This window comes from Vitis vinifera, chromosome 9, assembly GCF_030704535.1.
Source record: "Vitis vinifera cultivar Pinot Noir 40024 chromosome 9, ASM3070453v1".
Lineage (NCBI taxonomy): Eukaryota > Viridiplantae > Streptophyta > Magnoliopsida > Vitales > Vitaceae > Vitis > Vitis vinifera.
This window is the reverse complement of record NC_081813.1, coordinates 13322511-13394599: the sequence shown is the minus strand read 5'-3', so window position 1 is coordinate 13394599 and position 72089 is coordinate 13322511. Positions and strand designations below refer to the sequence as shown.

Sequence of the window (72089 nt, the reverse complement as noted above, 5' to 3'; positions counted from 1 at the left end):
CTCGTTGTGTCCCATGGGATTACGGGGCCAAACAGACAAAGCCAAACAAACCCCCACACCGGGGTCGGGGATCGGCTCTGATACCATTTGTAACGACCCGCACCCAACCATGTAGATATTGTCCGCTTTGGGCCCAAAAGTTTCCTTTCTCCAACATCATTCCAACAAATAGGAGATCGACATTTCCTACCATACAATGCCTCAAAAGGTGCCATCCCAAAGCTAGCTTGAAAACTATTGTTATAGGCAAACTCTACTAAAGGTAAATGATCATCCCAATTACCTTGCAGGTCCAAAATACAAGCTCTCAACAAGTCTTCCAAAACCTGAATTACCCTTTCTGATTGGCCATCAGTTTGAGGATGGAAAGCAGTACTAAAACTCAACTTAGTGCCCAAAGCTTTTTGTAGACTATGCCAGAATCTAGAAGTGAAACAAGGATCTCTGTCAGACACTATAGAAACTGGTACTCCATGCATTCTCACAATCTCCTTCACATAAAGAGAAGCTAAACGATCTAAAGAAAAGTTGACTTTCATAGGCAAAAAGTGAGCAGACTTTGTCAACTGATCAACAATCACCCAAATAGCATTATTACCCCCTAAGGTTCTTGGCAATCCTATCACAAAATCCATGGTAATATGCTCCCACTTCCACTCAGGAATAGCAAGTGGCTGCAAAGACCCTGCTGGTCGCTGATGTTCAGCCTTCACCTGTTGACACACTAAACACTGAGCCACAAATTGTGCAATATCACGCTTCATACCTGACCACCAATAGTTTTGCCTCAAATCCTTGTACATCTTTGTCCCTCCTGGGTGGATAGCAAACTTGGAACAATGAGCTTCCTCTAAAAGCTCCCTCCTTAAGTCTTCATCATTTGGGACACAAAGTCTAGTCCCAAATCTCAAGATCTCATCATCTGACAAAACAAAATCAGGCTTACTGCCCCTCTTAACTTCCTCCATAACCTGCATTAATCGAGAATCATTCTTTTGTAGGGTCTTAATTCTCCCAACTAAGTCTGGTTGTACTCTGAAATTTGCTACAAGTGCTCCTAAGCCCATAACTCGAAAGTGGACTTGTAAACTCCTCAACTCTTCAAGTAACTGCCTTTGACAAACTCTAATAGCTGCTAGAGACCCAACTGACTTCCTACTCAAGGCATCAGCTACAACATTCGCCTTCCCAGGATGATACTGAATAATACAATCATAGTCCTTAAGTAGTTCAATCCACCTTCTCTGTCTCATGTTCAATTCCTTTTGGGAAAATAAATACTTCAAACTCTTATGATCTGTGAATATCTCACAAGTTTCACCAAAAAGAAAATGTCTCCAGATCTTAAGTGCAAAAACCATAGCAGCTAACTCCAAATCATGAGTAGGGTAGTTCCTTTCATAAGGCTTCAACTGTCTAGAAGCATAAGCTACAACTCTCCCATGCTGCATAAGAACACAACCCAAACCCTGATGAGAGGCATCACTATACACCACAAATCCTCCTGAACCTGAAGGGATAGTCAAAATAGGAGCTGACACTAATCTATTCTTCAACTCTTGGAAGCTACATTCACAATCATCAGACCACTCAAACTTAACTCCCTTCTGTGTCAACTTAGTTAAAGGTAGGGCAATCTTAGAGAACCCTTCTATAAACCGCCTATAGTAACCAGCAAGTCCTAAGAAACTTCGAATCTCAGTCACAGTACTAGGTCTTCTCCAATTAGCTACAGCATCTACCTTGCCAGGGTCAACTGAGATGCCATCATTGCTTACCACATGCCCAAGGAAAGAAATTCGGTCCAACCAAAACTCACACTTCTTCAGTTTAGCATACAACTGCTTATCTCTGAGGGTCTGTAATACAATACTCAAATGGCCCTCATGCTCCTCTCTACTTCTTGAGTAAACCAAGATGTCATCTATAAAAACCACCACAAACTGATCTAAATAGGGTTTGAATACCCTATTCATCAAGTCCATAAAAGCAGCAGGTGCATTAGTCAAACCAAAAGGCATAACAAGAAACTCATAGTGCCCATACCTAGTTCGAAAAGCAGTCTTGGGTACATCTTCCCCTCTAACCCTCAACTGGTGATAACCCGATCGAAGATCTATCTTAGAGAACACACAAGCACCTTGTAGCTGATCAAACAAATCATCAATCCGAGGAAGGGGATACTTATTCCTCACTGTCACCTTATTCAACTCCCTATAGTCAATGCAAAGTCTCATTGAGCCATCCTTCTTTTTCACAAATAGAACAGGAGCTCCCCAAGGTGAAACACTAGGCCTGACAAAACCCTTGTCTAATAACTCCTGAAGCTGAACTTTCAACTCCTTAAGCTCCACAGGTGCCATCCTGTATGGGGCCTTAGACATAGGACCTGTTCCTGGTACCAGATCGATGGTGAACTCCACCTCTCTCTCTGGTGGCAAGCCAGGCAAATCCTCTGGAAAGACATCAGGATACTCCCTTACTATGGGTATGTCTTCCAACTTCAAATCACTTTCATTACTCATCACACTCGCCAAAAATCCTTGGCAACCCTTCTTGAGCAAGCTACTAGCTCGCAAGGCTGAGATCATACGCAGTGGTCTGTCCACATGCTTCCCTTCAAAGCTAAACTTAGGCTGACCAGGAATACTAAACGTCACCCTTTTCTCAAAACAGTCAACAGAGGCATGGTAGGAAGCTAACCAATCCATCCCCAAAATCACATCAAAATCCTGAAGGTCAAGGAGTACTAAATCAACTGGCATTTCCCTATAACCAATCATCACAATACAATTTCTAAGCATTCTACTAGCCACAACAGAATCTCCCATAGGAGTAGCAACAATCAAATCAAAGTCCATGCTAGCAACAGGCAAACCCAACAAACCAGCAAAAGATATTGAAACAAAAGAGTGTGTTGATCCAGGATCAATCAAGACTCTAGCAAATAAGGTGTGGATTCGGAGAGTACCTGTCACCACATCAGAAGTGGCCTGAGCATCTCGATGAGTCATAGCAAACACCCGTCCTTGGGCTTTGGGTTTCTGTTTATCCTCCTTATTTTCCTCTTTAGGCTTCCCAGTGATGAACTTCCTATTCTCTGGACAATCTCTGATCAAATGTCCTTGCTTCCCACAACCAAAGCAAGCTCCAGTCTCTCTATAGCATGGCCTACCCCCATGCTTCTTACCACAAGTAGGACAAGCCCCATCTAAATTCTGCGTTGTCTTCCCTTTATTCTGATTTCTTCCTGATGTAGACCTTCGCTGTGCTTGATTACCATGAGCACCATCACTCCTATTTCGCTTCCTTTGCTGTTCTCTATACTGATGAAGCTCCTCATTATCTTTCTCTGCTATAAGGGCTCTGTCAACAACCTCTGAATAGACACCAAGCTTCAAAATAGATATCTTGTTCTTCAAATAAGGCTTCAATCCATCCTGAAACTTTAATGCCTTTTCCTCCTCTGTAGCAATCAACTGTGGGGAAAAACGTGATAACTCTGTAAATTTGGCCTCATACTGAGCCACAGTCATATCCCCCTGTTCCAAACGAATAAACTCTCCCACCTTCTGCCGCCTAACACTGTCAGGGAAATACTTCTTATAGAAAGCCTCCCTAAATTGTCTCCATGTTATGGGTCCCTGATCCTCCAAAAGTCTCCTAGTCATACGCCACCAATGATCTGCCTCTTTATCTAACATAAAAGCTGCATAAGAGGCTTTTTGCTCCTCAGAGCAATCTATGACACCAAAGAATTTCTCCATCTTAAGGATCCAAGCCTCTGCCTCTGTGGGATCTGTAGCACCAGAAAAGTAAGGAGGACCCAATTTCTTGAAGTCATCAAAAGAGCTACCCCTAGAAGATGAAGACTGTCCCTGAACATTAGTCCCAACAGCTCGAGCTTGGCGTTCAACTAAACCAGCTAGTGTCCCAAGATACCTATAGATCCCTTCTGCACTCACGGGAGGCAAACCCTCAACTGGAGGTACATCGTCATTAGCCTGACTGTTTTGTGAAGAAGCTGCTCTTCTTGGTGGCATGATGTCCTAAAATAATAAGGCATAACTAAATTAGTCACTAAAGAACCAATTAGAAATTTCCAAATAAAGAAAGAATTGGAATTTATACTAAATGAAACTAAAACTTAAACAAATGCGTCACTCATCTATCCCCAATCTAAACCAATTCAAATTCCCATCAAGATCAAAACCTAGTGCTCTGATACCATTTGTAACGACCCGCACCCAACCATGTAGATATTGTCCGCTTTGGGCCCAAGGGGGCCCTCACGGCTTTAAAACGCGTCTACTTGGTTAAGAGGAGTCTCTACATATATAGCGCCAGGAACTTTCTCCCCTATCCGATGTGGGACATCACATTCAGTGGGACAAAATGGTTATTGATATGTTCCAACATTTCATAAGTATCATTAGCGTGAGGGCTTTAAATATGGATTTCTTCTTTCCTTATGTATGTAATGAGCATGCTATGGGAGATAATAATGAGCCTATAAAATTGAACTTATATGTTCCATTTTGCAAATGTTGGTTCGTTTTGATTGAGGGCTTTTGTTCATTTGGTATAATTTCAGCTAAAGCCAAAAATTCAGTTGATTACATTGTTACTAGGTAATGGCAAATACATACTAAAAGCAATCACATGAATGCAAATAGTAGATTTGTCTTGTGATGAATCAACATGATAATTTTTGACAACAAATAGATGAATTCTGTTAATTAGAACATAACATGATGCTGATGGAAGTTATACCCCCACTCTCAATTTTAGCAAATACAAAAAACATATCTATTTGACAAACATTGAAATTTTTGCACATTTATGCATATATATGTGCTAGTTTTTATAAGTGTTGGAAAGTATACTTTAAGTTTAAGAACTTAAAAATAAAAAATAAAAAAGATTTGGTTGCTATAAGTCAATTAGAATATCTATTAATTTGGGATGAAGATTTTAGTTTCTAAATTTGAAAAATTAATTAACTTCTAAAGGTTTCCATAGGTTTGTTATTAGTAGTTTCAATTTATGTAAATATGATTATCTATAAATAAGGGATATGTAATAATTAAATTATTAGTTACATTATATTTGAAATATTACATAATCAAATTTTTGAATGAGTACCCAAACAACAATCATACTTCATTTGATAGACTTAGATTCAAAATTTGGCAAACCAACTAATGCAAATTGATAATAGTTTTATGGTATTTTATTAACCTTGCTTAGCCTAAAGTCACGTTCTTTCATTGGACATGGTAATAAAATAATAAAAGTAATAATTTTTTTCTTCTTCCTCTAAATATAGTAATACATAATCAACATTAGAATATTTTATCTTTGAAATATTTGAATATGAATTTTTTCAAATCTAATAAAATATTTTTAATATTAATAAAATTAAATTTGGTTTTTGAAAATATATCTTATTTTTTTTCTTTTTCTTTCACATTTTTCCAAAAGACTTAAAATTAATCAACATGTTTAAAATATGTAAATTTTTTTAACACTAATTGTTCAATAACATCTATTATCAAGAAAATAGAGACACTAATTCCATTTATAGTAGAAATATTTTAAGAAACACTTGACAAAAATTTCTATATTGACAAAAGTAAATGTGATGAGATAAAATGAAAGAAATACAATTAAGTAATTTTTTCAATTTTTTTTTAGAAAAACACAAAAAGATTTCTTAACAATCAAATATAATTATATACTTTTTATGTTTTGCTTTATAAAGAATGAATCTTTATAATGTGTCTACAAATAATGAAACTTTTGGCTATTGTTTCAACCAACTTAGCCTCAAAATCTTTGAGAATCAAAAACCCTAATTCTCTATTTGGGTCTTAAGAAAATCAAAGAAATGGTTTTTTTTTTCACAATCTCAATCAATCCAATTATTCACCGTCTTTCTTAATTGTTTAGTGATTAAACCCTCTCGATTCATCTATCACTACGCATTCTCCTCAATCTCTCAATTTCTCTATCTCTAAACTGATGTATCTGAATCCCTCATCTTTTTAATTCTTTCTCTTCGTCCTCTACAAGCAATGTGTAGACTCTCTGGCAAAGTTGCGCATGTCCTCTCCAACAAGCTCTGCTTTGATGTGTCTCTTACTAAGGTATTCCTCATTTTTGTTTGAATTTTCAATTTTTTTTAGATTAAGTTTTGTTTTGTTTTGGTTTTTTGTTTTGTTTTTTTCTTAGTATTTGATAAATTACTCATGATCATATAATATAACATTTATGAGCTTTGAAAATTGTAAGATTTTAAGTCTTTATTGGTGAATCAATTGCCTTTGCGTTTTGAGTAGTGGATGTAAATTCTTCAATTTTTCAATATATGATATTTGGATGAATAATAAGCCAATAATTATTAAAAGAAAGGAAAGATAATTTTCAAAACTTTTGAAACCCATTCTCATAAAACTAGATAATAACTACTCTATTGAGCTTACTTCCTAATCTTGTAGATACATTTGGAAAAATCGATACCACATTTGCTCAAAGGGTGAGAATTAAGTTTCCATTTTGTTTTTTTATATAAAAATTCTATTTACTTAGGAACTCAATACATATGTAATTTCAATTTTTTTTAGTGCCTATCATATATATATATATATATATATTGAAGTGTTTTTCTCCTTGTGGTCAAAACCCTTCTATATGTAGGCTAACACCACCAAATGATTATGGATTATAGCATTGATTAGAAGTTAGTGACAAAGTTTCTCTAATCTTATGCCCACTTTAATAATCTATGCTTATGTAGAGAGTACAAAATATTATTTGATTCATCATTTCGATCTTATGATTTAATGTACTACTATCACAAGAATGTGATCATTGTATCCTAGGACATGATTGTCACTAAACCATAAGCACTTGAATGAGGTAAATTCACCTTAAGGATACAGTCAAACTCTAGCCTCATAATCTCATTTTTTTTATTTTTCATTTCTATTTGCTTTATTTATTTAGTTTCCACAATTGTTAGTGCATATATTTTTCAATAATTCGCACAAAAAATCTTATTTAAGCTAGAGAATTTCCTTATAATACAATTCAAGATGTGACAACAAAAAATGTTATTCTACTTCACAACTTTAAAGCTTGCTTGGGTCTTACAAAAGGATGTCCCTGTTTCAAGGGAGGAGAAAGTAATATGCAAGTACATGCACTATGGAAGCTTGGAATCATTCTCCTTCTCTGTGCTAGCTTGAAGAATTTCATAGTCAACAAAGTTTATGATTACAAAATTATAGGCACCAAGATAGTCATGAGTGAAGTCCAAGATTTACAATACATTATGTAAGGAATACATGTAGAAAAGATAGTGTTGAGTGATTTTTTTTTCTTTTCAAAATTATAGCTTGGATAGCGATATATATAATATAAGTTATGGAAAGGATAAAGATATTTCTTTGAGTTCTTGAAAGTGTTAGGACATTTAGTTAAAATAGTTGTCTCTAACCCTAAAGGGGTTTAATTATGAAAATGAGATATCTAGTAGAAAGGACTTTGAATCTATTAGTGGTTATGTATTCATAATGAAAAGAAAATGGATATAATGGAAGTTCTTATAACAAAGGTATATTACTAGATCCACCATGGGATCCGAATTTTTAACATTAGACAAACTAGGTTTACAAGAAGCATAATGACTTTGTAATTTCCAAGAGGGCATACAATGCAAGCTAAAAACCTATACTCAACATAAGCATATGTTGTGATAATCAATTGAAAGGGCACAAAATGACATGTATAATGGTAAATCTCGTCATATATGTCGAAAACACAATACTAAGGGATAACTATTTTCAAATGGAAATCTTGTGGATCCACTTAAGTTTATCAAGGGAATAAGTTAATTGCTCATCAAGAGAAATGAAATTAAAGCCTATGACTAAAATTTATTCATAATAGTAAACCAAACTAACTCACTAAATGTACTAGGATTTAAGCTCAAAGGGACAACTTAGTTATGAATAAATCAAAGCATTAGAGAGATTATCTCTCATACCTATTCCTATGATGAAATAGTTTTGCTTGTGTTGTAAATTAGACTAAGCTTTGATTATAAGGAATCCTATTTAAAAAATCATGTGGAGTATGGTGGTCTTGCTATTAATTGATATTATTTTGAGGTTGAAATGATCTAGAACACTCATAAGAAATAGGAGTTGTTCGAGGCTAAAATACATATAATTGTTAGAATCAATGATGTTTGAGAAGAAGTTGTGGTGAATACTATTATCTTGGTTTATATAAAAGTTAAAATGCTCAAGACATCATGTTATTCGATGATTAGCTAGTAAATCCAATAGTATTTTACTAAAGAAATTCCAAAGACACAAACTACTTATATCCGAATGCAACTTATGTCTAAAAAATACTTTCTCAAGTGTCAACATGTCATTTGCATATAACAAGTAAATTTCCTTTCATGTGAGGGATTGTTGGAAAAATGCTTTTTAAATACTGATAAAAGGATAACTTTGAACTAAAATTTGAGCGAGCCCCATGAAAAGTTTAAGGTGGGACCAAATTGGAATGCATTAATTCATCTCCATAAGTAGATGAACGTGATATATTGACATCTAAAACTAGTTATGGGTGCATAAGAAATGAGCTCAAAGTGACATATATTCATGGAAAATGTAGTGGAAGAAAGTAGTCACACCTATGAAGGTCAATAGCTAGAAGAGGACTTTATAAGCATTTGTTTAAAAGACACATGGGCTTCAATGAGCTCATATACAAGTGGGCATAACTATATGGGTGTGGATTTGGGCTTGACTTAAACCAACATGCTTATAGGCTAAATTGAAATGCTCATCAACATGAAGTGTTATCTTTTCCTTAAGGCACACCTTTAGGGGGTACATCCACATCTATAAAAAGGGTGCCCCTCCATGATATTTCGTCATTACATCAATCATCTATCTCTCATTTTTTTCTAAGTCATTTTCAAGTGTGGTTTTCCATTCCAACCAAGTGTGATGTTCCATTTTAAGTTATCCCAAGTGTGGCATTCCATTCCAATTCAAATGTGAGTTGCAAATGTGTTGTTCCAAAGCATCTAAACTTTCGTATAGAGCACAAAACATTGTTTGATTGACCATCTTTTGTGATTTGAAGTGCTACTATCACAAGAAAGTGATTATTGGATCTTGCAGATGACTGGACACACTAAACTACAAGCACTTAAGCATGACACATTCATATTTTTTTTTTCCTCAATCACATTTAATAATAATTATTTTTTTATCCTTTTATCTTTTGAAAAATTAAAATTTTAATGGACAATGTCTTTTTTTCTTATTATGATTATTTTTCAAATTCCTTATTTATTTATTTTTTTCGTCACTATATGTATTTATGAATAGATTGCATGATAAGATGGATATAAAAAAGAATCATATCTAGACTCTTAGTATTTGTGAGACAAAACTAAGGTCTTAGTTAGAAGAAGTTGAGTTATTTCAATTATTGAAATGTTTGAAGAGGGAACCATATGTTAGATTAATATATGTATAAATTCATAAAAAGATATTTTAGTGTCATTGGTTAAGCTTGAATGTTTTCCTTTCAATAATTTTAGTGACCATCATCTATATTAATATATGTTAATTATATATCAAGTAGGAAATCTTTATGATTCTAGTTAAGCTAATATTTTCATGTTTTTGTTTATAATTTAGGTTTGGTTTTTTATGAGATGCAAATGCAATGGAATGAGCGGAGTTGGAAAAAGGTATATTTCTTACTTATTTATTTAATATTTTATTAGTATTTGCTTGTTGATTTATAGTATGAAGTTGGATTTTCATGATTTTATGTTTTCTAATATAGGTTTGCTTTTAATCAATGACAAATGCAACGACATGAAGCTAGTGTGAAAAAGGTACAAATATTAGATATTTATTTATTTATTTATAGTTTAAAGTTGGGTATTGGCAATATATTTGGTAATACTAAAACAACAATGCCAAACCTTAGTCTTCCTACTTTAGAAAATATTTTGTAATTATATTTTAAAATTTTATTATAATTATAAATGAAATAACTATTTTCTTAGTATTTAATTGGTTACATAATTCAAAATTGTAAACATGTATACCTTATTTTATTAAAAATATACTAGTTTGAATTGTATTATTGAAATTTTTTATCCAAAATTTAATATGATTTTCATAATTTTTTATAATTTATTTTATTTTTACAAATAATCAATATTTTTTTAGTTACCAACTTCATAATATTATATTAAGTAGGTTTTTACGTCTTCCATTTTTCTCAATTCAATCATTCATTAGAACCATCACATGTTTGAAACCTCTTTATCTTTAAAAATATTAAGTTTTGACACATTTTTTTCTTTTAAGAACCTTTTTGTCTTCTACAATTAATAATTATATCTTTTTTTTTCTTGAGTTTATGAGGCTTGTTTTATCCATTGATTTATAAGGAATACATGTATAAGCAGCAAATAGTTGATTAAACATAATATTCTATATAAATTAATAAATATTTATTTAGTAATAAATTAATAAACTATTCACTTGTTGATAAATCAATATCCTCGTTAACATAATGATTTCTCTTGGTTTCACGAGTATTATTTTATAGGGATTTTATTATTTAAGTGATCAATGAGAACTTGATTAGTTTTATTATCTATTATTAAAAGTATCCTATTTAGACATACTATTTCCCATGGTTAAAATCAAACACAAACTCTTAATATGAAAAATTAAATATAGCAAAATTTTATTAAAAATTTAAAAAGTAAATAACAAATAATTGAAATGTAGGGCACATATCACTTCCAGTAGAAAAATCTTCCCATGCTGAAATGGTTAACAATAATTTGACACCTGCATATCATTACACCAAATCTTAGTTGTTTTTCAAAGCATTCATCTTCTTATCTATTTCCATGGAAAATGAATAAAAACTTCGTTTTAATAATAAAAAATATTAAAAATATAATTAATTAAAACTAAACATGTAAGAATAAAATATTAATTGTTGCTACAAATTAATTTCTTTCTCTTTTGTTTAATCATATACATTTTGTACATTGCAGAGCCAATGGGAGCCGGGAACATGCTCCCCTTAATTGGTTGTTTTTTTTTTTTTTTTGCCAAAAAAGCCTCATATATATAATTAAAGATTTTCAAATAGTAAAAAAAATGAAATAGAAACTTTTTACTCCAAAAAGATAAATTTTATTTTGAGATTTTAAAATTTAATTTAATTTTTGTCATGCATACAACATCTTATTTATTTGTCATTCTTTCATAAATTTTAAACTTTATTATAAATTTTCTAATAATATTAAATTTTTGATAATTTTGTATTTGGTATTTATTAAATAATTATTTTAAATTGTATCTGATTTTCAATTTTGAGTTTGACTTTTTATTTATTTTGAGAATTAATTAAATAATATCTAATTTAGAAATAAATCAAATAATTATACTAGATTGTGTGTTATTTAATTATTCACATTATGAGAATTTATATTTAGCTTTAAAATTTTACTTTACTAATAGTGTTATATTCTCACATCAAAGAAAATTTTAAGGAAAAAAATCTCATTACTTTTAGTTGATTTTACACTTAGATCTTGTTTAGTTACAATTTTTTAAAATAGTTTTTTATTCTTAAAAATAAACAAAGATATAGGAAAATATATTTAACAATAAAAAACCATGTATTTCAAAAACCAATTTTAGTGGTTTTGGGTTATTTTCATTTGTTTTTTTAGGTTTGTTTTAAAAAATAATCATACAAATTAATACATAAAATGATTAAAAATAAAACACTATATGTAAAAATTATTTTTAAAACATATTTACAAATAATTAAAAATATTTTAGAATCCTAAATAAATTTTTATTTTATAAAATTTCAAAGAATAATTTTTAAAAACTGTTTGTGACGAAACTTTCCAAACCGAATCATACTCATTGTCCATATTTGAACCTTGCTCCCCTCTGACCAAAATGCATGGCTCTGCCTCTGATTTTGTATCGAACTCTCTACCTCTTTTATATTTAACTCTATTGTTAAAATCTTTAAAAGGTTTAAAAAATAAAATAAAAAATATTAAATTGCATTAAGAAAAAGAAGTTTCTACGGACGTCGGATGTAAAAGAAAGAGGAATGTGAAAACAGGAAGGGTATGCATGTAAATTCAGGAAACCATAAAAGGCCAGCCCACAATCTATTCATAACAGCACTGGCAGGGCAAAGCCACGTAGAGGCACACTGGCAAGTGGGAACAGCAATTCCGAACTTCAAATTTCTGAACTAAAGAAAAATTTATAAATTGGGCAGAATCCGAAAGCTAGGGTTCTCTCTATAAGAGACTTTGTTTGCATTATCTTCGATATCTTCTAGGCTTTAGATTTGTATAGAGATGGCTTCTGCAAGTAATGGGTTTGAAGCAAAGCTAAGAGATGTTGGAAATAGGCTTCTGCACCCTCCATCTTCTGCTGATGAACTCTTACCTCTTCTTGAAGTAACTCTCATGCTTTATATATCCATATATGTGGGTGGTACAATCATATGTATGCATTTTCATTTTCCATCAAATGCCTACTAGGTGGATCCTGTTTTAACCCTATTGAATTAATTGATATTTTTTTCTTTTCTTCTGTTGAATTAATTGCCTACTAGATCGTTTCGTACAGGTATGTTATCTGTGGGATTATGATTATAGCTTTATGGGTTATCCTTTTCCAATGACTTGAATGTTTTCTGCTTATCACTTGTGTTGAGTGTAACAATAAGTTTTTGTGAATTGATTCATCCTCTTCTTTCATTCTGTCTTTCAGAAGGCCGAGTCTTATTTGGCAAAGGTGGAACAACAACCATGTATGTCAACAAAGATTGCACTTTCAAGTCTCATGGAAGCATTGGTCGCAGATCAAATCTTGAAGCATGGAAATGGTGATGTCAAAGTGTCAGCTGTTGCCTGCATAAGTGACATCACAAGGATAACGGCACCAGATGCTCCTTATGATGATAATCAAATGACGGTAATTAATATGCCAAATCAAGAAGTTTTCTTTTGTTTCAGAAACACTCAACTACGTGCTCATAACTCCTTGTCTTCATTTCGTTGGCACACAGGAGATTTTCCGGCTGACTGTAGCATCATTTGAGAACTTGTCTGATATGAGGAGTCCTTGTTATTCCAAGGCCGTTTCAATTCTTAAGAGTGTTGCAACCTACAGATGGTGCCTGGTCATGCTGGACCTTGAATGTGACCGAATAATTATTGATATGTTCCAACTTTTTCTAAATGTCATTAGGTGAGAGCTTTCATTATATATATATGTTGTTCTTCCCAGTTTCAGCTTTAAATTGATTTATGCATAAAATGGATTTAATGAATGAAAAAACTATACTGATCATGATCATTCAATTGATGCTCTCTCTTGATTTTAAGGTCTGACCACCCAGAAGAAGTATTTTCAGCCATGGAGACTATTATGACTCTGGTCATGGATGAAAGTGAATATGTTTTGGTTGAGCTTCTTAGTCCCATTCTAGCTACTGTGAGAAAGGATAATAAGGCAATAATCATCTTTTGCTTGATTTTATTTAATTCCTTGGTTTTCATTTTAATTTTATAATATTTATTGACATGGTTTACTGTTTGTTCCAGAATGTTTCACCTATTTGTTGGAGGTTGGGAGAGAAAGTTATAACCAACTGTGCAGCCAAGCTTAGGCCATATCTCATGGAAGTGGTAAAATGCCTGGGAACTCGTTTGAGTGATTATGCTCCAGCTGTTGCTACCATTTGCCAAAATGAATCTAACACCCGACAATATAATCTCAATGTCAGTGGTTCAAGGGCACATTTGGTGAGTTTCTCATAGTTTTTTGTTTCACTTCCAGTGCACGAATTTGGACTAGGTTTATGCTTCCCATAAACTTGTACATCTATATTAATTCTATCTTCTGTGAAGAAGCCATGTTCAACGAGATGGCTTTTGACTACTTTTAGTTTATTGACTGCTATATAAAAGGTTTAGTGGGTGTAAAGTACTACCGCAGAAGACAACAGATTTTAACATTGTGTATTTACTCATTCTCAATTACATTTTCTGAAATAACTTAAATTTAACATCTTTGATAGGAAATAAATTTTTTTTTGAACAGGTGGCTAAAGTGTTCTCAGAAGACGTTGTCTGTCCTAGAGAAGTTGGTCCATCTGGGGAAGAATCTTTGAAGTCAATGATCTGCAATGATGCTTCTCAGACGAAGAAGGACACTTTTATAGACTACAATTCTTTTGATAGATTAAATCAACGTTCTACTAGGAAGAAACTTCTTGTAGAAACTGCTGACAAACCTGACAAAATAACCCAGAAACGGAGTTGGAAACCTTATTTTTTGGTGAATCCAGAGGAAGGCTATGATTATTGTTGGATTGGGAGGAGGAAAAGGGCTAATCCAAGGAAAATAATTACAGAAGCATCATCAATTTGAACATATCCCCAAAACAGTTGTATCACTTAAAGTAATTTTGAGGACAAAGATACTGAAAAATCTAGTACTATGGTATAGTTTGAGAATGATTGTGTAAAATAATTACATCATTTTAGAATGTAAAAGATTTTTGTGAGACATTGGTTGATTGGAAGAAGAAAGTTTGGTAGCCAATAGACAAGGTGTGAGCACTTTAGGACTCCTGCTATTATAACGTTATTGCTTTCTATTTTCTTACCACTTTCCTTCTATTATTGTTCTGTTTTTTTCCCTTCACTCTATTATTTGTGTCAAAGGGGTCACATTTAGCACCAGTTTCAAGAAAATTATGGTAAACATTGTTCTTGTTTATAGCATTTTTAGTTTATAACGCTTATGCCAATAGTACTTAGATTAGTTTTTCATTTTTTCTTTTGCGAAAAATCAATTATGTTTGGATATTGGCCAAATAACTACAATGACCTAGATTTTATTGTAGAACATTATAGAATTTAGTCTTAATAAAAACTATAAAAAATATATTATAGATTTTATTGTAATGACCCTGATTTTGTTAAAGGATAATTTAAGAGTACTTAATTCCATAATGAGGTTTAGTGTCTTGGTTAACTAAAGCATTTGGTTGGTTAATTAAAGAAGTTGGTTAGTTTGTTAAGTTAAGAGAAAGACGGTTAAAGAGTAAGTGTTGTTTCTATGCTTTTGTTGGTCAAAAGTAGGTTGGTTGCTTAGTAACTAGCTAGTTGAGCTAAGTGATCGAGATTTTAACAGGAGGTAATATTTTACCTAGTCGTGAGGGGATCTAGCTATTGTTTTGTGGTACAAGTGAAAAGGGGTTGGTCTAAGTGTGAGAAACCAGAGATGGGAAGGACACTAAGAGAGATTTCAAGGGGAAAATCTGAAAACACCTTGAAGTTCAGCCTCTATTTTGTGTATAAAAGTTGAAATGTGAAGGTGGTGAGGGAAGTTTTTGGGATAGAATTTGAAAGGCAATATAAAAGGAAAGTGAAGAGAAAAGTTGAAGGTTGAGGTTACTCAAGTTGTTGGATAGGTAGGGAATTTTTTTATTTTTTTGAAAACGTACTGTATTTTGTGATTATTTATAAAAAAGCTTGGATCAAAAGTTTGGTTAAATCTAGTTTTAAAAATGATTTAATGGGTGGTATGGTGCGTATGTAGAAATTCTAATGGTGCAAATACTAGAATTATTCTATGAAATTTATTGCTTTTATTTGAAGTATAATTTATTTTATTGAGATACGCTCTATTCTTACTAGAAGTAACTTGTTGATGTAGCTAAGCTACATAGACACATGCTGAATGCACTAACACAACTTCTGAAAAAAAAAAAAGGGCATTAGTAAGGGTGGTTTGAAATGAAAGGTAAAAAGTAATAGAGGGAATGGTTTGTGAGTGAGAGTCCTTAAAGGAAGAAGGGTAGAGTATCCTACGGTGAAAAACCTAAAAACATCCCCTAGGAATATCTATGCATGGATTAATGGGGGAGTATGGATGCATGTACCTTGCTGAGAGCCCCAAATGCTTTTAAGTTAATAATTTTTATAGGTCATAGAAATGAACTTATCAAGGGAAGTATATGATTTGAAAATTGTTGGTTTGTATGATTATACCTGCTATTGTTGAGTTAAAGTTGATGTTACATTGAATTGTTGCCTTATGGTGTACAAGATGTTTTATAAATTTTATTGTTAAAGTTGATTCCTTTTCTACTAAGCTATATCTCATTCTTCTCTTTAAAATTACTTTCAAACTAAGTTGCAGAGATTTAAGAAGGAAATGAACATGTATGTTATGTGGAGAAAATAGATGTTTGCTTGTTTCAAAGTTGTTTAATATTAATAGAAAACCAAACTTATATAACTATATGGCATATATATGACATGTTAGCGCACACACAGGTTGCACGACATATGTGGCATGGAACCCGTAGTCACAATGGCATGAGGCATGGTGCAACCTATACTTTACCAATGTTGGCACGAGGCTGGTCAACCTTGTGCATAGAGGTGAGTCAATGGGCCATGGGTGCAAAGTTATAGCATGCTATTGTAACAAGGAAGGCCTTGCATGCCCGTGGTCGCAATGGCATGAGGCATGGTGCAACCTATCCTTTACCAATGTTGGCACGAGGCTGGTCAACCTTGTGCATAGAGGTGAGTCAATGGGCCATGGGTGCAAAGTTATAGCATGCTATCGTAACTAAGGAAGGCCTCAACATGGCATGGTGCTACTGTAGTAATATGGATGCCTTAGATGGGTTCCTAATGTGTTACACAGGTGCGTAATGCCCTGTGCATGGGATAGACAAGCCATGGGCATGCAATGCCATGGCATGTTGTTACACCAAGAAGGGTCTTGCACTTGAGCATGGTGCTGTTACAACAATGAGGAAGGTATCAAATGCATTATAAAAGTAAGGCATAAGGGTGCAGTGCCCTGTGCACATGGATGATTACCCATGGTTGCAATGCTATAACACATAGTTGAAACCAAGAGAGACTTAGGTGGTGTTTGTTTTTTTGGCTTTTTACTAAAAACAATTTAGTTTTAGAATTTAGATTGTTTGTTTTTCTACTTTTTCATGACTTATTATAAACTTTTTACTAAATAGAAAAAGCCAAAATATGTAGCTTTTTCTAAATAGAAAAAATAACATATTGGTTTTTTTTATTTTTTAATACTTAATAGAAATAAAATACTACAAAAACAAATAACCTAATATTTAACACTATTAAGTATTAAAGTTTTATTTAGAATTAAGTAAAAAAACAAACACCACCTTAGGCATGGCACACGAGAAGCCGGAAAAACAATCAGACCAATGTAGACATGTTGATGCATGGCTGACACAGCTAAGGCATGGAAGGGCCATGCAAAAAGCTAGTTCATTAAGCAAGAACACCACCACCTTGGTATCATGGGCACTTAGACATGGTATAAGGGTGCTCTGTGGATATCAGTGTGTCGATGTGCACTGATGCATTAGAGAGATGGCTGAACACATGGGCATGGTCAAGGCAAGATGATTGATGTAGGTTGGTGGCATGCACACAAGGTATTTAATGTGGGCTAACTCACATGAAAAAGGGTTGAAGACTAGATTGGCAAGAGCTTGGCTCAGAAGAAGAGAACCAGACATGACCTTAGGCTAATTGGATCAAAGACAGATATGTGTGGCTGAGTGACATGAGATGGTTACAAAGGCACTTGTTGGCAAAAGGTACTTTGTAAGGATAAGACAAGGCTTAGCATGAAAGGGAACATTATTGGATGCATGAAAAGACACTTTTATTAGGAAGGAGTATCCTTAGTTGGGTGGTTGTGACAAGTTGCATAACCATTACTCAAGCTCCTATTTTGAATTCAAAGGTTTGAATTCAAAATTCAATTGAGAAGGCTCCTCTATAAAAGCCTTTGCATTGTAGAGAGAGACTAAGGGTGAGTAATCTAGAAAGAAAGCAAACTATGTCATTCTCTTTGGTTTCTCTAATTAGACAAAATTGTACAAGTGTTGGTATACTTAAAAAGTTTTGTAATCTTGTAGTTTTAAAGTCAAATAGAAGTTGGGAAGGTTCATGTATCTGCTATGTTGCCTTGGTTACATTTGCATTGCTTTTGTTTTGGGCCTTCAGAAAGGTTGGCTAAGATCGTGTCTTAGCATTGCACACTCAGGAAAAAAATTGGTGGCTATTTTCAATGGCGTGACAACTAAAACCAAGTACTTCGACCTACTCAAAGCCTATGAATGGGGAACAAACCATTAGTCCTCAAAGCCCATATTGAAGAACAAGTATGGTCTTTGCTTGGAGCTATAAACCACGGACAACAAAAAGAAGAGAGGTCAGAACCTAGCTAATAATAATGTGTGAATGCCTTGAACTTTTATAAACCTCCAATCGACATCACGTCACTTGTCATCAATCATTTTCACTAGTATAATTCATGAGTGAGATCACAAGGATAACAACATTAGATGCTTGTTACAATGATAATCAAATGGAAGGTACCTACAACCTCTTAAACACATTCTTATAATTAAAAAAAAATCCAAATCAAGCGATTATGTTTTTTAGTTTAAAAAATTCTCTTATGTTGTTATGAGAAAATTACATATTCATATGCTCATAACTTGTCTTCATCATTCATTAGTATACTAGAATTTTTCTAGCTGAGTGTTACATCATTTAAGATCCCAGTTGATATAAGAGTCACTATCATTCTAAGCTAGGTGATGCTAGACTTTTAGTGAGACCAAATGATCTTTTATATACTCCAACATTTCGTATATATCATTAGGGTGAGGGCTTTAATTATGATTTTCTTATTTCCTTGTGTATGTCACGAGCATGATATGGGAGATAATATTGGGCCTATAAAATTGAACTTATATGTTCCGTTTTGCAAATGTTGGTTCATTTTGATTGAGAGCTTTTTTTTGTATGATTTCAATTAAAACCAAAAATTAAGTTGATTGTACTACAACTAGGTGATGACAAATAGATATTAAAAACAATGACATGAAAGCACATAGTAGATTTGTCTGGTGATGAATCAAAATAATATTTTTTGACAACAAATAGATAGATTATGTTCATTAGAAAATAACATGATGCTAATGGAAATTATAGTATTGAGGTCCCCCTTAGTTTTGACTTAATTGAATTATGAATGAATTTATGGTGGATGCTGGTCAAAGATGCTCCAGTTTAACAAATACAAAAAACATATCTATATAACAAACTTGAACTTTTTGCACATTTATGCATATATATATATATATATATATATATACATATGCTAGTTTTATAAGTGTTGGAAAGTATACTTTAAGTTTGGGATTTAAATGGAGCCAAACATGAATGATGATAATAATAATAAAAAACATTTGAAGATTAGACAACTAAGTCAGCTTGCTACCATAATAATAAGCATTTAAAGATTATACAACTAAGCAAGTTTACAAACATACGTCATTTGACATATTTCATTTGCAAACCAACTAATGCAAAATGGTAATAGTTTTATGGTATGTTAATACCTTTCTTAGCTTAATGCCCTGTTCTTTTAATGGACATGGTAGCAAAATAATAGAAATAATAAATTTTTTTCTACCTCTAATTATTGTAATAAATAATCAACATTATAATATTTTATCTTTAAAATATTTGAATATGAATTTTTTTAAATCTAATGATTTTTTTTAATATTTATAAAATTCAATTTGGTTTTTCAAAATATATTTTAATTTATTTTTTTTCATATTGTGCCAAAAAACTTAAAATTAATCAAAATGTTTAAAATATGTAAAATTATCTCAACTTTAATTGTTCAATAACATCAATTATCAAGAAAATGGAGACACTAATTTCGTTTATGGTAGAAATATTTTAAGAAACACTTGAAAAAAATTTCTATATTGACAAAGGTAAATGTGATGGGACAAAATGAAAGAAATACAATCAAGTTATTATTATTTTTTAAAATTTCTTAGGAAAACACAAAATATCTCTTAAGAATCAAATATAATTAGAGCTTTAATTTTATTTTACCTTTTATGTTTTGCTTTATAAGGAATGAATCTTTATAATGTGCCCCCAAATAATGAAACTTTTTATTGTTTCAACCAACCTAGTCTCAAAATCCTTAAAATCAAAAACCCTAATTTTCTATTTGGTTCCTATGAAAATCAAATAAACGAAAGATAAATTTTCACAATCTCAATCAATATGAGTATCACCTTCTTTCTTAATTGTTTGGCCATTAAACCATCTCAATCGCCCTATCGCTATATATTCTTCTCAATCTCTCAATTTCGCTATCTCTAAATTATTCCTCATGCTTGTGAATCCCTCTTCTTCTTTTTCTTTTTCTTCAACCTTTATGAGCAATGTGTAGGCTCTTTGGTGAAGTTGCACATATCCTCTACTTGGATGCGTCTCTTACTAAGGTACTATCCAATTTTTCTTGAGTTTTCATTTTTTTTTTTTAGCTTAAGTTGTGATTTTTTTTTTTTTTAGTATTTGATAAATTACTCTTGAGCATACAATATAATATTTATGAGCTTTGAAAAATTGTAAGAGTTTAAGTCTTTATTGGTGAATTCATTGCTTTTACATTTTGACTAGTGGATGTAAATTCTTCAGTTTCATTATGGTTTTCGATATATGATATTTTGGATGAATAAGAAGCCAAAAATTAATAAAAGAAAGAAAAGATAATTTTCATAACATTTGAAACCCATTGGAACTCATAAAACATAGCTAACAAATGTTCGATTGAGTCTACTTCCTAATCTTGTAGGTACATTTGGAGAAATTGACACCACATTAGCTCAAATGGTGAAAATTAAGTTCCATTTTGTTTTTTTATATAAAAAATCTGTTCACTTAGGAACTCCATGCGTATTTAATTTCAATATTTTAATGGCTATCATATTTTTTAAAGTGTTTTTTTTTTCTTTGTGGTCAAAACCCTTCAATATGTAGACTACCAACATGAGATAATTATGGATTATAGTAGTGATTAGAGGTTCATAACAAAATTTCTCTAATCTTATGCCCATTTTAATAATTTATGCTCATGTAGAGAGTACAAAATATTATTTGATTCACAATTTCTTATAATTTGAAGTACCACTATCACAAGAATGTGATAATTGTATTCTAGGACATTATTGTAACTAAACTAGAAGAACTTAAATGATAGAAATTCAGTTTAAGAACACAGTCAAACTCTAGCCTCATTTAATCTTATTTTTTATTTTTAATTTCTTTTTGCTTTATTTATTTTGTTTACATGGTTATTAGTGCATATATATTTTTCAATAATTCGCACAACAATTCTTATTGAAGCTAGAGAATTTCCTTAGAATATAATTCAAGAGGTGACGATAAAAAAAGGTTGTTCTACTTAACAACTCTAAAGCTTGATAGAGTGTTACAAAAGGATGCCCTCGTTTCAAGGGAGGTGAAAGAAATGTGCAAGCACATTCAATTATGGAAGCTTGGAATCATTCTCATTTCCTATGCAAGAGCAACATCCTCAATGGTTTGGACAACATAGTACATAATGTGTATGGTCATGTAAATACTACAAAGGAACTATGAGAGTTTCTTGAGGAAAAAGCATAAGACAAAGGATGTTGGTTTAAGAATTTCATAGTAAAAAAAGTTTAGGATTACAAAATGATTGGCTCTAAGATAGTCATGAGTGAAGTCCAAGAGTAACAAAGCAATATTATGCAAGGAATACATGTAGAAAAGAAGTATTGAGTGACTTTTTTTTTTTTTTTCAAAATTATAGCTTGAACAGAGATACAACTCCATATATATGAGTTATGGAAAGGATAAAGACCTTTTTATAATTTAGTGGGGTATTTAGTTAGAATAGTTGTCTCTAACCCTATGGGGGTTCAATGATGAAAATTAGATATCCAATAGAAAGGACTTTGAATCTATTAGTGATTATGCATTGATATGAAAAGAGAGGTGATATCCTAGAAGTTCTTAAAACAAAGGTAAATTACTAGATCCTCCATGAGATCTAAATTTTTAACATTAGACAAACTAGGTCTAGAAGATGCACAATGACTTTGTAATTTCCAAGAGGGCATATAATGCTAGCTAAAACCTATGCTCAACATCAACATATATTGTGATAATCAATCTGTTCTTGAAAGAGCACAATATCACATGAACAATGGTAAATCTCAACATTTGTTAAAGACACAATACTATGAGATAGTTACTTTCAAATGAAAAGCTTGTGGATCCACTTAGGTTTATTAAGAGATCAAGTTAACTACTCATCAAGGGGATGAGATAAAGCCTATGACTGAAAATTTTTCATAATACTAAACCAACTAGCTTACTAGAGATAGCAAGATTTAGGCATAAAGGGACAGCTTAGGTATGAATAAATTAAAGCACTAGAGATATTATCTCTCATACATATTCTTATGATGAAATAGCTTTATCTACACTATGAGTTAGGCTAAGCTTTGATGATAAAGAGTTCTATTGGAAAAACCATGTGGAGTATGATATGCTTGCTTTTAAATGATACTGTTTTGGGGTTGAGATTCTCTAAAACGCTCATTAAAACTTGGAGTTGTTCAAGGCTAAAATATACATAATTATCAGAATAAATGATGTCCGAGAAGTAGCTATGTGAATACTATTATCATGGTTTAAATATAAAAGTTTAAAAGTTCAAGACATCACGCTATTTGATGATTTTCTAGTAAATCCAATAATATTTCACTAAAGAAATTCCAAAGCCACAAGCTACCTATATCCTAATGCAACTTCTATCTAAATAATACTTTCTCAAGTGTTTACATGTCATTTGCATATGATAAGTAAATTTCCTTTTATGTGAGGGATTGTTGGAAAAAATGGTTTTTTAAATAATGATAAAAGGATAACTTTGAACTAAAATTTCCTTGAAAATTTTAAGATGGGACCAAATTGGAATGCATTCATCTCCATAAGTAGCTGAATGTAATATATTGATATGCTAAAACCATTTATGGGTGCATGAGAAATGAGCTCAAAATGACTTATATATTCATGGAAAATGTTGTGGAAGAAAGTATCCCACATATGAAGGTCACTAGCTAGAAGAGGATTATAAGCATTCTGTAAGCTTAAAAGAAACATGGACTTGAACTTGGGCTCAAGTACATGTGGGCCTAACTATATGGTTATGGATTTATGCTTGACTTAGACCCACATGCCTATAGGTTTAATTGAAATGCCCATCAACACGAAGTGTTATCTTTTCTGTAAGGCACACCTCTAGGGCTAGACACATCTACATCTATAAAAAGGGAACCCCTCCATGATATTTCGCCATTCTAACAATCATCTATCTCTCCTTCTTTTCCAAGTCATTCCCATGTGTGGTATTCCATTCCAACCAAGTGTAGTGTTGTTCCATTTCAAGTTATTCCTAAGTGTGATATTCCATTTTATTTGAAATGTGAGTTGCAAGTGTGTAGTTTCAAAGCATCTAAACTTTTGTATAGAGTACAAAACATTGTTTGATTCACTATTTTTTTTTTTTTTTTTTGTGATTTGAAGTGCTACTATCATAAGAAAGTGACCATTAGATCTTAGAGATGATTAGACACACTAAACTGCAAGCCGCACCTTAGCATGGCTTATTTATCTTAAGATTTAACATTTTTTTTCCCAATCTCATTTAATAATAATTAATTTTTATCTTTTATCTTTTGAAAAATTAAAATTTTAATGGGAAAAGTCTATTTTTCTTATTATAATTATTTTTAAAACTCCTTAATTATTTAAAGTATTTTTTGTCATTATCTATCTATCTATATATATATATATATATATGAATAGATTGCATGATAAGATGAATATAAAAAAGAATCATATATAGATTCTTAGTGTTTTTGAGCTAAAACTAATGATCTTAGTTAGAAGAAGTTGAGTTATTCCAATTTTTGAAATTTTTAAAGTCAAGTAGTCCGAAGAGGAATTGGAAAGTCGAGTTAGGGGACACTTAGGAATTTTGTCCGGAATTGCCAACCTAGCTAAACACTCACAATTAACACAGTCATTCTCCACGGTCCTTTGATATTGAGCATTGTCTTCAGCACATGACCATTCAAGGTCATAGAACAAGTCAAGTTCCTGCCACAAACTTTTCAGCATATTGTAATAACTTGTTACAAACAAATTCCCCTTTGTTGTATTTCCGATCTTCGTTTTCAACTCATAAACTTGCAAGGAATTGGCCAAATTTGAGTATGTCTCATTCATTGCATCCCATAGTTGTTTGGTAGTGCTGAGATACATATTAGTTTGGTCGATCTCTGGTTCCATAGACTTAAGAAGCCATGATAAAATCATAGAATTCTCCGCATCCCAGACATGGTATGTAGGATCATCATAATTTGGGGCCTATTTTGTACCATTCAAATAGTCGATCTTACCTCTTCCTCTAATGAACAGTTTCACATATTGTGACCACCGCAAGAAATTCTGTCTATTCAGTCGCTGAGTAGTGATCTGCAAGATTGGACTTTCAGTAGTCTGAGTCAATGAAATCTGACCATTCTGAGAGGTCTGAATATTGGAGGAATCCCCCGAGGTTTCATCAGAAAATACTCCAGAAGTTGTAGAGGAATCATTTAAGGAATTAAAAAATCCAATACACAACCAGATTGAGATAAGAACAAAAAATCTGGAATACAAACCAGACAGAAAAAAAATTTGGTCAAAGACCAGATAAACGCTGAAAATTTTAATTTCGTCTTAGGGTTTAGGTCGGCTCTAATACTATGAACACAAAGATGAATGGAGAATAAATTTTCTAATTCATATTGCTACCATTACATTCACATATTTATAGATACAATGGTCTAAATCTATTTAAGGGAATAACCAGGAAATAATTCAAAGAATAAAATATTCTGAAATATTCTAAAGAATAAAAAATATTCTAAAATATTCTCAATATAGATGATACTTCCAAATTTTCAGCAGTGAATCTCCCATCTTTCCATATAACAGTGAATCTTCGGTCTTTCCATAATGTTATCTATGGGATTATGATTATAGCTTTATGGGTTATTCTTTCCCAATGACTTAAGACTCTTTTCTTCTTCATCTATACATCGATGAATGATTATACATTTTGGATTCTTATATACTACTAACATACTCAGTCTCCGACCAAATTCCTATAAGGGGTCCTTTGAAATATGTAGAAGAAGAGTGTAAATGTGTTTTAAAGGAGAAAAAAAAAGAGCAAAATTGTCAATCCACATTGGAAAAAAGATGAATACTTTTAGTGGGTATATATGCTAACTCATGATTGATGGATTTTTGTGTTGTTCATTGTTTCAAAATAAAATTTATAACCTAATCCAACTATGCTAAGGTAACTTTTATTTTATCAAAAATGGTTTTTAACAAAAATTCTGGTTGAATTACTATTTTAGGTGTCATCCACTGGTATAGATTATTTTTTATAATTAAGGTTTGAATGAAAAGGAAAGAAGTGAACGTTATCAAGCAAAAATAGATTCACAATTCATAATGACAATGAAAATAACAAAAATTTTAAATTGGTAAAAACAATTCCATGTCAAACAATCAAACTTTGAGAGAAGATGAATAAAAAGAAACTCTTGAAGTTAGGATTTTTTAGAAAACAATCTCTATGAATAAATGTTAAGATATGTTAAGATCTATTCTTCATCACATTATACTGAAAATCTAAATTTTCATCAAAATCAATTTTTTATTTTGTTTTAAATTTAGATTTTTTTTTTCAAATGAGATGATTTAATCCAAAAGATCAACCATCTACTTAATCCATCTTAAATCATCTTCCAATGATTCGTACAATGTTATTATTCAATATCATTAAATTTAACTTTAAAATTTTAATAAATCTACCTAGTTTGCATTTTAGTAATCATTCAAAACAATTTGATGAAAAAAAACCTAAAAATTCAATTAATCAATCAATTAAATCAAATTATCTTAGCAATTAAGCTTCATTTCTCTAATTCACTATAAATCTTACCTCTAAATCTTCCTTCCTTCAAGAAAAACGACATTTAGTCACTCATACTTGAAGATTTGGTCTCACGAGACATGTTTGGATACCAAGAAAATGAGGAAAAATGAAAGAAAATAGGGAATTCTATTGAAAAAGAAAGAGTTTTTAGAAAATTTCAAAATCAAGTGTCAAAAGTCCTCACTAAGAAATTCAAGTTCCTATTTATAGGCCAAGGTTAAGTGGACACTTGGCAACATCTCATTGGTCTTCTAGAAACTTCCAAATTCAAAAATCTGGAATTTGGCACCAAAAACAAATTCAAAAAATCCCTGTCTCTTCCTGATTTTGTCTGACATTACCATCAATAAGCCCATCATTTGGAAAGTTTTGCGTACCAACAAATCCAATTGCCTCCAACAGGTTCAAAAGTAATCCATTCAGTGGAAAGGATCAGTTCCACATACTCCAGCAAGAATCAGTACTTCAGCCACCTAGACATTATAAATCAAGAGTATCAATTGGAGTTGATTTAAAACAACCTGTTCAAGCAGATCATTGAGAAGTAGACACTGCCTCTTAAAAGTTGAAACTAGCACAGTTTCAGATTTTCTTAAATCCCAATACTAGAAGTTCAATGTCATGTACAGCCAAAGGATTATTTCTCCTAAAAAAAAACCGTGTTTGATCACATAAATAGGAGCAATCACCTTTCCATAGTAGTCACTCTAAATAATTGCTTCTCTCTGAAGAGTATGTTCATTGGTTGTGGAAATTTCTAACCTTAGTTGTTGCATTAGAAGAAAGAGATATATCTGATGGCTCAGCTTATGGGCATTCTGGCCTAAAACCTCAACTGGAAAAAAATAACCCCTACCTTCCAATATTGCTCCTATCTTGTAAATGATCACAAAAGATCTGTCAGAAATATTAAAAATAGAGTGAATAATAATAAAAACAATATATCAAAAAGGTCACTGGCTGCAATCTTGCTTTAAGAAAAAAATAAGCAGAGCCTACTTTTGTGTACCTGCTATCTTCAAAGCTTCTATACAAGGAAACATATGCGGGACCTGAGGTCCTCACATTGGAACTAGAAATGAAAACAGACTAATCCCTTCCATAAATTATGGTTTTCAAATTATTATTTTTTTAATTTAACCATTGGATGAAAAAGGTTTCCCTACAAAAATAACAAAAGACCAGGGCCAAAAGATATGAAAAGGGAAAAGTTTCTGAACGGATGGAAAGGAAATGGGAAGCATGGGAGGGATGAGAGAAAAATTGCTCTACAAAAATCAATGCATGAAACTCTTGAAAAAATAAATTACCTTATTGCAGTTCATTAGCTATCAAATGAACAATCGATCCCAAAAGTCTCATTCAACAATAGAGAGAGAGATGGAATGCACATGTTGGACTTCAACTTTAATCATGTTCACAAATGCATCTGGCATCCATATAATCTCTAGTTTTTGGAGGGTGGCGATCAAATTCAATCCATTTGGAATTCTTTCCATTTGTTCACACTGTCTAATCTTTAAATTGAAGAGATTGGGCAAGGATCCTTCATTTATCGTCCACTCCTCTAACTTGGGAAAGTCAGAAATAAAAAGAGAATTAAGTTGAGGAAAGTCTTCACAGCTGCAAACCATTTTCTTTCCATCATATGCATCCCATAGTTCAAGAACTTTTAGGTGAGGTAGCTTCCCCAATGTTGCCATTGGATCATTCAAAAGTTTAGATCTGGATAATCTTAACTTGGATAGGTTTGGCTTAAATTTGCTGGGATCTGGTAACTTGCTTAGTGCACCATCTATAGACAATCTATAAAAGTCATTGTGACAAGCCTGCAGAAATTGTGTCAAATTTCCTTCTTCAACTCTATCATCCAAGATCTCCACAGACAAGGACCGAAGGCTGTTCAAGATGGGACTTGGAGAATTGAAAATCACCTCCAACTCTTCAAAGCTTTCCAATGAAACAATCTCTAATTTGCGGAGACTAGTTAATTTGACAAGCTCTTTTACATTAGATTTTCTTGCATCAAGCAAGCTCAAAGTCTCTAGGTGACACAAATCAGATAATCGCAACTTGGTAGCACCGGTTACTGTAAATTTTGAAGGAAGATATAGATGTCTCAACTGTAGCATCTTCAACATCACATTTGGGATTTTTGGCACATATCCTTCTAAAGCAAATGATAAATCAAGGGTATGCAAACATCCCAAATTCCCTATGGATGATGGCAAGGATCGTATGCTACTATTCTTTAAACTCAAGTATCTTAAGTGGATGAGACTCCCTATTGTCTTAGGCAACTCTCCTTCAGTTTTAAATCCTTCAAGATGTAAAACTCTAAGTAATTTGAATTCCTCAAGCACGGGTTTCGCCCACTGCCAATCTCTTATCCTACAATCTTTTGCATTGAAAAATAAAAGTGATCGAAGGCGCGAAAAATTTTCATTTTTAGGTGGGACAAATCCATCAACATGTTCACCTAAAAATATGGATAATCTGCGAAGTTTACCCGTTGGCATTACAGGTACCATGGAAGAAGAAAAAACTGTTATTGGCTCCTTCTCATGCCCAAGATGAATACCTTGAAGGAAGGATTGCTCTTTCGCCTTTAACAAGCATAAATCTCGCATGAGATCATGGAGTCGACAAGTTTTGACTCTTCCAGTTAGGCTCCTTGCCCCTACTTCAACCATACACCTATCAATCAGTTCACCCAAGTAACGCTCTGCAATATCCTCTGCCTTTTCTTCATTCATAGATGTAACTATTCCTTCAGCCACCCACATTTGTATCAATTTCTTGGTGGATACTTCAGTATCCTTTGGGAAAAGACCTAGATAAAGAAAGCATGGTTTTAATTGATATGGCAAATCATAATAGCTTAAAGCTAACACCTCCGATATTAATCCATTTTCTTCACCATGTCCTTTACCACTTCGTAGATATAAATTGATATTTCTACACATCATTTCCCACTCTTTCAATCTTATTTTTTTCGGCAAAAGTCCTCGAAGAGTAATAATGGCTAGTGGCAATCCCCCGCATATACCAACCATTTGCTTCCCCAAATTCTCCCATGCAAAGTCTAAAGAACAACAAAAGACCAAATTAATACATAATTAAAAGTTAGCCAATCAATTCAAATCACATAATTGAGAAGTAGATGTAACCAATTTCTAAGAACAGGTTCAAATAAGGAATGTTTCAAATAAAATAAATGTTGCGCCAGGAAAGTTAATGCAAACATATTAGTTTAAGAACACAAAGATAAAATAATCAACACAAAGATAAAATAATCAATACAAATGTGTTTGGGGTTTTAACGTGGTTCGACCAACTATGCCTACATTATCGGATGAGAGAGAATCATTCGACCATACAATAGAGAATATTACAGAGGAAAAAGCCAAATACAACTATTGGGTTATCAAAACATCCCATATTTCCCCACTCCTTATATTCGTACCCTACCATGAGCTCCCTCACTCTACCGAGTATCTCCTGTTCTTCCTCACATCTCTATCCACCTCGTATAATATCTACAAGCTCATCTTCATCTCATGATTTTTTCTCCTTATAACCTATAATATATATAGAGATATTTCCAACAACCTTCATTATTATATAAGAAAACCTAATATTACAATAATATATCAACTTAGGAAATATTCTATATAATATTTCTTTACAAAAAGGAATCTACACTAATTAGGAATTTGGAACACTTTCCAACAATGAACAACAATTTTCAGACTTCCTGAATCAAGTTGTTTGAATACCATTAGCTTGAAAATAAGTGTAATGTACTTATGAGCTTGTAAGCCCTACCTAGACTTGTGAGAACAAATAAGTTACACAACAAATTTACCCAATAAGTTCACTTTTAAAAATGTTTCCTTCTAAGTTCATAGGTTTCATAGTTTTATTCTACCTTTGCACTGCTCATCTAAAATTTCATCATTTGTACTTCGGGTAAAAAGAAATATTCTAGCAGTATCATTTAGTATTCTAATTTAAATTATCAACTCAACTTAGAGTTTAATAACTCACAAACTTTTGGTATTAATGAATTAACTTATGCTACATGTTTTTTAAATTTGTGAAACTTACGGTTTCATCCATAAATTTGGTGATTCCTACACCATTGCTTTTCAAGCAAAGAAGTTGATTATTAATTTGTGAATGAAAAATCATAAGTACATTAGTCAATTTGTGTATCTACCCAAATCCTAGTCCCTTTCTAGTATGAAGTTCTATTGCAATCCAAAACAGATTCATAGAGAAAAAGAGAGAAAAGAAAAGAAAATTTAGAATTTTTTATTATGAATTCTCTCGAAAATAAGTACAACACCATTAGAATTTAAATAGGCTTAATAAAAGACAATAAAAACTAATTTACCTTTGCTTTTATAAAGAAAGGAAATAATTCTAATATACTAACTAAATATATTAACAATTTCTAACATCCCTCACAAACTCATGATGTAGTTGCAAGAAGCACTGAGAGTTTGTCAACCAAAAAACCGAAAACACGAAAGTAAGGTGTGACTTGATAAACAACTTTGCAATCATACTATTAAGAAAATCCCTTACCAACCAATCGAGCTTTATACAACTTAATCGAAGTACCAAATACCAAGTATCAATCTTATGCAAAGCAAAAAGTTCCTCAATCATAGCCTAAAGAGGTTAAGAAGAATGTGGGCGAGGAGAATCCACAATTTCAAAAAGTGTTGGAGTAGCCATAGGAGGAGAGGAAGGTGCATGACAATCAAAAATCAAAGTACCAATATCTACATAAAAACTATTTGTATTATCCAAGAAAATATCAATACAAACAAGGTCAGACTTAGAGACTTTATGAGATTCAATATGAATAGAAAAGAAAAGTATATGCTCAAGGAAGAAGAAGTAATGGAAGACATAAAATTAAAACTATCAAGGAAAGGGAGAAGAAGAAAAAGAAAAAAGAAGACACAAAACTAAAACCATCAAGGAAAGAAAGATAGAAGTTGACATAAAACTATCAAGGAAAAAGAGATCAAGGAAGAGAGAGAGAAGACACAAAACCATAGAAGAAGAAGGGATGGATAGAATTTAGATTCATATCTAACAAACAAAGACAAACAAAATTTGGATTCATGTCCAAAAAACAAATAGGGGAAATATAAAATCAGATTGTGTATGCAATCTTTCCAAATGTTCCCAAATCTCCTTAACAGTTTCGTACTTCGCCAATTGTATGTCTATCGAATTATTAACAGAGTTTGTTGATCCAAGTGATAGTTTTTTAATTGCTTACTTCTCAAACATCTAATTGCTATGCATATTTTTCATCATTTTCATCTATAAGTTTGTGTAGAGTGTCAATAATATAACCCCACATCTTTTTGCCCTTTAAAAAATTGTTCATCATATAACTCCAATATGAATAATTTTTTTATCTAATCTTACATTAACAGATTCAAGATAATCATCTCATTCACTAGCCATGACGAACAAATTACTACCAAACAAAAAAAGCAAATACAAACCGAAGAAAACAAATACGAAATTAAATACTAGGATTAAATAGGAAAAGAATGATGTGATCACCCACTATGATATCCCATGATCATTTATGACAAAAAAAGAATTCCACGATCGAGCAGATTCGCGAAAGTAATGTATGAGATTAAACTCTCTTCCATGAGATTCTAAATCAAAATATCCAGTAAAAAAATCAATTTTGCTCTGATACAATGTTGAAATCCAAAAAAATTCAAAGAGAAAAGAGAGAAAAGAAAAGAAAATCTAGGATTTTTTATCATGAATTCTCTTGAAAATAGGTACAACACCATTAGAATTTAAATAGGCCTAATAAAAAAAATAAAGACTAATTTACCTTTACTTTATAATGAAAAAAAAGTCATTCCAATATAGTAACTAAATATATTAATAATTTCTAACAAGTTCTACTTTTGGAGCTAACAATAAAGTAATTAAATTTTTTTTAATCAAGGAAACTAAAATAACAAATTGTGATTAGTGAAACTCCATGTGGTGAAATATAGTTCAATATTCGGATGAACAAGTTCTTAATGCCTACATTAAAAAAAATTAAAAATAAAAATAAAAAAGAAGATAAAATAAATAAACTTTTTCAACGAAAAATGGCATTGAAATTAACCATACTGCAAGTCAATGCCAAAACTAGTATAGTTTGCATGTTATAACTATAATACATTAAATATAATGGATCCACAATGCAAAATGCTTTGATTTGGAAATTTAGGATCTAGGAACATCATTGATAATGAGTATCCCAAATTTTATTTCAATAGCAAAATTTAGACTTAAATCAAAGAAGCTTGATTGAGTTCTAAAAATAAAATTGGAAAAGGAAACAAAAAAGCCAATTTCCCAAAATGTTGAGTATCTAAACAATGACCAATATTTCATTTCCCAAAATTTGTGGAATAGGTTATAAGACTATAATGATTAAGTGAATGAGAAGGCTGCATGCTAGAGATTTCTCAATTCTTGAGTAATGTAAACCAAGTCCTATAGGAAACTTGTTCTTTACTCTTGTAAACCAAGTTCTATAAGAAACTAACCATAATTAGAATTGGATTTTTTTGTATCATTAGATGAAAAATTATGGCAAATATCATTAATGATAATCCTACCACTAATATCCTAAGAAGTTCCTTATACCTTTGGCACCCCTTAGCCTATTCTTGATTGATGGATAAGAAAGAACAAACGATGCATATACGATATCATTTTCAATAGGATATGAAATCCATTGATATTATATCCAACGAAAATGATATTCTAAGATATTATATCCAATGGAATGTGTCATAATATGCTTATGTTTGGTTTGTAGAAAATAATGAAATTAAAAACATAAATGTCACGTTTCAATGTTCGATTTTTTACAATAAAAAATATATTGAATCCTAATATTTGTTATTAAAAAAAATTATGAAATCTTTCTCATGTTTAACCTTATTACAATTGCTAATTTAGTATTTTATTTTTATTTTTTATTTGTTTGTTATTAACATTCATGATTAAAATATTTAAAAATATTATTAAATATATAAAAGCATTTTATACATATTAAATCTTATGTTAAATATCATGGAAAAGATGGGGTTTGGGGCTAAGTGGGTTAGTTGGATGAGGTGGCATATTTCTTCAACTCATTTCTCAATCTTGTTTAATGGTTCCCCACTAAGCTTTTTCCAAAGTTCTAGAAGCCTAAAACAGGCAAATCCTCTTTCTCCTTTCCTCTTCATTTTGGCAATGGAGGCGATGTCTTGTATATTGAAGAGGGCTTTACAAGGAGGCTATCTTGAGTTCATGGCTAGTTGGAGAGGAAGTGATGGCAGTGTCTCATCTTTTATTTGTTGATAATACCCTACTTTTTTGTGATTTAAGCAAGGAACATGTGGAGGTCTTGAGTTGGGCTTTCACGTGGTTTGAAGCGATGTTCGGATTAAAAATCAATCTTCACAAAAGCAAGTTGATTCCAATAGGGGTGGTTCCTAATTTTGAGGAGTTGGCTAGGGTGTTAGGCTACAAGGTGAGCTCTCTTCCCTCTTGTTATTTGGACATTCTTTTGGAAGCCACTTTCAAATCCCCATGTGTTGGGGATGCAGTGGAGGAGAGATTTCGAAAACGGTCACTTTATGGAAAGGACGGTACTTGTCCAAAGGAGGGAGGTTGACTTTGGTAAAGAGCACTCTCTCTAACCTCCCAATCTACTTTATGTCGTTGGTTGTCATTCGTCACAAGGTGTGCTTAAGGTTAGAGAAAATTCAAAAAGATTTCCTTTGGGGGAGAGGAGTCTCCCAAAGTAGGTCACATTTAGTGAATTGGTTTATTTTCTATGTGGAAAAAAAGGATGGGGGCTTAGGTATCAAAAATCTATCTATGTTGAATAAGGCTCTTCTTGGAAAAAGGCGTTGGAAATTTGCATCTGAGAATGAGCCTTCATGGAAACAAGTGATTGTAGGGAAATATGGAGAAGAAATGGGAGATTGGTGTTCTGGTGCTTCAAGGGAAGGTTGCGGAGTTGGGCTTTGGAAGGCGATTAGCAATGGGTGGATGGATGGAGTTTAGCAAAAGGGTGGCTTTTAAGGTGGGGAATGGTAGAAGAGTGTGGTTCTAAAAGGATAGGTGGTGCGAAGAGGATTCCTTGGAAGAGTCTTTTCCAAACTTGTACTCTCTTGTCTCCTCCAAAGATGCTTGGGTAGCTCAATTGTGGGATCAATCTGGGGAAGTGGGTCACTAGAACCATGTATTCACAAGACTTAACAATGATTAGGAACTGGAAGAGGTGGAAGCTTTTTTCAGAAGGTTACACGGACAATCGCTTAGAAGGGACAATGAGGATGTCATGTCTTGACGAGTTTTAAAGAAAAACCTCTTTACAGTTAAGTCCTTTTACTCATCCCTAGTTCCTTGCAACGGTAGAGAGTTCCCTTCAAGCATAGTTTGGAACCCTTTGGTTCCGAAGAGGGTTAGCTTTTTTGCTTAGGAAGCTATTTAAAGGAGAATTCTAACTATGGATCAATTAAAAATGAGGGTTTGGATTTTACCAAGCAGCTGCTTTTTATGTAAAGCGGAAGAAGAATTAGCAAATCATGTGCTTATTCACTGTCTTAAGGCAACTATGATTTAGCACCTTATTTTTGCTCTTTTTGGTGTTCAGTGGGTTATGCCCAATTCTATCAAGGAAACCATACTTAGTTAGAACGGCTCCTTTGTTGGAAAGAAAAGAAAAAAGGCATGAAATGTAGCCCCTATATGTTTATTTTGGACCTTATGGAAGGAAAGAAACAAAAGAGTCTTGGAAGATACCAAACTAGCAGATCAAGCTATTTTACAGTCTTTTTAGTACATGTTTTTAGATTGGGTTAGGTTGCATGTAGGTTGTAAATCTTGGTCCATTTTCGATTTCATTGATTCGTTGGGATATAAGTAAGGGGGTGATTTTTTGCTCTTCCTTTTCCTTTTGGCTTTGTTGCCTTGTATACATCATGTATACTTTCAAGTGTACTTTAGGCTTTCTTAATACAATTGCTTTTACTAATCAAAAAATATTATGTTAAATAATATAGGTCCAATATTCACATTTTTTTAATTCTTTTCTTATTAAACATGAGATATGATAATGATAAGATAACTTATCCTATTTCATCACCATTCAAAGATGACATAACATGTATCATCCTATCTCTTATCTATCCTATAATACATTCAACCAACCAAACATGAGAAATATTAAATTGAGTTGGGGTATAATTTGAATATATATATATATATATATATATATATTTTGTTATTTTTAGAAGCAAAGAACACAAACATTTTCTTACCTATTTCAACAGGAAAAAAACAGAAATCTATTTACTATTCACTGATCATAAAATAAAAGGAAATACACAAAATGATCATCTAGCTTCAAACATTGACCTCCTAAGTAGAAATATCCAAAAAAAAAAAAAAAAAGAGGTAGCCATTTTCTTAAAGTTCATTCTCTTAAAAATTAAATTAAAAGGAAAAAACTGTTCATGAATATCAACCAGATTTTTTCAGTTTACTCATATTAATGAAATATTATTATTATATATAAAAGCATGAAAAAATACAAGAAGGAAACATGTTTCTAAAATAATTTTTAAACAAATAAAAACCGGGAAACAGAAAGGTATCCAAACAGCACCATAATGATATGCTCCATTTCATTCCTAAATGCATGACTAAGCTTTGTTACCAAACATATAGCCCTCCAACAATTAGATATAGAATTTCATGCACAATCCTATAATGATGATTTTTTTTTTTCCTTTTGGCATTTTGCTCACACCAGATATTCAAAAGTGGCATGCCACCTTGAAAAGAAAGGCAAGGTAGTCCATTCAGACAGTCCCCTACTGCCCTCTACCTCTTATCTATCATGCACCCTGAAGGATTTGCTTCTTCAGTTCTGCTATAGTGTATTTTTGGTAGATAATTTGCAATGCTGTAGGAAGAGACTAGCTAACTGAAGTCAAAGCATGATAGCTACCCTAAAAATGAAATGATGCTATTGATATTAGAGTTAAAGATGGATCCTAATTATTACTTAAAAAAAAACATATTTTAAATAATAATTCTCATGAATTTCACATCTTTTGAATAGTAATTCTACTTAAAATACTCGATTAACATATTGTTTCTCTTGCAATGGTTACTAACCATATTTTGAGTTGTGAATTGATTTTAAGGTGTAAATGATGCATTTAATTGATCATGGAAGAAAGAAGATTGAAAAGCATTGAAAAAGAGAGAGGTGAGAATTTCACACGTACATGTGAAATTTGGCACAATCGTGTGAATTGGGATAGAGAGGAGCATAATGGTTGTAGGGAGTTAAGGAGTATATGTGAACTAATTTCGCATGAACATGTGACTAACTTCCGTTTCGCATGCTTGTGCAAAACTATTAGTTCTCATGCAAAATTGCCAGTTCTCGTGCAAAATTGTGATTTTGGCACAAATCTCAAATTTTTTTGAATTTGGAAGATTCCGAAAGACCTCTAAGATGATGCCAAGTCTCCATTAATGTAATCTTCCTATAAATAGAAGTTTAAAACTCTCATTTGGGACTTTTACTTGTTGCACTTTTGGATTTGAAACTATTTTACAGATTTTTCTCTTTATCTCTCTTAATAGAAGTTTTATTTTATTTCATTTTCTCACTAGCCAAACATGCCTTATGAGACCAAATCTCCAAGCATGAGTAGCTAGATTTCATTTTTCTTGGAAAAAGAAGGATCTAGAGTCAAAATCTATGGTGGATTAGTCACTTGAAGCTAAGATTAAAAGGTAATTTTGATTGAGTTTATTCATTGACTGAAATTTGGGAGTTTTTCTCTTCAAATTGTCTTGAATGAGTGCAAATTAGGTAAATTCATCAAATTCTAAAATCTAAATTTAATGAGATTGAATAGTTGCATTGTGTGAATCATTGGAAGATGATTTAAGATAAATTAAGCTTACTTGTGAATAATTAATTAGTGAAATTAGAATTCCTAATTTGAGATTTCAATGGATCTAGATTTAAAGCTAAATCAAATATTGGTTTAGGTGAGATTTTAAGATCTTCAATCTAACTTGATCAAAAATAGATCTTGATGACCTTTTTACCATAGAAATTGATTTCTAATCAATTCGTAATCTGAGAACTTTTTTATTGATGGAATTTTCTCTAATTTTGGTCAATTTTATGTTTTCATTTACAATCAAATTTTCTCAAATTTCATTGTTAATTCTTCACTATCTCATTTTCATCATCATCATCATCTCAATTCTCACCATTTTTCCTCTTGATTGCCTAACACATTCATCATCCTCATGGATGATACCTAAACCGATATACTACCGTAATTTCCATTAAAAGCCATTTTTTATTGGACAAAAGTTACCTTTAGATAGTTGAATTAGATTATAAATTTTGTTTTGATACAATAAACAACAAAACATCCATGGATCAGATCCAAACCCACTATAGCTTAAAACTTAAATAGCAATATATGTGCAAAAAAATAAAACAAAAAAAAAATTAATAGAGCAACTATTATTAGGGTTAACATGGATTTTAACCCACTGAAGTTTAACCCAAATAACAATATAGCAGTAGGAATGGAATGAGAAACTACCTGGACCTCTTTCTGGAAACATTGCTTTCTTTTTTAACAGCTCCCAACTCTGATCTAGATTTAGACACTGAGGTTCATGGACCAAGCCTTGTGTATCTACATGGATAGCTACATCTTTATTGCGTGTAGTGATGATTATTTTGCTCCCGCCATTTCCAATTGGAAAGGCAGGTTTCAGACTGTCCCATGCTTGCTTAGTCCAAATGTCATCGAGAATCACTAGGGATTTCTGTTTTTTTTTTGGAATTCATAGAGACTACTGGCAAGCTCTTCATACCTCATTTGTAAAATACCCTTCTGATTCGCGCATGTAAATCCAGTCGGGTCATTTAATCAAAAACATTTATAAAACCTATGACCTCATACTAGTGTAGCAAAGCTACTATAGTATAGTGGCTCTAGGGTCAAACTCTAGGATGGGTTTTCATTCTACCAGTGATATGATTAGGAATTGAATTTAATGATTTCCTTTATCAAAAACTTAGAGTTTAAAAGAAAATAAAATTTGTTTTGAAAGTGTTTGAAACTAAATTAACATAAACTAATTAAAAATGGAAGAAAGAAAGTCTCCCGGAGCTCAGGATTGCTAGGATCAAGTTTAGAATGCAAAGTGGAAAATTCCGGATTTTTCTCCTCGCATTGGGGATTTAACCTATAGTTATTTCCCAAACCGGTATAGGTTTAACAATGAAGATTTAATCCATAAAAATCAATAGAAATGGTAGTCAAGGTCCATTAATGGCTTTAGACACTATGGGTCTTCACCTTGAACCACTTTCCAATGGCTCGTACATGATAACTAATGGACTGATATGGATCTAGCAATAAGCATCCACAGAGACCTGAAGCTTACCATGTATTGGCCATTCAAAGTGATTCTAAGGGATTTAAAGCAAAACTTTGGATTTAAAAGCCATTTATGAACTTCAACTACCTGTATTTAAGGCACGATCGTTTTCCACCTTGCATCTGGACTTTTCACCTAGCTTCCATCACTCCAAGAAACTAAAAGTTTAGCCTCTCATCCTCTGAGAAAACATCCTCAGAGGTTGTTTGGCTTCCAAGAAAAAGAAAATAGTAAAGAGAAAAGGGAAAACGAGAGAGCTCTGTATATTTTTCTAAGTGTAAAACATAACACGCGTGATACCTCCAAGAGATGATTTCCACCCCTTATATAGTTTTTACAAAAGCAAAGCTTGTGATTGGCTTGTTACAAGGAGAAGAAAGGAAATTACATCAAAAAATACAAAAGAAAATATCTAAAGTGGAGTCGGCAAAAACAGAGGAAAATTCGCACCACGCATGGGGTGTGCGAATTTTCGCACACCTGAGGGGGGTGTGCGAGTTTCGCACACCATTCGCACAGCTAAGGGGGTGTGCGAATTTTGCACACCATTCGCACACCTGGAGCAGTTGTCTTCCGAATGCCATATCTTCCTCGTTTCAGCTCCAAATCGTACACGGTTTGAAGCTTTGGATTCTTGACTTCCTGAGATTTGAAATGGTATATAGCATGTAAAAAATGGACTTCGGGAAGTGCTCCAAAAGTGCCAAAGAAGACTGCAGCTGCTGTCCTCTGTTTTCCTCCTTGCTTCTCTTTGCTTCTCTTTGGTTTTCTTTACTTTTCTCCTTTGGATGACTTGTCTTAATGATCTAAAAAGATGTCAAAAACACTAAAACTAGCCACAAATATGATTAGGAGTCATTGTTAGGTCCTTAACATGCCAATTAGAATAAAGATGAAGAATTACTACACAAAAGTGCTTAAAACATAATGACTTAAAGGTGTAAAATAGCACTTTTTGGGTAGTAATCACCTTCCTCTCATCTTTTTTAGGAGAGCAGAGATCAATGAAAATCCCCTGCAAGACATCTTGTGGTCGACATTGTTGAGATATGTAAGCCCAAGCAAAAGAATCAAAGTAACTCCTAACATCAGTTTGATGGTAAAGCTTTGTGGCAAGAGTGGTCTTCCTCAAACCACCCATACCACAAATGGAAACGACTCGGCACTTCTCATCTCTCACTAAATAGTTTACCAATTCCTTCACATTTTCCTCCAATCCAACAACATCCTCTTCAATCAAATGGGGATAAGTTCGCCTTCTTCGTTGCTGCAACTCATATCTAGAACTCGAAGCTTCACTTTCTCTTACAGTTTTTATACCATAAGTTTCTAAACTTCTAGTGAGATCAGAAATCTTCTTTTGGATATCCTGAATCTTGGATCCAACAGAAAAGTCCATCTGCCTCACCATCCCTCGGATTTTTCCTTCCTTTTCAACATGAAGAATAAAATTTTCTACAACATCCTCGGCATCATAAGCAACTTCTCTTATCTCTGCAATCCAGTTGCGGACTTTCTTGTCTTCTTCTTGTTTTGCATCAGCATCTTCTAAGAAACATTGCATCCTTCTCAGCTCAGTTTGCATCTGCTCAACTTGATCCTTCACCTCCAATAAGAAACTTGCCTTGTGAATTAGTAAGTAGGCAAGTCTTTCCACAGCAAAGCCAACAACTGACTCGGCCATTTTTAATTCACTGCAACAAAAAGAAAGTCAAGGAGAAGCTGTGTTATTAGCTTTAAGTGGAAAAAAAGAAGGAACTATTTTCAAGAATTATTCCTAAAAAAAAAAATTTTAAATTATTTTTTAATAACTGCTTTCAAAAATGTTCCCAACAAGAACCTCAATATTTGAAATGAGAATGGGTGGAACAGAACGACCCTTGTGAAAAAGCATGCTTAAAAAGAAAACAAAACAAAAAATGGTTGAATTTTTTGTTTTGCCTCTCCAAATTGCTTCAATTTGATTGTGTAATAAGGACTGTAATTTCTTTTTCCTTTTTGTTTTTGATAAAATTAGGAGTACTTATGGTCTCTGTATCCTCAAAGAACCAATTCAGCATGGCTAAAAGTTCAACCCAACGTTCAAAGAACCAATTTCATTCTATTTCCTCCACATTAAACACTTCAGAAGCAATTAATTGCATTCTAGTTCTGATTCAGTTTTTCTGATTCTGATTCTGTTTTTTGATTCCATTTCCTTCACTTCAAGTAAATGCTTCAATGGAATTCATGATTCTAATTCTCTTTGGCTATGATTCCAAGAAAGTGCTAAGAAAAGGGGAAAAAAAATGTTAAAGAAAATGATTTTTTTCATATTTGGTTTTTATGGAAAATACAAAAGAAAATTAATTAGAAACTTATATATTTTCAAATTATTTATTGTTTATATATAAGAATTAAAACAAGTTAAATAAATTTGAAGATGTATATACAAATAATTTATTGACTTTAAATCTATTCTTTTATTTTGCTTCATTTTTTATTTCTTTCTACTTTTCCTCTCCATTTTCTTTCCTTCCTACTTTTCCTCTTTATTTTCTTTACCTCACAGTTTCTCCAAAGTTTCCAAAAACTAAACATAGTCTTTCCTTTCATTCATTCCTTTCCCCCATTCCCATTCCTTTTGAAGTTAGTAAACATGGCATAAGGTCATGTTTGGTACATAAAAATGGGGAATGAAGAATGAGAATGAATATTTTATTTCATTCCTATATCTTATTTAGTGATTCCAATTCTTGTGTGTGAATACACATAGAAATATAAGATTCAAATGATTATGTATTTCCATTTCAATGTTAGGTAAATGAGAATGAGAATGGAAAAAGAAATAAATTGGTAATAACATCCATACACATTGTTTATTTTAAAAAACATCTTTTGAGAGTTTTTAAAAAAAAAATAATAATAATAAGAGTGTGTTTGGTAATGGGATTCAAAAATAATGTTATGTTTTTAAAAACAAAAAATTGTTTTTAAAAATTTATAGTATTGTTTGGTCCTTATTCTCAAGAAACATTTTTTAAAAACAAATTGAAATAGAGAACAAGTAGAGATTGTTTTCACCGGTTTCTAAAAACAAAAAGGAAAATATAAAGAAATAAAAATAAATAAAAACTATAAAAAGCAAATGAAGTATAACACTATGTTGCCTCTTTCATTCTCTTTCTCCACCACCTAATACTAATACTAAAAATATTCAAACATGAAATTCCTTTAAAACACATGCGCTTATTTAAATTTCTTTGAACTTCTCTAAATTGTTTTATTAAGCAAATAGATTTTAAATCAAGCAACACTTGATACAAAAAAATTATTTTTAGCAATAATTTAAAGCTCAAAAACTAATTCAATAAGTATTAAAAAGTCATCAAACTCAAAACCAATCAAATTAACAATAGAAAGTCATAAACCAAAATTCATTTTCAATGAATTTGCTAGTTTTTTTTTCACATATAATCATAATTTTACAAATTTTTTCACTACGTAAATAAACTCCCAATTAAGCAAAACTTAATACGTTGGATTCATTAACAAGTCTAGTAATTTTAAAAAATAATTTGAAACTCAATTAGTAACTCAATAAATACAAAAAAAAATTGTGAACTAAAATTGGTTTAGAATTACTATTGTTTCTCTTCTACATATAACCATATTTTTCAGATTTTTTTTTCACTTTACAAATAAACTTCAATCTTGTTTCAAATAGTAACCCAATAAATACAAAAAATTTATGAATTAAAATCGGTTTAGAATGACTATTGTTTCTCTTCTACATAAAACCATATTTTTCAAAAAAAATTCACTAGACAAATAGACTTCAAATCAAGCAAGATTGAATGTGTAGGATTCATTAACAAGTCTAATAATTTTAAAACATATGTTGAAGCTCAAATAATAATCCAATTAATATTAGAACTTGATGTATAAAATTGGTTTAGAATAACTTTAGCGTTTATCTTATACATATAACTATATTTTTTTATAAATTTTCTCATTAAAGAAATAAATGTCAAATCAAACGAGGCTTTGTATTGAATTTATAAATAAGTTTTTAATTTTTTAAAATAATTTAAATTTCAAAAAATAGATATGATCACTAAAAAAAATATATCAGAACTAATACATTATGAATCACTTTATTGCTTATCTTATACACACAATTGCATTTCGTAAAGTTCTTCACTGGGTAAATAAATTCTAAATTAAATGAGACATCATCAATACTTTAAATTCTTTAATGAATTTTCTAACTTTTAAGAATAATTTGGAATTCAAAAACCTGATTGATTAATTATCGACTAAATTAAAAGTTTTAGAATGCTTTGTTCATAATTGAGCATTAAATGTGTACATGTATGTAATGAAAAATTTGGTTCAGTTACACTTTAAAATTTAATTTGATTTATTTTCAAATTCATTTTAAATAAAATATTATTTATAATTAAATTATTCTTATTTATTATAACAGTGTTATTCATATTTTTAAATTTATTTATAATTATTTTTAATAAGATTTGAATTAAATTAAATTTACAATTTTTGAACAAAATCAAAATAAATAAAAAATATTTTTAAAAACATCTTATTCACACGAAATTTTGGTTTTTTATTCTTTAAAAAGTGTTTCTAGAAAACAACTTATCAAATACCTTTACTTTTAAGTATAAAAAATATTAAAAGCGCTTTCTAGAATCACTATCAAACGGGTTCTAAAAAAATATATTGTTTATTCTTTAACATAAAAATAAGTATTATAAAGCATCATAACACAGGTCGGCAAAGAAAAATAATATTTACTCAACAAATAAAAAATTAACCATAAAAAGATTTTACACCTGATAGAAATAGAAATGAATGGATAAAATAATAATTTTAACATGTTGGATATCATTTCTTGCACGAATCAAAATATCTCCTCTTAGAAATCAATTGAAATTCCACTATTTTTCATTTCTATTATAATCATTTTTTTATTTCCTTCTGATCTTACTTGAGCTGTCCGAGATGGGAATGGATGAGAAAAGTCCAGTGTAACAAAAATGCCCAAGAGAAAAGGGAAAAAGGAAAAGGGGGAAAACTGCATATGGGTACTGCCTTATGAAAAATCTAAGATTTATCGGAAGATTACAAGCTTGAAATCACAGCAGCGATCAATATATCAACATATAAATTATCCTCGACTCTGCAAGAAAACCAAAATTCTACAAAGTACTTAATAATTCCAGTAATCACAAGCCCTAAATTGTTCGATCTGATTAATCACAACACAATTATCCGAAAATTCTTAATCTTAACTGCCAATTCTTCACCGTTTTCCAGATTTGACTTAAAAAATTAATCGATGATTCCAAATAAAGTAAAGCTCCTCCGAAGAGGTTTTCTTTTTAATTTGTAAATCAAACAAACAGGAAACGTTGGAACAGAGAAACGAGAGAGCCTTAGAGGGGCTTACGATTAGCGTCTCAAGAAGAGATTGCGAAGGAAACAACTGGTGCGACAGCTTCAGTTGTTTCCCTAAACAGCAAAGCAGGACAGCTATGGCTATATCTCTCCGCCTCCTTCCTTCGATTTTTCAGCGTCTTTGCCCTATCATACCCCGCCCTATATGTAAGCTTGCACTTCTTCTTCGTCAACGCAAGACCCAGGTCTACGCCCACGTCGCCATCTACCTCATTGCTTTCCTGTGTCCTTTTTGCTCAATATTTCCGCCAAATTTCAATGTTTCAAGACACCAAATTTATATACGGTGAACCCCATAGTTGGACACCTTATCGTGATCTCCGGTCAAAAAAAATTGCATTTTTTGCCGCCCCATTAGTTGCCCTTATTATTTCTAATATTTTGATATGCTACATTTAAGAAACATTGGAGTTTGGACGTCTATTAAATATTAAAATAAAATTTGAATAAATTAATTAATTTTAATTATCAATTTATTTAAACCAAATGGATCGATATTTTAGTATTAAATATAATATCAAACGAGATAAATTATTATTCAATATCATAAATATTAATTAAAATAATGTTAATATGTATATTATTATTTATTTTATCATTTTTTTAAGTTGTAATTAATTTTTATACTACCGATACTTCTTATTTAATATTTTTATATTTCAATAAAATTCAACTACTAATATTTTGAGGTTTGTGACTATTTAATGGATGTTTTTATCTTGCTAGTCCGTTTATCTTTCCATCCATGTCTAATGTACTGTGCGGTATGGCTCGTGACTATACAAGGGGGAGTAATAAAAAAGTGTGGGCCAGAGCCATAATTTCCTTTACAAACTTTTGTCAAGTTCTCAAGTAATAATTGAAAAAGTTGATCCTTTCAAAATTCCAATTATATCCCTTTCTCGTCTTTTCCTCTTATTGGCCCTTAACTTTTGTTTTTTTATTTTTATTTTTCTCTTTTGTACGTTTTTAGGCATTATTATTTTTATAAATCATGGATTTCAAATCCTTAAAAGCCTTTTGAAAAAATTAAAAAATATTTTTATCTATTTTTTTAAAACCAAAAATCAAATTGATATTTATTTTAAAATCATTCCACTTTTATTCAAAATTGATGGATCAATAGTGTTAATCTATCATCATGTTTATAAAAAACATAATAAGGAATCATTTATCCCTCAACAAGAAACACAATGGAAAATAACCCGTTCAAATGAATTTTTAGAATTTTTTACTCGATCTAAAATTTTTCAAATTTATGACCTTAAACCAATTCGAAATAAATTATTTCATCTTATTATTTTCCTATCATTGATTGGGATAATGATAAATATAATAAAGTAAAAAGGTTGAATGATTTTTAGAATGACGACAAATAGTTCGTTGCCATTATTCATAAGTTGGGAAGACGTTTGAAAATTTTCACTTTAAATTTATCAACTCAAATTTGGTTTTTTCAATTCTAAATATGAAGAAAAATAAAGTGCAAAGTAGATTTTGAAGAACTAAAATATAAAATAAACAAAAAATTGAAAGGTAAAATGCATTTCAAGGAATTTGTTTTTTGAAAATATTAATTCTAACATAAAAAAAAAAATTGAGTTAGGGTAAAAAGTAAACCCATATATTTTAAAAAGAAAAGTTATATAACAAAACACACGTAGCATAGGGATAATATATATATATATTATTTATTTTTGAGTCATTTGATTATAAAAATCATTAAAAACTTATATATAAATATTAATTTTTCATTTTTTTAACCTTATTTTAATAAGAATATCAATATTTTTTTATAAAAATAATTCTTTCTTTTAAAATTATATATAAATATTTGAAATGAAAAAAAAAAGAAAAAAGCAGGGTGATTAAATTTATGAATACCCTATTGTTTCATCTCTTTTAATATATTATTTTTTATTTTTTACAAAATTTTATTATATTTTTCAAAAATAATATTTAAAAAATATATCCATCACATGACTATGACAGTGAAGGATGAAGATTCTCTTTTATTCGAGGGCCCTCCATGTGGCAAAAGCTGTCATAGGACATTTGCGCCACACTTGTAGTGGGTTCAATTCAACTTGAGAATGGAATCTAATCCAATTTCAAGGACTAACAAATTTAATACCACTTCACGATTAAGGCAAAGAAATTAAAGTAAGGTCAATTCAGAAAGAAATGGGAATTTTATTGAGAGTGTGGAAATGTGTTTTTTTTTTTTTTTTTTTTTAAGAATTATGAGTATTTTTTTAGAAAATATTATAAATGACTTTTTAAGATTATAAATAATTTAAAATTTTTTAAAAGTATTTAATAAATTTTATCAAATACCTAATTTGATTTTAAATACTGTTAAGTGGACTCTAAATATGGTTAGATTATTTTTTTAAACGTTAAAAATATATTATTATAGAAACAAAATTGCACTTTTAATTTTAATTTCTATTTTTTTATTGTGCTATTATTCACTTTTTTTTTATTTATTTTATTTTATTTAAAAGGTTAATTTTCCCCGTATCTTCTAAAATTTTGATTAAAAGTGGTGTTTGTTTTTCTATTTTGACTTATTATAATTTTTTTATTAAATAGAAAAAAAACCATAATATGTAGTTTTTTCTAAATTGAAAAAATAACATATTAGTTTTATTTACTTTTTAATACTTAATAGAAATAAAATATTACAAAAACAAACAACTTAATATTTAATATTATTAAGCATTAAGGTTCTATTTAAAATTAAGTAAAAAAACAAACACACTGTAATGTTCCTTATTTTGAAAATTTTTCAAATAATTTATTTGTTATTGTGAAACCAAGGTTTGGTTAATCTTGATTTTGATGATAATAAAACAAGGTTTAGAACTAATTATCATATTTCAAGTGTGATTAGGCAAGACGATTTCCAAAGTGGCAATCACAAAGACAAATCAAGCCAAAGGAGAAATCATAAAGAAGAAGATCACCTCAAAGAGAAAAGTTTTTCAAGACCAAAGTTTCATAAGATCTCTTTGTAAGGTTGTTGGTACACTAGGACTTTCATGCATTTCATTATTTATTTATGCACCAAAATCATCCAAGAGTAATATTGTTTTAAATATCTTAAGAATTTGATGATTTCATATTTTCAACTAAAACCTTGCGTTAAATGATTTTCAAACTTGTGTTAAAAGGTTTTAAGTTGAAAAAAGTTGGGTGTTGAGCCAAAAAATGGCTTAACCGATTCAACCGATCGACCGGTTGTGCTCGTCCGGTCGAGGATCAGTTGAGGGAGGCCAAAAAGTTTCTCTCTCCCAGTGGCCTTCTCTTCCCGGTCAAGGTTGAACCTCAACCGGTTGAGGTCTGGTCGAAGTCCGGTTGAGGTCCGGTCGAGGTCCGGTTGAAGCCCAACGGTCACTTTCCCTAATGGCTAGTCAACCGGTTGACCCCTAACTCGACTGGTGGAACCCCCAACGGCTAGTTTGGCTTTTTTCTTCTATAAAAAGGCTTCAATCTTCATTGTTTCATAAGCTTAACCTTCCCAAATCATTCTTGAATATATTTGAGTCTTGGAAGAGTGTTTTTGAGTGCACCATTGTTTCATAACTTGCATATCTTTAGTGCACCATTCAATCCTAATTTTTCTTGTATCTTTGAGCCTAAAGTTCAATTACTAGGATTTTTGTGAGATCAATCTTTGTATATCTTTGAGAGGAATTTTCTCAAGTGAGGGGTATTACTTGAGAGGTTGTTCAAGAGTGGGATAACTCTTGAGAAGTGTAAAGGGTACTTGGAGCCAAAAGTCCAAGAGGGTGAATTGAGACCATAATCCAATTGTAAAGAGATTGGAAGCTTGGTTGAAACTTCAAAATAGTAGAACCCTCACTCGGTTAGGAGGTTGAGGAGAGTGGACGTAGGCAAGGAAGTACCGAACCACTATAAACTCTCGTGTTTGCACTCTCTCTTCCCTAACTTTCTTAAATTATATGTAATTGTCTTTATTTTGTTTATTATATACTTGCATATAATTGTTTCTTATTTTTGTAGAGTTTAAATTTGTGAAAAAGAGACCATCACCCTATTTACCCCCTCCTCTAGGGTGATTACCATAGTTTGGATTAGCCTCAAATCACTAACAGTTATTTTCACTTTCCTCTTCTCTAACTCAAAATAAGAATTATATTTGATGAAATTTCAAAATTTGAGTTAGGTGTATTTAATCAAATCACAAAGGAAGTGATTGAAGTAAATCATTTTATTTAAAATTTACAAAATTAATTTTTATTTAAATTCTATTATACATCATAAAACATATTTTAATAAATTATTATTTTTTTAATTTTTAATTTAATATTTATGTAATATTATTTTAATATTGGGTTTTTGGTTGATTTTGAGGATTTTTAAATATTTAGATTTTTAGATTCACTTATAATTAATATAAATATATACATTGTTGAACTATTAGCAGAGTTTAATTTATTTAGTGATTCACTTGGAGTCGTTGACAATAATAATTAAATTTTTATTTTCATTTATGTTTCATTTGAGAATATTTGGAATTCTATCAAATTTCTAATCATTAAATGATGTGAAACGCTTATATTATAATATTATAACACTCTTAAATAAAAAAAATTATACCAAAATGATTTTCATTTAGTTATTTGTAAAAAAAAAAAAATGAAATTATTGAGTTTTTCTAAATTTTTGGTAGTAGTATTCATTAAAATTATTAAATGGTTATTTTTTAAAATTCCTTTAGGTTATGTTTGTTTCTTGGAAAATATGAGGGAAACATGAGGAAAAGAAATGAAGAGGAAAAGTGAAAGGAAAGAAAAAGTAAAAATAAAATAAAATAAAAAATATTTTTAAAATCAATAACTTCAAACTCATTTCACTCATCCTCTTTTATATAAAGATTAAATAATTTAAAAATATATAAATTTTTAATTGATTTTAATTATATTTGATTTTTTTCCTTTTTTTTTTATATGTTAAAACCAAATATAAAAAAAAATAATTTTGCTTAGTATTTTTTTCTTATTACTTTATAGAAATCAAACATAACATTAATATTTTAATAATTTTGAATAAAATCTCAAACTTTTTAACCAATATTTTTAATATTTTATTTTTAAATTTGACTTATAATATTTTTTTTCCTTTCCTGATTAATAACAATAATTATTTTTATTGATTGTACTTATCTATATATTTTATGATTTATAATTTAATAACAATAATTATTTTTATTGATTGTACTTATCTATATATTTTATGATTTATAATTGCTTTCTTTCCCCTCGACAAAATTTTTGTGTCCATCATTCCTTTCACTTCATTTCATTTCAAGTAGTGAGAGCAATATTTTGGCACCACCTTCAAATGTTGGCATATTAGTGTGCATCCCGTATTTCTCCGCATGTTTTTCCACTCGATGGTAAGATTTGCTTTTTATTTGAAAATTTTGATTTTGATTTTTTTTTTTGAAAATTTATTTTTAGAGTCACCACTTACTTTTATTTTATTTTTAAAAGGAAAAAAAAATAAGAAAGAAAAACCTAAATGTGACTCATAAAAGAGCAACAGGTTTGCGAAAAAAACCGAATTAGGTTCGAGTATTAAGTTACTTATGAGGAAGGTACGGTGATAAGTCGTAATACCTCTCTAAGCCCTTAAAAAAAATGGGTCTCTACTAATGAAAATGGTAAAAAAAAAAAAAAAAAAAAGTAATATGGTCAAATTGCACAACTGAAAGTGAGCAAACAAAAAAGAGGAAATAAGATGCATATCTTAGCAATGAATCAATAACGCGCTATCATAGAAACAAGATTAATGGACAAGTATAGAATAATATGCATGTCAGTAGAGCAAGTCAATCAAACATATATTGAGCCCCACCAAAGCTTTGCCAAAATTAATCTCATAAGTTCCATTATTTGGAATTATAGAATTTTATTCATGCTTTAAAAAACACATGAAAATCCAAAAATTATTAAAAATCAAGGAAGTTTGTAAAAAATATTTACCAAAGAGAAAAATGGCAGTAAAATTTATTAAAATTTGACTTTTATTAAAATTGCATTTTTGGTGACCTAAAACTCTAAGGAAAAATGAGAAGTTGTGGGATTAAAATTATTTGAAAACAGGATTTTTGAAAATCAGATTTTGAAGACATGCATGAGGCATACATGAAAATATAGGGGGTGAGACACGTAGGTTTTAAGAATGACCCACGAGAGATGCCATGCAAGGGATCGTTTGCACTGGTAGTCAAATATGGGGTGCCAACAACAGAGAGAACAGAGGTGACTACTGCGGGTCCAAATGGTGCACTGGAAGGGGCCATGCAAAATGGAATAACATGCGCATGGGCCCGGGTTGGAAAGGAGCTTCAGGCAGGTTGAGTGCTTGGCGGTTGCATGCATAGGGTGGCCATTCAAGAGTGTAACCGAGAGTGGATTGCTTGTGCTGAAGCTGTTGCTATTGTCAATGTGGGTGCCTTCCCGAGTATACATTTGCCTCATTCATCTTATAATCTTTGCCCAAGTATGCTGTCTGAGAAGCTTCAATGGGGAAATGTGGTCCGTTTCAGCTCCATTTGGGGCCACCCCTGAAAGTCTTCTTTAACTGAGAGAGTGGCAGAACCAAATATTTCACCAAATGAACTCCACATCCACACATCGGCCGATCTCCATAGGTTAACCGACAAAATTCCGAAATCCCTGCCGAATAATTTTCCATTCATCTTTTTCTCGTTGACACAACCCATAGGAAGCATTCCCCGTGGAAGCAAACCAGAATTTTATTACACTTCATGTACCCGTTTTTTTTTTTTCTTAAGCTTTGGCGCATGCTTTTCGACATCTGTCTATTTCCGCTTGATGGCTCAAAGCTTTCCCTGGGTTCGTTTGGTTTTTCCATATTCAGATGAGGAAAGCAATGAATTATTCTCAGCGCGTCGCAGTACAGAAATTTGAAGCTTCATTCATATCGGGTGGGTACCATTTGTTGCTTATCATTGAATAGTTGGGGCACAGAAAGCATGGAGTGGTTAGGGAATGAGACTCATCTTCAGCTGTTTGGAACAACTGCACTGCGTGTGTTTCTTCAATTCTGAACTAGAATCCCTGTTAAAGTTGTTTGTTGGAGCTGTTGCAGCTTTCTTATCCCCATATCAACACGAAGTCATCTCTGATGCGCTCTAGGAAAACCATGGGAGCCACTATTTCTGTCTTCATGTTCTTAAACTCGGATGAAAGAACCTTCTCATTGATGCCTATGTCCACGCGAAGTATACCAGTTGAAAAGAATTCTGCACAAACATCTGGTGTTGGTCCAAACCTTCCTGCACCATGTTGAGGAGTGGGAGGGCAAGTCTTGTGTGCTCCAAATCAGCTGGGGTGGGGAAGTGTGGAACTGGTCCCAAAGTGTTCCCACCATCACACAAATCGCCATATTTCGGAGTGATAGGTGGACATGGGAGGAGGTGGCTTTGGCTTCCACATTTGATTGGTCAATCCATTGGCATTTATTTGAGGGTTTTTGTTGAGTCCATGAGGTGGCAGATGATGTTCCTGCTGCTCTTGCGAGGATACGGGAATGAATATGAATGATGACGCTATGGACTGGAGGTGAGTTTGTATGGGATAAGCTGATAGTGGTGGGTATGGTGTTAGAGATAAGTTGAAGATGGTGGGTATGGTGATGAGTTTGGTGGGTATGAAGGTTGGGGAGATGGTGAGCTGGTCCTAAGGCTTTATGCATGGAGTTGAGCAAGACTCCTTTTCCTTCAAGTGGTGGACTGCAAGCTGACAATGATAAGCTGGGATTAATTGCCACTCAGTCAAAAAGTTGTCCGTAGTGGTCGAAAGGTTAGAAATTATCAACATCGAAATCTGAAAATTCAAATGCTTTTGATCCATTTCTTGGAACTTCTTTTCCATCCAAGAGATTCCACTTGGAAATGCTATTCCGAGGCTCATTAGAGCCATTACCGTGACATTTTGAAAAAATGGAATCAGCAATGCTGTCCGTAAGGCAATGATATCATTGGCCACGTTACCATATTCTGAAGCATTTTCTGAATCAGCATGGCCGGCCTGGAGCTTTTCTAGTTCCAGCTTCAAAACCCCTTTCATAAGTTTATGAACCTTGCAATTAGGGCTTGAAGTGAGTCCTCAGAAGTTTCATCTTCCCGAAATGAAAAGGAATACTCATCATTCTGGCAATATGCGTTTGTAGCTTGCTCAACTCGAAGGGTATTACCAGGAAGAAGTTCCCCATTCGATTTCCTAAACTATAATCCGTTTTGGTGATCACCCCATTCAGTTCCAGTAGCATAGATGAATGAACCATCAACAGACATAAAGTAACATTAACACACCAGGATGGCTGTCACCTCTTCTGGGTAGAAGAAGAGCTCAGCATCTCCATGAACAATGAAACAGCAGCAACCAAAACTCAGAAATTATACCCATAAGAAAACCAATGGCAATGCCGACAAAACCCTTCTTCAGGGGTACAAAAATGCTCACTGGATCAGGCAATGGTGCTGTGGTGTCTTGCTTGCCCTTATGATTCTAGTCGAGCATGAGAAATCTGCATACGTGGTGTGAAGAACCAAAGACACAGGACATAGGGAAGACCAGACAAGAGTTGAAACAAAAACAGAGTAAACGCAAACAAGGAGAAAACGAGAAAAATGCAGAGTAATGAGCAAGCCATGTTCCATAAACAGATAGGCAACAGACTTGCATGAAGGATGGGTGGGAAGGATTTCCAGATTTTATCATGAGGCTTAAAACAGAGTTCAAACCAATCTCAACAAAACCAAACGAAAATGAAACATGAACACACTATAACCCAGCCCAAACAAACCAAAGATCAGCGAAAAGGCTCAAATGTATGACCTGATATCCATACCCAAAATCAACCACAGGCAATATAGGCCTTTGATGGCCATACCAAAGCATCCAACAAGCCTCGACAGTAGCAAATAAAAGAAATGTAGAAGGGAGCAGATATTTTACAGTGAAGAACTTACCTCCCAGAAGATGCAAGCTAATGAATCCCCCATTCCTTACTCTCTGCTCCGGCTTCTTCCTCTGCTCTATAGAGCTCTCTGTTTTTCTTCCCCAAGCTCGTTTTCTTCTCCTCTCTTCAATGTTTTGTTCTCGCTCACCTCTCCAAGAATCCAGAAAAAAAAGATCAGCCCCCCCTCTGCTCTGCTCGCAACACTCCCTTCTTCACACAGTCCCCCCAAAAATGAGAATCTCCCCTTCTTATCTCTTCCCTGGCCTCAGCAAAAATCACCCTTTCCATACTCACTGATGTCCTCCCCTTCTTCTGCACCTCACCCCCTCTCTCTCTAAAGAAACGATCTTCCAAAAACCTCTCCACATGTCACCCTCTCCATCGCCTACATTCTCTCTCCCTAACTAACCCAAAAAAGGAATCCTCTGCAGAATATCCCCTCCTCTAGACCAAAAATGAGGGTCTACAATTAGGCTTTCCCAAACATGTTTAGTCCAAATGTCGTCAAGAAATATAAAACATCTTCCATGTTGTGTTTATTAACTCTCTTCACATGCTCTTTACATCTCATTTATACAATATCTAGAATATCTTCCTCTACGCTTTGCGGGGATATATATGGACCCTCCAGAAGCCCTCTAAAAAATAGGCCAGAAAAACTCTTTCATAAAAAAGAATAAAAAATAAAAAATACCCTCTCAAAGAAACCATGGCAACCCCTAGAAGAATCTTGAGTGAGAGAGCCAAAGAGAACCCCCAACTTCTCTACGAAATCTCTAAGGAAACTATTCATAGCTGTTCTAGTTTTTAGAAACCCACCAGCCAAAGAGTTTTTCCTCACTCTCTCTCTCTTTGTCTTCTTTCAAAGAGCATGCTTCATGTATACCCTTTTGCTCTCCACAAAAACCTTAAAAAGAAGAATAGAGAAAACCCCTGGACTATTGTTGCAGTAGATTGTGCTAATTCAGATTTGAGCATTCTTGAAGGGGAAAGATGGAGATGATGAAGACTGTTAGTTTTATACATAGTTGCCCACCTGAATATGTTACAAAAAGAGCAATTGTTGGAGCCTGACAACAAGTGATGATTGTGGAAAGCTTCTCTAGGAGCTAAATCATTACCTGAAATTGCTTCTGTGGAAGCTAAACTTAGGGCAGAACATGCTGCTGTAGAGAGAGAGATTGTAAAGGCTCGAAAACGTTGTCCTAGAAAAGCACTTTTTAGGGAAGCCGTCTCTGGAGCATGAGAACAGGCATAAAAGTTTGCTATTTCTGAGAAGGATCCACAGCATCAAGGCTCAGCTCCTTCCAGCAATACAAGATATTCGAATTCTTCAACTCATTATGTTCCTTATATTACGAGGTTTGATGAGGCCCTTCCACTATATCATCACCCAAATCTAGTGATGGTAGAAATTATCCTTAGGAAGAAAGAAAGAAAGACGTCACATGAGCCAATATCATGACTCACGTAAGTCTTATCTAATGTACGTATAACCATCTAATGTATAACCATATATTGGACACTCATCATGAGAACCTTATCTCTATGATTAAAATGATTTATTTTTTTAATTAGAAGATAGTGCACTTCAACTTCAAATGAATTGTCTAAGTTCATAAATTAGTTGTGAACAATTCATGTACTTACAAGAAATTTAGAACTTAGATATTTTGTGCTACTCCTAATACATTTAAGTCATGTACAATGAAAGATGTTAGGCTTGAATGCTCTAATAGTATAATGCACAAATAAGATAGATAAAAGAGAACAATAATCATATTATAAATAACAATAAAAAACATTTGTTACTGCATCATGTCATGTTTTTAAGGGTTCTATCCTAACAATCTCTTACTAGCCCTCAAAGCATATTGAGAAATGTATCTAACACCTATATTATCCTTATAACCATCAAAGACTACTCGATAAAATTTTGGTAAAAGCTAGATTCGCCAAGTTCTCCATAGAAGGTATCTTCTCCAGAAGTACATCATTCCTATGGTTTATCTCATAAATTAAGTGGTACTTCCTTTCAATGTATTATTTTTTCTATAATTTCTTAGTTTTTAAAATTGTGTCACTATCTTACTATTATCACAAAATAGTAGTATGGGTAGTACAACCAAGAGAACTCCCTCAAGTCCCATTAGGAACTTCTTAAGCCAAATGACTTTCTTTGTAACTTTAGAAGTTGTGACATAATCAATATTCATGGTAGAGTAAGTAATGCAATATTATTTCACATTTCTCTAATTAACAACAATACCACCTAGAGTGAACACAAACTTTGACTAAACCTATGAGAGTCTTTATCAAATCGAAAGTTTAAATATCTATACCCAGTAGGTGCCAACTCATTGCTATGGAACACAAACATATAAACCCTCATTCTCCTAAGATATTTGAGTATATGCTTGACTGTTATCCCATGCTATAGTCCTAGATTAAACTGATATCCACTTACTATCCTTACTAGAATGATGATTCCTCTCAACTAAATCAATTTGCTATATTTTAATTTTTATTGAATAAATTAATTAGAATGAAATCTCAAAGTATTTTTTTTTAAGAATAAAGAAATTTTGTAAATATATAAATATATGCATGTATCTTTGATAATAAGTAATTCTTTGTATTTTCTTACTTGATTACAAAATATTAATATTTGTTATCTTGTATTTTATTAATAATTTTGTATTCATGTATTTAAAAATATAGGTTCTATTTTAAATCAATGACTCATTTTTTTTTTTACATAATATTAATATTTATTTGATATAAAATAGATTGATAAATTAATAATAAATTTATATTCATTAAATAATATTAATACTTGTTTGATATATATATATATATATATATATATAAAAGAAAATTTCTTATAAGTGCTTTTCAGGTTTAAGATTTGTTATGACTTTTCATTAATAAAAAAAATTGCATGATTCAAATAGTCTTTAATAGTAAAATTTGTCTCCTCAATGGTAAATTTTGTCTTCTCATTTATTTTTTTAAAAAAGTAAATAAATAAAATAAAGAAACGTGGCTTACTCACCTGAAGAATCTCTTACAAGAAGAATTTTCCTCCATCTAAAACAAGAAAGTGGCAAGCTAGTTGTCTACTCCAATTAATTTTTCCATGGATTTCAACAAGCTTCAAGTCTGACAAATTTCTCTATAAATAGAAGACATCAAGTTCATCACAAGGTAGAGGCGAGCAAATGAGAATTAGAGCTATCAAGAGTGTTCTCCAAAATTTTCTCTTAGATTTTGCAATCCATTTCCTTTTAAAAACCTTTCATTTGTAATCAAATCCCTCTGTTGTCAACGAGCTTGTATCAAGTTTCAACTTTGTAATCAAGGTATAATTTTCAATACAAAGTTTTAGTTTAGAACCAATTTTCTGTGTTCAATTTTATGCTTTTATAGACAGAATTCTTGTTTTAATTCATAGACATAATTTGTCTTTTGATTTATGAACTGTTTTTATAAACAAAATCTATCTTTTGATTTATGAACTGTTTTTATGTCCTGGGTGTAAATGGTATTAGAGCCACATTATACTTAAGAACTAAGTGATATTACAATTTGGAATAATTTTTAATCACTGATTTAATCTTGAATTAGTTCAAATTGAATTTTCTGTGAATGGTTTGGTCAGCTTAGATAGCAGTGTTTAAGGGCAAAAGGAGCATAAGTCCTGTGTTGATCCGCTTGTGATGGTCCCTGTTTAGAAAATTATTTGAATTGATTAAGGATAAGATTGTGATTATTTTCTGTGACAATCAATAATATTATAAGGAGATTAAGTAGATCTAGTTCGTCCAAATCTCTTAGGTTTAATGATAGTTCTGTATCTTCATCTGATAATTCTGTACACGCATCACTTTAGTGGGTATTTAATGAATATAAATTTATAAGAAATTTTAGTTCAACACAAAGTTTTATTTTAGATTCAATTTTTGTGTTCTTGTGTTCAATTTCTATTTTTATAGAATTTATGTTTGGATTCATAGACAAAATTAATCTTTTGATTTATGAACTATTTTTATTCATAGATAGAATTTATCTTTTGATTTATGAAATGTTCTATGTTTTGGGTGTGAATGGTATCAAAGGTAGTCTTTACTTAAGAACTAAGTGATATTACGATTTGGAACCATCTGTAATCATTAATTTAGTCCCCAGTTAGTTCAAATTGAATTTTCTATGAATCGCTTGGTTAGCCTAGATAGCGGTGTTTAAAGGCAGAAGGAGCATAAGTCTCATGGGATCCGCTTGTAGTGGTCTCTATTTAGAAAATTATTTGAATTGATTAAGGATAAGATTATGATTATTTTATGTGACAATGAGTAGTATTATGAAGGAATTAAGTAGAGCTAGTTCATCTAGATCTTGATAGATAGTTTTGCATCATATAATTCTACATACAATTTAGATAGTGCATACACTTTAGCCAATTCTTCATATGAGTTAAATAGATTTGCAAAATTAAACAATAACTCATCCATGTTAGACAAATCTGTAAATACTAAAGATTCATTAGCTGAATCATATAATTAGTTGATAAAATTTTAGATTCATCATCTCATCACATAAAGTTTAATAATTTAAAATTAGATGAAGAAATGATTCAAATTGAAAATTAATTGAAAATTTTGTCAAAATTGTCAAACTATGTTTCAAAAATTCCTATTTTTGAAGAAGAATATGAATCAACACTTTTTACTCATTCTAATAGCCCTCCTTTAAATATAAATAACATTAGGAAAAGATACATTAAAAGAAAAACTCCTCATTTTGTTCTAGATATAGAATGAATTAAATTAGATAAGTTTTCTCCTTATAATACTATTAGAAGAAATTATTTTAAACAGCTTCCCCATCAAGTTAGAAATGCTTTACAAAAACAATATGAAAAATATATGTAACAAATTAAGATGACAATTCCCTTTTTCCATTGGTTTTTCAAATTTAGGAAACCTTTTAAAAGAATTGCAACATTAACCTCAAAAGAAGCAATAGAAAATTCTCCATGTAATAAAAAATGTTAGATCTACAAAGTTTAAATCAAGAAGAGTCAAGTGAAATAAAATTTAATCAAATTTTATTTTCTTCTAGAGTGGAAGAGATGGAGGAAAAGGTAGAGAAAACAGCAAAAGAAATAATTAAAGGTGAAACAAGTGGTGACAAAAGTAAAAAAGATGTGACATGTGAACTAAAACAAACAAAAGAAAAATATAGGGATATAAATGTGGTAGGAGAAACATCAACATCAACAAACAAATCAATAAACAAAATAATTCAAGACATTGAAAAGAGTGAAAAAGTTGAGATAGGTAAAATATCTAAAGTCGACAAGGAAGAAACAAACAAAATAGAAAACAACAACTCAACATAAATAAATAAAAATAAAAATAAAACAATATTTCTTCAAAAGTGGATAAACAAATATTTTTTGATGTTATAGACAAAATAGATGATGAGGAGACAAAAATAAAATATTTACAAAACTTAAAAAAATTTAATTCTCATCGAAACCCCAAATAAAACTCAAGAAATTAGACTACACAATACTCTATGGATGAAATTTTTAATAGATTCAAAAGGCTCAAAAGCCCATAACTATTGAATATTTGAAAGATGTTTACAAGAAACAAAAAAGTAAATAAATCAACTAAAACAAGAAAATGAACAAATAAAAAAAGAAAATGAACAAATAAGAAATTTAATACAATCCAAACAAGAAAATTTTCTTGAAACATTTGATAATCAAATTCCACGAATAATAATTCTCAATAAACAAACTCTCATAGGAGCATTTATAAATACAATATCTAAAATAGATTTTCAAAGATAGTATACAAATGTAAGAGTAATAGTTGAAGACTTTGAAGTAGAAATAGTAGCATTAGTAGATTCAAGCCGGACCTGATATGAATTGTATACATGAAGGATTAATCCCTACTCAATAGTATGAAAAAACAAGACAAGAACTTTTTCCTGCAAATAAAGGTAAATTAGATATAGAATACAAACTTCAAAATGTTCATATATGTCAAAATAATTTTTATTTATTGAATCACTTTGAACTTGATGTATCTTTTTTTTTAGTTAATGGATATATAAAAGGGAAAAATATAGTATTTCCTAATATTGTAATTTTGACACCTTCATCACTTACTTGAAATGGGTAAAGTAGTGTAGACCCTCCATTTTGTCATTCTAGCACATGTCCTATTATGAGTTCGTTTGGTACTTTACAATAATTCCCTGGTGGCCCATTACTACTCATGTAGCTTATCTTTCTAAAAACTTTGGAGACTTTGGTTATGGGGGTTTATCTGGATCCACATTATGACCTTGATTGCCTTTCAAGTTTAGATTAGGCTTCACTTAGGTGCACTTTAGGTTAGACTTATGTAGGCCCACCTAGTCTCACCCTAGGCCCGTATAGGTATACTCGACCCATTAGGCACCACCTTAGGCCCATTTAGACACCTCGAACCCATCTAGGTTCACTGGGCCCACTTAGGCTCGCCTAGGCCCACCTAGGCCCATTTTGGCATGCCTTAACCCACTTAGGTTTACCTGGTCTTGCTTAGGTCACCTTTAGGCGTTTTTACATGATTTGCATGGTTGCGTGGCTCGTATTTTTGCATAGTCACATGGCTCGTACTTTTGCATGGTTGCATGGCTAGTATTTTTGTTATGGTTGCATGGCTTGTATGACTTGCATGTGGTTGGTTTTTTATTTTTTATTTTATTTTTTTAGCTACTTGATTTAAATTCCTTTTGATTTTCAATTTCATGATATTCATTGATTTTAATCTTTATTTTATTTTTATTTTATTTTATCTTTATTTTATTTCTTGCATGAGGAAGTCGACAATTTGGAAAGAGGATCACCGAAATTATTGACAAAGAAAAGTCTACAGCTGCAGATGGAGTGTAAATATTCACGTCCCAGGAAAACTCATCCAAAGGGAATCGCCACTTGAGAGAAAAAGGCAGGTTGAAAGCCTGTTTTGGGAAGATTCACAGATTATTTATGGAAAGGAAAGTGAAAATGTGAATCTCAATAATGGAATACACCTAGAGGGGGGGTGAATAGGTGTTTTATAACAATTTTGAAATTCTCCCAACAAATATTACCTAACCTTAGACTATCTTAATGTCAAGAAACTTTTCTTCCAACAACTTTTCAACAAATCATAACATCCACAAGCAAGAATGTATGCATCAACACTCTCCCAACAATTTATCAATGTAAAACACATGCAAATACTTCAACACTCCTAAAAAATAAATCAAAATATAGAGTGAGAGAAAGAGACAATGAACACCGGATTTTAATGTGGAAAACCTCCAAAGAGATCAAAAACCACGAGCCTATCATCGATTGAAAAACTTCACTATGAAGAATAAAAACTAAGTACAAGGTTTTACCTAGCTCAAGCCAACGAATCCTTCTTAGACTACTTGACTAGTACCTTCATTTTCAGCTTCTCTCTTCTTCTTTCGGAGCACACTTAGAGTCCGCACCAAGCTCAATCCCGGCCTCTTCTTGAATCCACACAAGAAGAAAAATGGGTATGTACCCAAACCCAAATAGAATGATAGATTGAGATGTAAATGAAGGAATGAATCAACCCATTTATTGCTCAAGAAAATCCATTAAAAACTAGTTTGGAAAACATTAAGAGAAGTGGATTTTCTTTGCAATCAAAAACCCCAAATTAGGAAAACAAAAATGAGAAAATGAAGAACACTCGGAGTGTGGCTGCTCTTCCCACGTTTTCTGCAGTCTCTCTAACCAGAAAATGAGAGAAGATTGGTTTTTAAAGTGTAAAAAGAAGCCCTTAATCTAATGGCTGAGATTTGATAAAAAAAACATTAGTTAGATCGATCCACCCTACACCTGGATCGATCCAGAAACAGAGGAATGAAAGCCTTGCACCAAAAACCATTTTTCCCAACTTTCTAACACATTTAAAGATTAAAAACCGGGTTGATTCACATCCAGTCACTCCACACTCGGCTACATACCTCGGCCTCTTAGTAAAGTCTTAGTCTTCAAAGTCAAGTAGTCCGAATAGGAATAGCAAAGCCGAGTTAGGGGACACTTAGGAATTTTGTTCGGAATTGCCAACCTAGCTAAACACTCACAATCTCCCCCTTTGGCAATTCTGGGACAAAACTCTTTACAACACGAATGAGTACAAGTAAGTAAGCAAGCCCCACCCAACTCTCATACAAGGCCCCTCACTCACTCAAAACCACAACCTAGGTACTACAATACCTGCAAATAAATCTCAAGAAAAGCATTAGTAGCACCTGTACATATTCCAAGGCACTTCCACAAGATTTGAATAAATTAACACATAGATATCCACATATATCCACAAAGATCATTTGCCTAAAGATAGTCAATATGCATTCATGAGTCAAAATAACCATGTCCAATATCCACAAATACAAAACAAAATGATCATGATCAACATATCAAATATCCAAAGCACAAAACACAATGTCATGATCACAACTACATGTTAAGTGTAAAATGTCTCCCCCTTTTTGTCCCAGAACGAGACAAAGAGTTGTCCAAAATAAGCCATGTACATAAGTCGATCAAAATGAACATGATAAGCAAAGTACACAAGACAAAGAGCTGTAAAAAAAAAAAAAAAAACTAGCTGCTACTTGGCTAAGAGAGATGCTTATGGACAAAATCTTCAAGAGCGTGCAGCTGATCCATGTTGCAAAGCATTTGTCCATCAATTAGTGAGAAGCCTCTCTCCATATGAGATTGGAGTTGAGAAATCTGCTCAGACAATAAGGTGGATTGAGCAAAAATTTTCTCATCCAAAGCATCAAACCTAGCACAAAGTTGAGCTAGGACACTGGAATCTACATCTGAATCTACGTCACTTTCACCAAATTTTCTCTTGGCTCTACTATGGCACACCTTCTTCTTAGAACCAAGGGCACCCTTAATTTGTGCTTGACGTCGATTCCAAAAAGAGGTATCAATGGGACCCATTGGCATAAGAAAAGAAGAATTTACAGGAAATACAACTCCAACCCTTTGGCAGATTTGTGTGATTAAAATGCCATAGGGAAGAACCTTCTTCTTAGACACTGTAGAATCTCCTTGAAAAATCATCTCATCTAAGATGCAAGATGCTAGGTTGATGGGTTCCTGATGAAGGATTCGAGACAAGATAATGCAACCATTCTTACAAATGTTTGCCCGATGAGAGGAGGGATAAACTGAGAATGATAGAAAAGTAGCTAACACCCAAGCAGGACGAGATAGGCTACCAGTGTGTACCACTGAGCCTAGCTGACCTCGGACCTCTCCCCATAAATCAATAGACACTCTATCCAACAGGTCAGAGGTGATTTCCAAATCACTCACAGAGGGTGCTTGAACCAACGGGATGCCTAAGACTTCAGCAATTATCTTAGGGGTGACTTTAACAACAATTCCAAAAAGACTTGACTGGAGGTAGGACTCATCCAAGTCATGTTCAATAATGTTCGAATAAAACATTCAGACAATAGAAGCACAAGCAGACCCGTGAAGTTTGCTAGAGGAAGCCATCGTAGTTCTACAAATAAGTCTGGAATTGGTGTGTCGAGAAAAGATTCTAAATGAAGTTGTCTCTCAAGAACAAGAGACCTCTGACGATAAACCTTGATGTACTGGTCTCTACAGAACTTTGCTAAGAAAGCATTGAAAGGAATTCCATCCATGGAAGTTTTTACAGGAGCCTTGGGGATACTGAGAGGCTGGATAGAAGGAATGATGGGTAAATTTTCATCTCGAGCACCTTTTGAGGTTCTAGAGGATGACCCTTTAACAGGGTCTTTGCTTTTACGACCTTTTGGAGGCATATTTCCCAAATAATCCACTCAAATAGCCTAGTGCGAGAAAATCTCACACAAAAACTAACCAACAACACCAATGGAAGAAAAACCAACCTGTACACAGAAGACTAGGGGCTACCAGATCAGCAATCCTATGACGAGGAAGATACCAGATCAGTGATCCCACGAGAAAAGCTGGAACGAATGTCGACTAATGGAAATGGAAATGCAGGCCGATGACAAACAGAGAACAAGAAAAAAAAAAAAAAGACGAGACGAGCTGATTGTACACCGAAACACTGGCAGCAGACAGAAATGAGAATGAGAGCTGTGCACGGCGAAGATTTCCAGTGACAATGGCCGGATCGAACCAAATGATAGTGATAGGTAAGACGAAGGGTTCTTCTCTGGAATGAAAGCCCTAGGGCTTGGAAATAAATGAGAAGAGTAACAAGATTTGGGGTTTTTGACATTTCAAATTACCAAAATGCCCCTCATCCATTTAACCCATGAGTATAACCAGTTGGGGACATAATTGAAAATTTTCACACAAAACAAAGAAAAAATGTTTAGGGATTTTGAGGTTTTTTTTAATTATATAAAAAATTATGAAAATACCCCTGATTCATTAAACCAAAGGAGTTGAACCAGATGAGGGCAAAAATGGAATTTGACACAAATGCATAAGTGGTATCGATCTTGGTGGATCGATCCACACATCATTCAAGAGCTCTCGGTGAAGGAACAAAATTGTGCAACTGCAGGAAACTTTTCACAAAAAAATTTCTAAGTGTTGGAGTCAAGTGGTATCGATCTTGGTGGATCGATCCACACATCGTTCAAGGGCTCTCGGTCACAAGACTGTGCCCACAGTGGATTGATCCACAAATTCAGTAGATCGATCGACACCCTACTGAAAAATGACTTAGGAAAAAAATTTACAATAAAAACACAAGAAAACCAACAAGCTTTCCAAACATTGAAAATTTGATTCACCATAGCTAAGATTCAATAGGATGACATACTTATCTTTCAATCAATGAGTTAGACTTGATTCATATTGAACAAGAATGCTACCAAGAGCTTAACTTTAGACAAAATTAATAAACATAAAGATTGAAGAACCTTTCAAATTTATTAAATGAATAGGTAAAAAACAAATGATTATCAACATTCTAACAAGTATGTTTAAGCTTAAAGAAGACTTACTCATGACACCATAAAATAGTGAGTATGTTAATTTCTTTCCACTTATAAACCTATATCCACCCATAAAGCAAAAAATCATTTTCAAGACACACTTCCTTCCTAGAGAAATTCAAGATAATATTCCAAGAAGTCAATTTGCACTTCTCTTGGCCGGATTTCTGTTTAACACGGCTTATTCACATCCCAAAAAAAATTCATACAACATTTGTTTTTCACATTGAGCATTGAAATGATTTCACAAACATGAGCTTCACTCTTAGGATCATTTTTTTTTTTTTTTTTAATTTGAGGATCACTAAGGTGGCCTTTACAACATAATAACATAAGGGATGTCCCACTCTTGCAATGGAGGCTTTTTAACTCTTGAAACATTGCCAAGGAGCCATAACCATTATGGGAAACTTAATATTTTTCTTTTCTTCCTTTTCCTTTTTTTTTTTTTTTAAATTTCAAAGAGAGGGCAAACAATCAAGGAAGAATAATCTTAAACACTCAAGGATATTTTGGATGACTTTACTCACTTTTTAATGCTCATTAGAAAAACATAAGTTTGCATTTAGACTATAAAGAACATTACTCACAATTTATGTAATCACAAGGTTCAACCATGAGCTGTTACTCACTTAAAAGAAATGAAGCTAACCCTTTGAGGTTTATCTAATCAAATCAAAATAGCAAAGATTCAATATCATGTTTATCAATCAAGCCATGGAGATAAAAACATCTTGAAGCTTTTAAGATCATTAAGAGTCAATTTAACTCTTAAACAAAAGTGTAAGCATGTCACTCTCATGAACTCAACAAATGTTGAAAATTTATGAAAAATGAAGAAAGGATTGAACCAAAACAAAAAGACATCAACTTGATTAAAGTTAGGAACATAGGAAGACAACTAGGACTCAAGGATATGCAAGAAGGTGTCCTAGATGATTACTACTCAAAAAGTGCTATTTGATAGCTTGTAATTAACTCTTTTAAACACTTTTGAGTAGTAATTATTGCCTTTTAACCCAATTAACATGTTAAGGACCCTTGCAATCATTTCTAATCAAATTGTGTAAGTTTTGGTGTTTTTGTTAGTAATTTGATCACCAAAACAATCCAAGATTGAGGAGAGTTATTTGGAATCCATGGCAAAGCAATGAAGAGCTCAAATTCATGAAGAACCAAGCTTTGGATCCTCATAGTCCTTTGCCTTAGTCGTTCAAAGTATGCAAGGAAAGAGCAAGGAGAAAGGAAAAACAGAGTGAAGAAAACAGAGGAAAGCCATCTGCAGTCTTCTTTTGCACTTTTGGAGCACTTCCCGAAGTTCATTTTCTACATTCTATATACCATTTCAAAGCTCATGAAGTCAAGAATCCAATGCTTCAAGCGGTGCGCGATTCAGAGTTGAAACGAAGAAGTTACAGCCACTGCAAGTCAATCACTCTAAAGTGTTGCGGAATTAGCCTTTTGTTGCGAGAATTTCGCAGCCTTTTTGTACAGTGCTTTGGATTTCCCTTGAAGTTTCACGCCGCGATGGAAGACAAACACCACAAGATGAAAGCCAACTTCACAGCGGTGCGAGTTCAGCTTGTTGATGCGAAAATATTTCGCAGCCCTCTTGAGTGTTTGCGAAATCTCGCAGACACCATTTTCTCTTGCGAAATGGTTCCTGGAGCTTCCCGATATTTTCCACCGACTCTTTTGGATATTTTTCTTCAGATATTTTTGTATAAATTTCCATTTTCTCCTTGTATTCAGCCACTCATGTAATTCCTTAGCTAGGAAGTATCCAAGGAAGGGTAAATTACCTTCCTATATAAACTCTCTTGTAAACACTAAAAAGGGGACTCTCAGAGAGAGATATAGATCGATCAATATATAGATATATCATATATAGAATCAACGAACAGAGCACTTGCTCTGTTTTTCATATATATTCTTGTTTTCTCGTTAGTTTTCTTTCTAGCCAACCAAACTCCGAGGATTTTTCCTCAGAGGATGAGAGGGTAAGCTTTTTGTCTCTTGGAGTAAGGAAAGCTGGGTAAGTTTCCACATGTATAATTTGGAAGTTTTGTTGTTTTAGTTTTTAATAAAGAGAAAGTGTAACCCGTTAATGGTTTTTATCTTTTTAGTTAACTTAAAACACCTTTAAATCACCTGGGCCAATACTTGGTAAGGCAAGTGATCTCCGTCCATGGAGATGCACTAGTTTACCCCTTGCGAGCCTCTGGGAGGTGACTTGAAGGTAGGATTTTCTAGAATAGCCAACACTTGGTAAGCTTTTGGACTCCAAGGAGACATCCATTAGTTATCTCTTGCGAGCTTTTGACGGGTAATCCAAGGTTAAAGATCACCTTGAATGGCAAGTGCTAGGTGAGAGGTATGAGCCATTGCAAGGTGCATCAGTGAGAGGGATTTAGTGTTTGAACCCATTAATGGGAAACATCTGTACAACACCGGTTAGAGAATTAACTATATGTTAATTCTCTAATGCGAGGAAAAGAAACAAGTGACCGGAACTCTCCTTTTTGTATGAGGAACCTGAGCCTAGTGATCTGAACTCCAAGAAACACTTTTCTTTGTAAGTAAAATCAGTTACTATTTGTGGTTAGTTTAAAACCAAACCTTTTCCAACTCATCTTTATGCTTTCTTTTAAAGCTAACCTTGAAATGAAAAGGCACCAATTCAGCTTTGAATTAATATCATTTGCAAAGTGAAAACCCATCCCAGTGAACGATCCTAGAGCCACTATGCTATAGTAGCTTTGTCTTTGCTACCCTAGTATATGGTGTAATAGGTTATAAATTTTGTTGATTACTCCCTCAATCAAGGAGCACCAGCTGGACACGAATCAGCTGAGACACCAATTGGGCATGAATCATCGGCCACCTGCATCTGCCCGCCATCCCTCTCCCTTTCTTTCCCTGACCACACCATCTCTCTTTGATCAGTCATTTTCTCATTCAACTCCATTCTAATGCAATTCATGCTGTGTATTGAAAGATCCAAGTACCAATTTTCCCCTCATTGATTCATTCTGAAACCACCGTCTTTGTGGTACGGTGTCTATTTGATGCTTTTTATCTTTCTGTTTGTTTGTTCCAGACCTGTTTGATTGTTGGGAAATCTCTCTTTGCCTAACACCCATGTGATAAGAACTCAATTTTTCTATTTAGAATGATTCCAGCCTTGATATCAAAAACGTTTCTTTGTATTGTAGACAAAGAGTTTTAGCTGGTAATCCCAACACCCAAATGGTGGGACTCCCAGAAACTTGGGATTTGGTGAATTTGAATCCACAATGATGGCGCTCCCCGAGTTTTCCACATTGGAACTGCCGACACGTAGCTGGAGGAGATCCGATTCTTGGCCGAGTCTGTTCGATCCAATTTGAACAATATCTCTAACACTTATTCTACTACCAAGGTACAAGTGACAGTTTTTGATGTATCTAACCACCAAAACAAGATGGACAGTGGGGGATTTTATATTTATACCCAGAAAGGATATCCTCTCTTGCTATTTTGGGTCTATGGAACAAACACCTGGCCCACTGCCAGAGGACAGAGGCAAAGCTGTTGGCATAATGAGTAAAGCACTTGAACATTACCTTAAGGAAGCTCATGAGGATCATGTTCTTGCTGGAGCAATTGGTATTGGAGGAAGTGGAGGCACATCTATTATATGATCAGCTTTTAAATCTGTTCCCATTGGAATGCCTAAGATTATTGTATCAACTGTAGCTAGTGGTCAAACTGAACCTTATGTTGGCACCTCAGATTTAATATTATTTCCATCAGTAGTGGATGTATGTGGGATTAACAATGTAAGTAGGGTTGTTTTATCAAATGCTGGTGCTGCTTTTGCTGGAATGGTGATTGGAAGGCTCCAAGCGTCCAGAGATTCTTTAAGTAGTAATGAAAAGTTTACTGTTGGCGCAACCATGTTTGGAGTTACAACTCCATGTGTAAATGCTGTCAAAGAAAGATTGGTTAAAGACGGATATGAGACTCTGGTTTTTCATGCCACTGGACCAGGTGGAAGGGCTATGGAGGATCTTGTCAGAGGGGGATTTATACAGGGTGTTTTGGACATCACAACAACAGAGGTTGCGGATTATGTAGTTGGAGGTGTCATGCCTTGTGAGTGTTCCCGCTTTGACGCCATGATAGAGAAGAAGATTCCTTCAGTTGTGAGTGTGGGAACATTGGATATGGTGAATTTTGGAGCCAAGACTACCATACCTTCTCATTTACTAAAATGAAATATTCATGTACATAATGAGCAGAAAGGTATCTCTGCTTTAGATGCACCAGGGAAGCCCTTTTATGATCCTGAGGCTACCGTTACTCTAATAAACGAACTACAGAAGCTAATTCAGACAAATGAAGATCGACAGGTAGAGGTGTATCCTTACCATATTAATGACCTCAAATTTGCGAAGACATTGGTTGATTCATTTCTGGAGATCAGAAAAAGGCATTTCGAAGATGCTTTTGTACCCAATCAAGACCTTCATGAAGATTCTATTTCTAAACCGAATTTGTTGGACAACGAAACAACTTGTTACAGCCCAAGCGACTTTCCTGATGCGAGGCCAGGATTTGATCACTTACCATTCAAGACACGGCCTGTATCCTTGAGGAAATCTTCAAGTAAACCACCCATCAAGTCTTCCATCCACACGGCTCCATAGAGAGCAGGAACGCACAGATTTTGGAGGGCAGCAGGGGACTCCATTCGGTTGCCAAGGTAGGAGCACATAGCCGCCATTCATCCTTAAGCCTTGTAGACGCTCCATCCGCACCATCCATTAAGGAGTCTTGCAACCGCTTCATCCACACCATCCATTGAGGAGTCTTGCAGCCGCGCCATCAATTAAGAAGTCTTGCATCTGCACCATCCATTGAGAAGCCTTATAGTCTCATCACACAGAAAAATCTTGAAAAAGGTATGCTCCTCCACTCTTACTTTTGAGAGTTCTATGAACACGTATGCTATTGATGACTATATCCATACTTGATGTGATTCTTGGGTGTTTAGATGTGTGCTTGATTTGCTTGGATAAAACAAATGTTATGTACTATATTTCTATACTAGCTTTGATGTTTTATGATAGCGCTTGAAAAACAGTTCAAATACACACTTTGACTCTCTTTTATGATCATGATGGGATTTTTTGGCTTGATATGTTAATTCTGAAATTACCTTAGTCTACCTAGGTACCCTTAATCAACCAATTAATTGTCTCATTTCCCTCAACTTAATCAGTAGAGACCTTTGTAGGGCTTAGAGTGGTGCTACCTTTTAGAGGTACCTTCCCAATAGGTAACCTAATCCCTGGACCTAGACTTAGGTTTTTCAAAGACACATTTTTCCAAAAACTATGGAGTCACTTCTTTAGGGTTTTCTTTATTGTTTTATTTTCCCTTTTAAAAATAAAATAAAATAAGTGGCGACTCCGACTTTTCCAAAACTAATTTTTCACCAATAAAAGTGAGTCTCGTCGATTGAGTGAGGGCGCATGTGAAAAATGCGGGTCCACAAGTAGTGTAATAAAAGAGATTCCTAAAATTAAAGATTCAATCATATTTTATACGAGCATAAATTGAGTTATAAAACAATAATTATTTTGACATATATGAACATTTTGAAGTTTGTATTCTATGTCTAATTTATCTTTATTTGTATCGAAAGGTTCTTATCCTGCTTTTTCATAATATTTAGTAAGGATTAATCCTTCTTGTATACAATTCATATTAGCTCTTGAATCTACTAATGTTTCCATTTTTACTTCAAAGTCTTCAACTATTACTCTTATATTTGTATACCATATTTGAAAATCTATTTTAAATATTGTATTTATAAATGTTTCTATGAGAGTTTGTTTATTGGGGATTATTGTTCCTAGATTTTGATTATCAGATGTTTCAGCAAAATTTTCTTGTTTATATTGTATTAAATTTCTTACTTGTTCATTTTCTTGTTTTATTTGTTCATTTTATTGTTTTAGTTGATTTATTTTCTTTTTTATTTCTTGTATTTCATCTTTCAAATCTTGAATAGTTATGATGTTTTGAGTCTTTTTGAATCTATTAAAAATTTCATCCATACAGTATTGTGTAGGTCAAATTTATTGAGTTTTATTTGGGGTTTCTGTGAGAATTAAATTTTTTAAGTTTTGTAATATTTTCTTTCTGTCTCCTGACATTTATTTTGTCTATGACATCAAAAAAATTTGTTTATCCACTTTTGAAGAAATTACATTTATTGTTTTATTTTTATTTTTATTTATTTATGTTGAGTTATTGTTTTCTATTTTGTTTGTTTCTTCCTTTTCAAATTTTGATATTTTACCTATCTTAACTTTTTCACTATTTTCAATGTTTTGAATTATTTTGTCTATCAATTTGTTTGTTGACGTTGATGTTTCTCCTACCACACTTATATCCTTATTTTTTTCTTTTATTTGTTTTAGTTCACATGTCACGATTTTTTATTTTTTAACTTTTGTCACCACTTGTTTCACCTTTAATTATTTATTTTGATGTTTTCTCTACCTTTTCCTCCACCTCTCCCGGGGAAGAAAATAAAATTTGATTAAATTTTATTTCATTTGACTTTTCTTGGTTTGAACTTTGTTGATTTGATATTTTTTATTATGTGGAGAATTTTCTATTGTTTCTTTTGAGGTTAATGTTGTAATTCTTTCAAAAGGTTTCCTAAATTTGAAAAACTAGTAGAAAATGGGAATTGTCGTCCTAATTTGTTGCATATATTTTTCATATTGTTTTTATAAAGCATTTTGCAGTTCCAGCTGTAGCCCAACTCGCCTCTTCTTATCATGCAGTGGTCACATCTCGTCGGTTGCCTTCTCCATCCTCACAGGATGACAAGATGCACAAGACCGGGACTGCTCTGTAACACATAATAGTTTTCTGTTGTGTGTTTAAGCAGGAGAGAGAGAGGGGTGCTCTATGAGTTCATAAATGCTCCAATGTACACGAGTAGTCAGATTTTTCGGTGGTTTCTTGCATTGCTTTAATAAGAAGATGGTTTTAAGCTTGGCTATGGAGTTGGAATGCTCCTTTGTGTTGCACTGGAGCATTATTCCATAGCTGCACTTATTCTTTTAGCAAGATTCTCGACCGTTCGAAAGATCACTCATCCTTCAATGTTTTTTGTAATTCATATCAATGAATTGATTGTTTCTTGCTAAAAATTATGTCTAGGTTTACTTATTGATTCAAAAAAATAAAAAAAATAAAAAAATTTCACTTCATCACCAGGCAGAGGCGAGTAAGCGAGAATCAAAGCTATCAAGAGTGTTCTTCAAATAAACAAAATTTTCAATACTTGTTTGATATAAAAGAAAAGAAAATTTCTTAGAAGTGCTTTTCGGGTTTAATATTTCTTATGACTTTTCGTTTATTTACATTTGATTACATAATATTAATATATGTTTGAAAGAATAGAGATTAATAAATTAATAACAAATTCACATTCGTGTATCTTTGATAACAGATAAATTAATAATAAATTTATATGCAAAATATTTTTTTTAATATTTTATAAAGAAAAAATTTGACAAAAAAAAGGTTTATCTTGATATTAATAAATTCATGTCATGTATTGTTGATAATAAATGAATTAATAGTAAATCATATTCATATTTATATAACTTTGATGATAAATAAATTAATTAATTATCTTTTATAATAAATAATTAGTAATAGATTCATTTTTATTATAATAATATTTATATTTATTTGATATTATAAGGAATAAAATTTGTTTAAGAGCTTCTTGAAGTATAAAATGTTTTACCAGGTGATTGTACTTTTACATATAGTTTTATTATATTATATATGTAATAGAAAATA

At 32.4% G+C, this 72089-nt stretch overlaps 3 protein-coding genes, 1 long non-coding RNA gene and 1 pseudogene across 6 annotated transcripts; 2 read left to right on the top strand and 3 right to left on the bottom strand.

Moving 5' to 3' along the window:
* The first annotated feature begins 9883 nt into the window (after window positions 1-9883).
* LOC104880363 (sister chromatid cohesion protein PDS5 homolog C) lies at window positions 9884-14540 on the top strand. The gene is made up of 6 exons (XM_059739584.1): window positions 9884-9934; window positions 12876-13079; window positions 13174-13355; window positions 13493-13601; window positions 13712-13912; window positions 14211-14540. The coding sequence occupies exons 1-6, from the start codon at window positions 9905-9907 to the stop codon at window positions 14538-14540; spliced, it is 1056 nt and encodes a 351-aa protein (XP_059595567.1). The 5' UTR covers window positions 9884-9904.
* An 11549-nt stretch (window positions 14541-26089) lies between these two features.
* LOC109123109 (uncharacterized) lies at window positions 26090-27395 on the bottom strand. The gene is made up of 2 exons (XR_002030778.2): window positions 26804-27395; window positions 26090-26587 (listed from the first exon to the last, which is right to left on the bottom strand). It is a non-coding gene; the product is annotated as an uncharacterized LOC109123109 (long non-coding RNA).
* A 77-nt stretch (window positions 27396-27472) lies between these two features.
* On the bottom strand, window positions 27473-28900 carry LOC132254284 (putative disease resistance protein At1g50180). The gene is made up of 2 exons (XM_059739583.1): window positions 28624-28900; window positions 27473-28203 (listed from the first exon to the last, which is right to left on the bottom strand). Exons 1-2 carry the CDS (start codon window positions 28898-28900, stop codon window positions 27473-27475), a joined length of 1008 nt encoding a protein of 335 aa, XP_059595566.1.
* Window positions 28901-29127: 227 nt separating this feature from the next.
* LOC104877381 (putative disease resistance protein At1g50180) lies at window positions 29128-44396 on the bottom strand. 3 transcript variants are annotated; one of them, XR_009466579.1, is made up of 4 exons: window positions 44110-44396; window positions 39628-40351; window positions 37811-38104; window positions 29128-29199 (listed from the first exon to the last, which is right to left on the bottom strand). XR_009466579.1 is itself a non-coding variant. In XM_059739665.1 (3 exons), the coding sequence occupies exons 2-3, from the start codon at window positions 40339-40341 to the stop codon at window positions 38030-38032; spliced, it is 789 nt and encodes a 262-aa protein (XP_059595648.1). In that variant the 5' UTR covers window positions 40342-40351; window positions 44110-44396; the 3' UTR covers window positions 37642-38029. The 3 variants fall into 3 exon arrangements, 2 of the variants coding, with proteins under 2 accessions (XP_059595648.1, XP_019077657.2); XM_059739665.1 differs by lacking the exon at window positions 29128-29199 and having other exon boundaries at window positions 37642-38104; XM_019222112.2 differs by lacking the exons at window positions 29128-29199; window positions 37811-38104 and having other exon boundaries at window positions 38896-40351.
* A 23110-nt stretch (window positions 44397-67506) lies between these two features.
* On the top strand, window positions 67507-68902 carry LOC100253411 (toMV susceptible protein tm-1(GCR26)-like; annotated as a pseudogene).
* Window positions 68903-72089: the final 3187 nt, after the last annotated feature.

Coding starts and splice junctions, on each gene's coding strand:
- LOC104880363 (XM_059739584.1), top strand. CDS start 9,905: ATGCAACGACATGAAGCTAGTGTGAAAAAG. Junction 9,935..12,875: donor ATGAAGCTAGTGTGAAAAAG/GTACAAATATTA, acceptor TCTGTCTTTCAG/AAGGCCGAGTCTTATTTGGC. Junction 13,356..13,492: donor CTTTTTCTAAATGTCATTAG/GTGAGAGCTTTC, acceptor CTTGATTTTAAG/GTCTGACCACCCAGAAGAAG.
- LOC104877381 (XM_019222112.2), bottom strand. CDS start 40,341: ATGGCCGAGTCAGTTGTTGGCTTTGCTGTGGAAAGACTTGCCTACTTA.
- LOC132254284 (XM_059739583.1), bottom strand. CDS start 28,900: ATGTGGGTGGCTGAAGGAATAGTTACATCTATGAATGAAGAAAAGGCA. Junction 28,204..28,623: donor GGTACCTGTAATGCCAACGG/GTAAACTTCGCA, acceptor CAAAATTTACAG/TAACCGGTGCTACCAAGTTG.